The sequence below is a fragment of the Gossypium raimondii genome, chromosome 12 (genome assembly GCF_025698545.1).
Source record: "Gossypium raimondii isolate GPD5lz chromosome 12, ASM2569854v1, whole genome shotgun sequence".
NCBI lineage: Eukaryota > Viridiplantae > Streptophyta > Magnoliopsida > Malvales > Malvaceae > Gossypium > Gossypium raimondii.
Window position 1 is genome coordinate 10,552,104 of NC_068576.1, and position 72,089 is coordinate 10,624,192.

The 72,089-nt window shown below is 34.6% G+C and overlaps 5 protein-coding genes and 1 pseudogene across 5 annotated transcripts; 1 reads left to right on the forward strand and 5 right to left on the reverse strand.

Annotated features, from left to right (window-relative positions):
- Nucleotides 1-12,963: 12,963 nt before the first annotated feature.
- On the reverse strand, nucleotides 12,964-25,148 carry LOC128035444 (protein EXPRESSION OF TERPENOIDS 1-like; annotated as a pseudogene).
- Nucleotides 25,149-27,915: 2,767 nt separating this feature from the next.
- Nucleotides 27,916-29,957, reverse strand: LOC105763247 (AAA-ATPase At1g43910). Its single transcript, XM_012581391.2, has 2 exons — nucleotides 28,685-29,957; nucleotides 27,916-28,579 (listed from the first exon to the last, which is right to left on the reverse strand). Exons 1-2 carry the CDS (start codon nucleotides 29,684-29,686, stop codon nucleotides 28,109-28,111), a joined length of 1,473 nt encoding a protein of 490 aa, XP_012436845.1. The 5' UTR covers nucleotides 29,687-29,957; the 3' UTR covers nucleotides 27,916-28,108.
- A 1,315-nt stretch (nucleotides 29,958-31,272) lies between these two features.
- Nucleotides 31,273-33,884, reverse strand: LOC105763248 (probable ubiquitin-conjugating enzyme E2 16). Its single transcript, XM_012581392.2, has 6 exons — nucleotides 33,625-33,884; nucleotides 33,434-33,537; nucleotides 33,247-33,349; nucleotides 33,072-33,135; nucleotides 31,943-32,031; nucleotides 31,273-31,671 (listed from the first exon to the last, which is right to left on the reverse strand). Exons 1-6 carry the CDS (start codon nucleotides 33,652-33,654, stop codon nucleotides 31,576-31,578), a joined length of 486 nt encoding a protein of 161 aa, XP_012436846.1. The 5' UTR covers nucleotides 33,655-33,884; the 3' UTR covers nucleotides 31,273-31,575.
- Nucleotides 33,885-43,978: 10,094 nt separating this feature from the next.
- Nucleotides 43,979-49,924, forward strand: LOC105763250 (uncharacterized). Its single transcript, XM_012581393.2, has 13 exons — nucleotides 43,979-44,152; nucleotides 44,274-44,432; nucleotides 44,533-44,784; nucleotides 44,877-44,996; nucleotides 45,275-45,355; nucleotides 45,766-45,861; nucleotides 46,080-46,175; nucleotides 46,626-46,679; nucleotides 46,774-46,977; nucleotides 47,494-47,619; nucleotides 47,950-48,015; nucleotides 48,154-48,453; nucleotides 49,228-49,924. Exons 1-13 carry the CDS (start codon nucleotides 44,090-44,092, stop codon nucleotides 49,702-49,704), a joined length of 2,094 nt encoding a protein of 697 aa, XP_012436847.1. The 5' UTR covers nucleotides 43,979-44,089; the 3' UTR covers nucleotides 49,705-49,924.
- Nucleotides 49,925-50,016: 92 nt separating this feature from the next.
- Nucleotides 50,017-51,273, reverse strand: LOC105763251 (bZIP transcription factor 11-like). Its single transcript, XM_012581394.2, has one exon. It carries the CDS (start codon nucleotides 50,695-50,697, stop codon nucleotides 50,200-50,202), a length of 498 nt encoding a protein of 165 aa, XP_012436848.1. The 5' UTR covers nucleotides 50,698-51,273; the 3' UTR covers nucleotides 50,017-50,199.
- Nucleotides 51,274-52,309: 1,036 nt separating this feature from the next.
- LOC105763253 (mitogen-activated protein kinase 7) lies at nucleotides 52,310-54,473 on the reverse strand. The gene is made up of 3 exons (XM_012581396.2): nucleotides 53,762-54,473; nucleotides 53,221-53,647; nucleotides 52,310-53,147 (listed from the first exon to the last, which is right to left on the reverse strand). The coding sequence occupies exons 2-3, from the start codon at nucleotides 53,641-53,643 to the stop codon at nucleotides 52,449-52,451; spliced, it is 1,122 nt and encodes a 373-aa protein (XP_012436850.1). The 5' UTR covers nucleotides 53,644-53,647; nucleotides 53,762-54,473; the 3' UTR covers nucleotides 52,310-52,448.
- Nucleotides 54,474-72,089: the final 17,616 nt, after the last annotated feature.

Here is a 72,089-nt window from a genome sequence, read left to right on the forward strand (position 1 = left end):
ATACGTTAGGACACAACATATTGAAATCCCGATGACAAGTTTTATTTTGTTTGATTAAAGAGTAATCCTCGATTGTTAGATTTTACGAAGAAAATCTAAACACAATACATTAGGGCTCAATCTTCTTGAAAATCCTAAATACGAGTATTATCTCTATTTTGAAAATTTCTATTTTTAAATTCGAGTAAAAAGGTGACGTAATGTTATAATGAATGTATGTATAGATGTCGCAATAATAAATACAATAATGGCATAGAAATAATATAAACATATAAATAAACAAAACTAACATACATAAAAAAATAACCAACGACATGCAAGAATATCAAATAAATGAACAAAATATAAATGAAAACATAAGTCAATAAACAAATGAAAGAAATAATAAAAATAAAGAATAAACAAAGACATAATATATTCATTGAAATTAAAAGACATTCACATAACCTACATATGAAATTTTGGGTTAAAATTTATAGAAACCTAATATAATGCATTTGTGAAAATAAAGGGAAAAAATTATACATTATAAAGTATAAAAAAAATACATGCATTCGCTTTTAAAAATAAATATATCCATATATATATATATAAATAAATAAATGGTTAAAATATTAATATGTATACATACATATATATACAAGGATAAATATATATACATATATAGATATTAAAAAATAATTACGTAACATTCAAAAAATATGCATATGTATATATAAATATGTACAAAAATACATATATACATAGATTTAAATAAAATAATTAAATATGAAAAAAGGAAAAAAATACAAAATAAAAAATAAAAATTAATTAATAAAAAAACTAATTTGAACTGTAAATAAAAAAACTGGGGCAAATTCGCAAATAATTGAAGGTAAAAGGCCTAAATTGAACGCGCGAATTACATAGAGGGGCTGGAAGGGAAATTTTCCCTTCTCCTCTAAAACGGTGTCGTTCAAGTAGGGTTAAATTGAAATTCAAAGTAAATTAAAGGGGCGAATTAAAAAATAAAAAAAAACATAATTGGAAATATATTAAAAGGCGGAGAGGCCAAAAGCGCAATTTGCCCATCCGCATAAAAAACATGCTAATCCTGGATCCGGGTCCGGTCGAAGTCGGGTTGGCCTCCCCAAAACGACGTCATTTTAGTGCTTGGGGAGGCCTAATGAAACGACGCCGTTTCGATAGGCTATTTAAGCCAAAAATACTTCAAAAAATTTTATTTTATTCTTCCTTCCAAAACAAAACTCCAAAAAAAACTCTCTCGCCCCCATTAGCCCGGCCTCCAGTCAGGTCATCGACCGGTCGTTAGCCACCGCGTCGGCCGCCTATCTCCGGCGTCGGCACCACTGTATGCGGTGGCTGAAAGACAGGAAAACCCCTATCCGGTCCTCCAAAGCCCCTAAACGTAAATTCGGGCTCAAAACCCTCAAAAGATCAGTAGAAACACCTCAAAAACCCAAGAAACCTTTCAGTTTCAGGCCGTCTTTCGTCGGAGACAGCTCCCTCGGCTATTTGGGCTCAAAACACCAGGTTATTTCTTTCCGTTTCTTATTATTTATTTTTCTTAGCACATAGATAAAAAACATATAATAATAAAAACTGTAGATTAACAAAGATAAAGAAATAAATATCAACCTTGGAATGATTTCTGCTCTTTCGGTATTGAACTAACTGTGTTTTTGTTGTAAAGATAATTGTGTTTTTTTATTGATTTTCAATTTGTCCTTATTACAGTATATTAAGATTGCTTTTATAGCAATCGTAAAGATACAAAGAAATCTGCTAATATCTATTTGATTTGATTTCGAAATCCTTGATTTTTTTTCCTTTCTTGTGTTTGTAGGTGAAGATCGCACGGAGATTCGGACTAGGTGGCTGCAGCGCGAGTTCTCCCCAGAAACCCTAGGGTTTCTGCCATTGTTTTGGGCCACTAGATTTGGGCCTCTGCTTTATTTCAATTTTGGCCATGTATTCTGGGCCCATTATTTGTTTTAGATTCAGCTTTGTAAAAACAAACTGGACCTTTTATTTTATAAAAAAGGGGCGGGTAAAATTTGGGTATTATAGCTGCCCCTCTTTACTCGTTGTCGTGAAACAGGGACGGAGTAAAGACTTTTAAAAATGCCCAATTTTGCCCGATCGTGCTGGACCTTGGTACTCTTCTCCTTCAAGTAGCTTCATTCCTTCCTACTGCATCTTCAGAGGTATAGGAACTAAAGCTTCAATCTACTCCACTGCAACTTCAGAGAGATAGGATTATTAGCTTTAATCTGCTCCACTACAATTTCAGGGAGATAGGATTCGCCATCTTCAGTCTTTGAAATTCCAAGATTCACCGTCATAGCTTCAATTTGTTTCGCTACAACGCCAGGGAAGTAAGACTCGCCGTCGCGGCTTCAGTCTTTTAAATTGCAATGTTGAGGAAACGAGATTCGCCGTTGTAGCTTCAATCTATTCCACTACACCGCCAGGGAAGTAAGATTCACCGTCGTGGTTTTAATCTGCTCCACTGTAATGCTAAAGAGATAGGATTCGCTGCCCACAGCTTTAATCCACTCCACTTCAGCTAATCCAAACCTTAACACTAGGGAGATAAGATTCACCGTCGTGGCTTCAATCTGCTCCACTACAACGCCAGGGAAGTAAGACTCGCAGTCGCGGCTTCAGTCTTTTAAATTACAATGTTGAGGAAACGAGATTCACCGTCGTAGCTTCAATCTGTTCCATTATACCGCCAGGGAAGTAAGATTCACCGTCGTGGCTTCAATCTGCTCTACTGTAATGCTAAAGAGATAGGATTCATTGCCCACAACTTTAATCCGCTCCACTTCAGCTACTCCAAGCCTTAACACTAGGGAGATAAGATTCGTTGTCGTGGCTTCAATCTGCTCCGCTACAATGCCAGGGAAATAAGATTCCCCGTTGTGGCTTCAATCTTTTCCATTGCAATGTCAAAGCGAGAAGACTAAAATATCTTCGATCTGCTTCACCGTCGGTACAGGAAGGCAATATCTGCTATCTTCAGCCTGCTCCACTGCAAACCAAGGAGGCAAGGCCTTGTGATCTCTCCAATCTATTCTCTGAGGAACATGACCTCTATAATGAACCTAAATATGCCTAAGATTAGGATGGCATGATCGAAATGCATCAAATACTCCTAACTAGACATGTATGAATGGTATTTGCATGAATGTAGAATGTTATTTTTGAGAATGATCCATTTTCGCTTAAGTTATCATTGCTCGAAGTTTATTAAGGCTTTATCATTAATGTGCTATAGCCTGTTATTTGGCTGGCGTCTCCAAAGAAACACTTGACCAGATTGCCCCCCCACTGTAAACCTCCAAGTTTGATCCACTGGGATGCAAAATTTGTACCATCTTTCTCCCGTTGTAACCCAAGAGTAAAAAGATTCAGCCTTTTCACAATCCTCTGCTATCACAATTTAAGGATACCGAATGTGAAACTCTTTGGTCTCTTACATCATTCCCAATGTGTCATACCAAATGCTCTTGCATAAACGAAGAATTTTCTTTTAAAGGGAACTTCTTCTTGGTGATTTAAACTTTGCCACCCACAAGATATCTTGACAAAATCTTAGACATTTCAACTTTCAAACTTGGCATGTTTTAAACAATAGTCCTACTTCAGGTTACTGTATTATTTAGAATCTTCCAGAGTAATATGCAAAACTTCCGTTGTGAAAGTATATTAGTCTATTAACCATTATTCTAATGCAACATGCTCGCACCGAGATTATGAAAGAAAAAGAACTTATTGAGAGCAAGTGTCTTGAAAAGAAAAAGATATTCAAGAATAGTGAAGGATAAAGTATTACAAGAACAAACAAATTCTGTATAAGTAATACGAAGACTAGATGCCTTAAATATCGCTGCTTGAACTTCTCCGTACAAACTAAGAACCATTTTGAATTTAACATGTGTCTAGGAGATCTACAGTACTTCGTCGATGCCCCAAGATGTTACCTACCCTTTTCTGTTGATTCGGGTATATCAATCTCATTACATGTCCCCGTCTAGTCAATATTTGACCTGCCCTTTTCGAGTTTTCAAGTCAAATCCCCTTTGGTCTCAAGGCGCCCTTTGCGAGTTTTCACCTTGGCCTCTCCATTTTTTTTTGAATTCAGAGCGCCCTTTGTGGGTTTTCACTTTGATTCCTCCTTTTCCCTCAAGTGAAATATTTCCTGACTGAATCAGAATTTATAGGATTTGGTAAGTTTTTACCATCCATTTCACTCAATATCAAAGCACCTCCAGAAAAAGCTTTTTTTACAACATAAGGTCCTTCCCAGTTTGGCATCCATTTCCCTCTGAAATCCTTTTGTAAAGGGAGGATCTTTTTCAACACCAAGTCCCCCTCATGAAATTCTCTAGGACAAACCTTTTTGTTATAAGCTCGCATCATTCGTTTCTAGTACATTTGACCATGACGAATAGCTTTTAGTCTTTTTTTCTTCTATCAAGTTCAACTGATCATACCGAGATTGGATCTATTCGGCCTCATCCAAATTTAGCTCAGCCAATACCTGGAGAGTAGGAATTTCAACCTCAATGGATAAAACAGCCTCAATTCCATAAACCAAAAAAAAAGGTGTTGCCCCAATAGAAGTCCTGACAGATGTTCGGTAAGCAAGAAGAGCGAACGGTAACTTCTCATGCCAATCTTTGTAAGTTTCAGCCATTTTGCCATAATTTTCTTAATATTTTTGTTGGCCGCCTCTACTGCACCATTCATTTTTTGTCGGTATGGCGATGAATTATGGTGTCTAATATTGAACTGACTGCAGACTTCTGCTATTGTGTTGTTATTCAGATTCAGCGTATTATCATATATGATTCTTTCAGGCATTCTATATCGACATATGATCTCTTTCTTCAAAAACCTACTGACTGCTGACTTCGTGACATTAGCATATGAGGCTGCTTCTACCCACTTAGTGAAATAGTCAATAACCACAAAAATGAAACGGTGTCCATTAAAAGCCTTCAGTGATATTGGTCCAATAACGTCCATACCCCACATGGAGAAAGGCCATGGAGAAGTCATAACATGAAGAGGTGAATGAGGCGCATGCATTTTATCCCCATAAATTTGGCATTTGTGGCACTTCTTGGCATAGTTAATGCAATCTCCTTCCATGGAGGACCAGTAATATCCGAATCTCATGATCTGTCTTGCCATGGTGAATCCATTGGCATGTGTTCCACAAATACCCTCATGGACTTCTTCTAAAATTTCCTTAGCCTTCACAGCATCCACGCATCTCAGCAGTACTCGATACTTTCCCTTTTTATATAGAATCTCTCCATCTAGAATATAGTCAATAGCTAACCTACTCAATGTCCTCTTATCATTCTCCATTGCCTGATCAGGATATTCGCGATTCTTTACATATAGCAATATAAATTGGTACCAGGGGTGATTATTATTCTCCACTTCTTCGATACTGTAGCAGTGAGCCGGCATCTCATAAATACTAATTTGAATGGGCTTCATATCCTCTAATTTATTCACTTCAATCATGGAGGCTAAAGTAGTAAGAGCATCAGCCATCTGGTTTTCTTCCCGTGGGAGATAGTAAAAGGTAATGTTGTCAAACTCTCCAATCAATTCCAGAACCAATCTCCGATAACGGATCAACTTGGGGTCTCTCGTTTCCTATTCCCCTTTTAGTTGGTATATTACCAATGCTGAGTCTCCATATACTTCTAGTGTCCTGATTTTCCGTTCTATGGCCGCTCGGATACCCATAATACAAGCTTCATATTCAGCCATGTTATTGGTGCAATCAAAATCCAATTTGCCAGTGACAGGATGACAATCTCCATTTGGAGATACCAAGATTACCCTAATCCCATTGCCTAACGCATTCGAAGCCCCGTCAAAGTTTAACTTCCAAGATTGATTTTCTTAGGGACCCCCTTCAGCATTTGCCACATACATCAAGTCTTCATTCAGGAAGTCAAAATCTAGCGGTTCCTAATCTTCTGAAGCTCTGCTAGTCAAGAAATCTGCTATCGTACTCCCTTTGATGGCCTTCTGAGTTACATATGCTATGTCTAACTCGGAGAGCAAGATTTGTCATCTAGCCATTCTCCCATTCAGCACTGTTGACTCCATCATATACTTTAAAGAGTCTAATTTTGAAATTAGCCAAGTCGTATGATAAAGTAAGTAATGCCTCAACCTTTTTGTCGTCCAAATCAAGGCACAACATAATTTTTCGATAGGCGAATATCTCATTCCAGTCGCATCATGTTGTCCCAGCACACATCCCATAGAATTGTCGAACACCGTTAAATACAAAATCAAGGGTCTATCTGGGCTAGGTGGTGACAGCACTAGAGTATTGGATAGGTATTGCTTTATCTTTTCAAAGGCTTTCTGGCATTCTTCATTCCAAACACCAGGATTATGTTTCTTCAGAAGACGAAATATGGGATCACATTTCTCGGTCAACTGTGAAATGAACCGAACAATATAATTCAATCTTCCTAAGAAACCTCGAACTTCTTTATGAGTACGTGGTGGCAATAAATCTCGTATTGCTTTGAATTTGTCTGGGTCAATCTCGATTCCTTTTTCACTGACTACGAAACCCGACAACTTTCCTGACCTAGCTCCAAAAGTGCATTTCGTCGGATTGAGTTTGAGCTGAAACTTCCTTAATCTTAGGAACAATTTCCTTAGGACCTGTACATGTTCCTCTTCTGTTCTGGATTTGGCTATCATATCATCGACATAAACCTCAATCTCCCTGTGCATCATGTCATGGAACAAGGCTACCATGGCTCTCTGATATGTTGCACCTGCATTCTTTAATCCGAATGGCATCACTTTATAGCAAAATGTTCCCCACAAAGTAATGAATGTAGTATTTCTCATATCTTCAGGATGCATCTTTATCTGATTATATCCTGAGAAACCATCCATGAAAGAAAAGAGTGAATATCCCGCTGTATTATCCACCAAAGTATCAATATGTGGCAATGGGAAATTATCCTTCGAGCTTGCTTTGTTCAGATCTCTATAATCCACGCACATTCGTACTTTTCCATCTTTTTTAGGGACTGGGATGATGTTGGCTACCCATTCAGAATATTTGACCTCCTGCAAAAACCCAGCATCAACTTTTTTTTTTACCTCCTCTTTTATCTTAAGCACAATATCAGGTCTCATTCTTCTGACCTTCTACTGAACTAGCTTACAATCTTCCCTAATAGGTAGACGATGCACTACAATGTCCATGCTCAATCCAGGCATATCTTGGCATGACCATGCGAAGACATCTTTGAATTCCTGGAGTAATTCAACAAGGTCTTGTCTTGTCTTTGCGGAAATCTCTGTTCCAATTTTCACCTCTTTCCCTTCTTCTAAGCTCACAGTTTCAATTGCCTCTTTGTGAGGCAGGATCTGTTTCTCTTCCTATTCTACCATCCTCAACAAGTCCAAGGATAAACCACATTTTTCGTCACCTTCAAAATCATGCGATCCCTCTAAACACATATTTCATTCAAAAGGAAACTCTGAGTTTGTAGCGGCGTCATTCACGTCATTGATATTCAAGGACCTAATATGGTTACAAAAGAATGTATAAATTTATGTACCATTATTTGTGCAATATGATTATGAAAGAATAATTAATCTATTTACTTGTATGGAAAGAATAAAAGAATATTTGGTCGAAACAATTTCAAAGATGTATTTCATTAAAATAATGATATCTGAACATAAGCCTTTTTCACAAAGGAGTTCTTATTATTTCTAAGCTAAAATAACAAGCTTGTTCTGAACATTACTCTGAGAGAGTTCTAAAGACTTCAGGTATTTCTTCCGCAATCCAATTATCTAGAACACTCCCAGTTCAAAAGGGCAGATATCTAACATGCTCCCTTCATCATTGGTCTCCTCATATATGGCGTTGATGTGCACATTTTCCAACGTCTCTTCAATGCTTTCTTCAATCAGTACCCTTCTCTCAGAATGAATGGTCCCTCCAGATACGAAGGTTTCGGATATGTGAGGAATGATCATTGGCTCCCATTTGATTTCCTCCTCATTCAGATGCGCACTTCTTCTTTCTTGCCTCCTTTCCAGCTCCTTCCTTCTCTGCCCTCTATCTGGCTTCTACCCTAAACCAAAGCTGTCTTGTTTCTCTTTTAGTGCTGGGACCCCAATTCCCCCTTGCAGGTATTTCCCTAATCCTCTTCTAGGTAAAGCTCCCTTTTCTACCAACAGTCGCAAACCCATCACTGTAGTCTTGGATATTTTAGGCACCAGAACCTTGTCTCCCTCAGGAACAAATGTTGTATTCACAAACTCCAGAGATCGAAAAGAGCATTCCACCGACTCATCATTAGTATCCACATATGGCACCTCATTGGATACAGCTGCTATGATATCCTCTTCGACATTTATTGTTATCAGTCGACCTTCTGATACTAGCTTTAGTTTCTGATGTAATGATGACGGCACAGCCCCCGCCGAATGTATCCATGGTCTCCCCAATAAGCAATTGTAGGAGGGTTTAATGTCCATCACGAGGATATCCACCTCATAAACTGTTGGGCCAATCAATAGAGGTATCTCAATTCTTCCCATGACCTTTCTTTCGGTACCATCAAATGCCCTCACTATGTTTTGGCATGTTTTCATGTGCGAGCTGTCGATGGGAAGCCTATTAAGTGTGGATAACGGCAACACGTTCAAAGCTGATCCATTGTCAATTACCACACCTGAAAAAGTATACCCCTTGCATCGTGTAGTGATATGCAAAGCCTTAGTGGACCCCATGCCTCCAGGTGGTATCTCATCATCGTTGAAGAATATGAAGTTATCAGCACTGATATTATTGACCAACCGATCCAATTTATTGACAGAAATATCATTGGCTACATAGGTTTCATTCAACACCTTCATCAACGCACTATGTGTACTTCGGAATTCAAGAGCAAGGCTAGTATGGATGTGCGAGCCGGCTGTTTATGCAACTGTTCGACCACATTATACTCGCTATGCTTCAAAAATTTGAGGAATTCCACAGCTTCTTCCTCTTTTACTGGCTCGTTAATGGATGACACAGGCTCAGCTATTTTCCCCTTTTGCTCCACTGTTACGGCCCTTTCTTTCACCAGCTCTGGATAGGCATCTATACCCCGATCATTTGTAATCTCTTTTCCAGGGACAGTTGTATTACATTCGTAATTCCATGGTACTTTTTTACTATCTTGGTACTTTTTTACTATCTTGGTAAGAAAAGGCTGCAGGTTTCTTTATTATGATCCTTGGCATTACTGGCGTTCTCACTTCATCGTTCTTTGGTTGGGAGATAATGACCACAGGCTGAGTTACCCTTGGAATATTTGTGGATTCGGATGTGCAGATACTCTCCTCTTCCTTAACCTCTTCGTAAAACTCTATTTCCTTGTCATTCATCAAGTTTTGAACCAAGGCTCTGAATTCTGTACATTTTTGAATCTCATGTCCATCCTCGTGATGGAACTCACAGTAGTTTTCCATCCTTTCAAAGCTTCTCTCTGAATCCAAAACAAACAATCCCCTTTCTACCATATTCCTCCAGACCCATCTCAAAGGAATTTTCACTTCTGCTATGTCTTCCTTGATTTTTCTACCCATGCTCCTACCTATCATGTTCACTCCATCATCATTATGATTAGGTAACGGATTCCCTGCATTGGGCGAATCATCCAATTTAATGACGCCAATGCCTATGAGTTTTTCAACCAGCTTTTTGAACGTCGTACAATGTTCTATAGAATGCCCCACGATTCCGGCGTGATAATCGCATTATGCGTTTCTATTGTACCACCTGGGGTACGGAGGCTGCAGAGGTTCTAATAAAAGGGAGAAACTACATGTGCATAGAATAACTTTTGGTACAACTCCTTATATGACATTGGAATGGGCATAAATTGGGGCTTTTCCTTGTTTTGCCTTGTGTCGGCTCATTTTTTGTTAACAGCCACCTTTATTGGCTGATTTACCGTAATCGTCTTTGAGTAACTGGCATTATTGACCTTGTTTTCCTTTTTCTTCGATGCTGACCTTCTGCTACTTTCTCTCGCATCTATCTTCCCGCTTTTGATAACATTTTCTATCATTTCACCATTCATAATTATGTTGAAAAAGCTTTTAGTAGCACTTCCCAACATGTGAGTAATAAATGGAGCCTTCAATGTATTAACAAAGAGCATTATCTCTCTTTCTAGAAGAGACGGCTGAACTTGGACAGAAACCTCCCTCCACCTCTGTGCATACTGCCTAAAACTTTCACCGGGTTTCTTCTCCATATTTTGTAGAGTGATTCTATCAGGTACCATATCAGTCACATGATTGTATTGTTTTATGAATGCCTGTGCAAAATCTCTCCACGAATTAATCTTGCTACGGCTCAATTGATTGTACCACTTGGATGCTGCCCCTGTGAGGCTATCCTGGAAGCAATGTATTAGCAGCGGGTCGTTATTAACATGCCCAGTCATTCGCCTACAAAACATGGTAATATGAGCTTCAGGGCTACTAGTTCCGTTGTACTTCTCAAACTCTGGCATTTTGAACTTGTAAGGGAGTACTAAATCTGGAACCAGGCTCAATTCTTTAGCATCCATCCCATAGTAGCTCTCCGCACATTCCATCTCTCTAAATTTCTCTTCCAACCATTTGTACTTTTCCTCTAGCTATTTTGGCATTCCATCTCTCTAAATTTCTCCTTCCCAGCTGTCTCATCGAAGTCAAGGATAGCAGGATTAACAAGGTTAGCTCCGGGGTTAGAGCCTGATCCAGCCTGAAGATTCATTAGCCTCGCAGCGTCGTCCTGAAATTGTTGAGGCTTAATGGTAACAGAGAACCTACGTGGGTATATCTCAACTTGCTAGGGGGTAAAGTCTGGAGGATAGACAGGCCCCTCATTGTCTCCTTCTTCAACATGAAGTACTGAGCCTTTTCCTTTATCAGTTCCCTTGTTCAACCATTGAGTTAACTGGGCCATCATACTCCCTTGAGATTCCATCATTTTGTCTATCATTTTTTGCTAAATTTTCTCAAACTACTCATTCATTTGCTGTTAAGTTGCTCCTGCATTTCCTTTTGGAACTGTTCTAGCCTTTGGTCCATGTCCTTAGTTTTCGATCGAGTACCGTAGCGGTGTTTGGTAGGTTGGTTGGTTTCCAGATTATCTGAGGAATTAATTAAAATCTTTTAGTATTTATTATTATTATTTTTTGATGCACGAAATGAATGCAAAAAGGCGTCAATTTTGATTCAATTCCATTTAAGAAAACTTTTCTAGAAAGAAAATTTCTTTACATAAAGTGAATTACAAATAAAGCTTTGCCCTATTACTCAGCATTCTAAACTTTCTAAGTAACACAGCTAACTCTTGCCTCCGATCTGATTCTAATTCGTACTTCACACTAAGCATGTCTGTCTGTACTATCGAAGTTTGTACATGATCAGCTACTTCTCGGATCTGGACCACAGCTTCTTCCATAATATGATCTCTGCTCCTAACTTGGTTCTGAAAGTAGTGTGGCTGTTCATTATTACGATTTTCATTTGCTTCCAAGTGCTTGATCCGGATTTCACAATTTTGCAACGCTGGTTCTAGCTCTTCGATTCTTTTCTTCATTTCTTCAATCTTGCTCAAGCTTACTTTCAACTCTATTGCGGAATTTCAACTTCGATACTGATGAAGAGATCTTTCCAACTCAGTCACCCTATCCTTTAACTCGCCCTTTTCCTGTTGGCTTTCTGACAGACTCTTTTCTAAAGCCTCGTTTTGCCTCTGCATCTCTGGAATTTCTGTTCCCATCTATCAGCTTTGTCCTTTTCTTCTCGAATTTCTGCTCGCCACTGTTCTGAAGTTTTTCCCAGCCCGGCAGTTCTCATCGACAGATGCAACTTTTTATAATCCGTCTTCAGACTACCCAGCTCCTCCTCAGCCTTATTTTTCTTTTTCATTAATTTCTTAGTTTCAAGCTTCTGAACATCTAAGTCTAATCTCAAGTTCATCTTTTCTTCCTCCATCTGTTCTATCTTCTTTTCTAAATCTTCATTTTTTTTTTCAAAATCCTGTCTTATAATTTCCAACTCAGAAGGGACGACTCGTAAAGATTCCTTTATTGACTGGTTGTTTCCCTGATTTAACTTAGGTGTATTGTCGTTAATCCTCCTAACCCACCATTCATGATACTCAGGGGTTGTCATCAGACCCACAACTAACCTCTTCATTCGGCGAGTCTGTTTCCACGCACTAGACATCTCTTGAATCTTCTTTCTATAACCATCGTCCTTGTATGAAAATTCACAATCAGCTATCCCTTGGGTCGCAGGTATAAATTGCCTTGACCTATATTACCTTAGCACTAATAATGGGGCATATCCAACAACTCCCCAAATACCAAGCAAAGGAACCCAATCAAAATTACCACACCTATACAGGATCTCATCTAGAAGCAATCAAGGAGCTCTCCACTCAACGTCATCCTCCTGAAGATTTTGAAGAATCACCATCCACTTCTCCTCCGAAATTTCGTCTCTCCTCGGTGTAGCTACTATCTCCTTTAGCGGAGAATAATTTTCAGAGAAAACCCGATACGAAACCTTATCCACCTTCCAAAAGTGACTGTGAAACCATGCGAGTAGAAGCTGTGCACATCCAATAAATCTACCTTCACCCGTCCTTCGGCATGCACTCAATGACCTGAAAGTTTCTGCCAAAATTGTTGGAATCGGTGTAACCTTCTTATCGAGCCGGTCGAATAAATCAGTGACTGCTTCATCCACGTGCCCCAAGGCTTTATGGAAGACAACCAAGCCATATATACTTAAAGCAAAGACATCTAACCTCTTTCTTACATCTGGGTGTGTTAGAATTGTATCTTTCAAGCTTCTCTAAGGAACGCACTTACTATCCCCCTTTTACTTAATCCGTGCAGCAACCCACTGCTCACTCATCCCTGTTACACTCATCAGTTTCTTTGAAAAGGTTGGCACATATACCGCTCTCGAGTAGACCCTGTCTACTTGAAACTTTGGACATCGGAGTAAAGCCATATATTCTTCTATCCTAGGCACCAAATCAACCTTCTTAAATGTAAAACAACTGTAAGCAGGATTCCAAAACTGGGCGAGGGCTCGAAATAAACGCTTGTCTACCTTTATGTCAAGCAAATAAGGCAAATCCCCATAATTGTCATAGAATACCTGTCTAACCTCGTCATTCCACTGATCCCATATCTCCTTCAATTCTTGCAAATTGTTTTGAGTTACACTGATGCGCATAAAGTCCCATAATTCCGATACATACCCATCAGCCAAACTATCACCCTTTTCTTGCTACATTGTTTCAGACCAAGTTAGGACAGCCGCATTGTCCTCCACTTTATCAAGAAACTCTTTTTCCATGACAAGCTTTCTATCTAGCAACTGAATATGAACTGACGCCTTTTATGGTGAAATGAAATGCCATGTCATGCAATCAAAATAAAACACAAAAGTCAGTATCAAATATAAGCATATAATCAAAGAAGAGTAAAATGTCTATTAGGACATCTACTAGGGTTTAGTATGGTTCTACCTAAGGCAAGCTCCTAAGGTTCATTATATGCAGTTTGGCTCTAAAGTAAAGGTACCCGAACCAGCAGATTTCTCGATCTTCACCCATTATAGGCTCATATAGATCAAGTTCAGTTCAGGGGAATACACTTTCCCTATGACTATACGGAGATGAAAATCTCACGAAGGCATAGGTTCCGATGTATTCCGAAAGCGATCCACTATCCTATACGAAGGTGAAAACCTCACGAAGGAATAGTTTCTCACTCCCACTTAGAAGGGTAAAATTATCGAACACATGTAATGTGCAATGCAAACAATATTTAAATCAATTAAGTAAGAAAATAATGAATGCAAAAGGATATCATGAAAATTTTTTAAAAATATTTTCTCGACTATAAGACAAGAATTAATCAACTTTGTGGCTCGACTCTCTTATTTTTTTTTAAAAAAAAGTCCCCAGCGGAGTTGCCAAGCTGTCGAAACCATTTTTAATTTTGAAAAAAAAATTGGTTTTCGATGAAAATTGGAGTCGCCGCCAATCTTTTATTGAGGTGTGATTGGATCACCTAAAAACGGCTTTGGTCTACGAGTTTTAGAAAAACAGATCCAGGAGTCGGTTACATACGAGGAAGGATTAGCGCCCTCGTTATGCCCAAAAATTGGTACCTAGTTGATTAATTAGTGTCTTAATGTCGAGAGTTAATAAATACTATCCTTACTTAAATTAAATTATTTATTAAGACTTTCTCATTTTAAAAAGAAAAATATCACACCCAATGCGTTAGGGCCCAACATTTTATTCTCTTCAAGGTGAGTTAGTCCAAAAAAAAAACTCGTGTAATAAAATTTAAGAAAATACTTAATTGTTTAAAATTTATGAAGAAATCACAACCCAATACGGTAAGGCACAATTTCTTAAAATCCCAAACATTCAATATTTCCTTTATTTTTTTAAAAATTCTTTATCTCGAGAAATCAACGTGTCACATCCAATATGTTAGGACACAACATATTGAAATCCCGATGACAAGTTTTATTTTGTTTGATTAAAGAGCAATCCTCGATTGTTAGATTTTACGAAGAAAATCGAAATCCAATACGTTAGGGCTCAATCTTCTTGAAAATCCTAAATACGAGTATTATCCCTATTTTGAAAAATTCTATTTTTAAATTCGAGTAAAAAAGGTGACGTAATGTTATAATGAATGTATGTATAGATGTCGCAATAACAAATACAACAATAATAAATACAATAACGGCATAGAAATAATATAAACATATAAATAAACGAAACTAACATACATAAAAAAATAACCAACGACATGCAAGAATATCAAATAAATGAACAAAATATAACTGAAAACATAAATCAATAAACAAATGAAAGAAATAACAAAAATAAAGAATAAACAGCACATAATATATTCATTGAAATTAAAATACATTCACATAACCTACATATGAAATTTTGGGTTAAAATTTGTAGAAACAAAATATAATGCATTTGTGAAAATAAAGGAAAAAATTATACATTATAAAGTATAAAAAAATACATGCATTCGCGTTTAAAAAAATATATCCATATATATATAAATAAATAAATGGTTAAAAATATTAATATGTATTCATACATATATATACAAGGATAAATATATATACATATATAGATATTAAAAAATAATTACATAAAATAAAAAATAATTACATTACATTAAAAAATTTAAATATGCGTATGTATATATAAATATGTACAAAAATGCATATATACATAGATTTAAATAAAATAATTAAATATGAAAAAAGAAAAAATAAAAAATGAAAATTAATTAATAAAAAAATAAAAAAAACTCGGGCAAATTCGCAAATAATTGAAGGTAAAAGGCCTAAATTGAACGCGCGAATTACATAGAGGGGCTGGAAGAGAAATTTTCCCTTCTCCTCTAAAACGGTGTCGTTCAAGTAGGTTTAAATTGAAATTCAAAGTAAATTAAAGGGGCGAATTAAAAAATAAAAAAAAACCTAATTGGAAATATATTAAAAGCCAGAGGGGCCAAAAGCGCAATTTGCCCCTCTGCATAAAAAACACGCGGATCCTGGATCCGGGTCCGGTCGAAGTCGGGTCGGCCTCCCCAAAACGACGTCGTTTTAGCGCCTGGGGAAGCCTAATGAAACGACGCCGTTTCGATAGGCTATTTAAGCCAAAAATATTTCAAAAAAATTTCATTTTATTCTTCCTTCCAAAAAAAACTCCAAAAAAAACTCTCGCCCCCATTAGCCCGGCCTCCAGTCCGCTCATCGACCGGTCATTAGCCACCGCACCGGTCGCCGATCTCCGGCGCCGGCACCGCCATATGCAGTGGCCGGAAGACAGGAAAACCCCTATCTGGTCCCTCCAAAGCCCCTAAACGCAAATCCGGGCTCAAAACCCTCAAAAGATCAGTAGAAACACCTCAAAAACCCAAGAAACCTTTCGGTTTCAAGCCGTCTTTCGTCGGAGACGGCTCCCTCGGCCGTTCACGGCTATCTGGGCTCAAAACACCAGGTTATTTCTTTCCGTTTCTTATTATTTATTTTTCTTAGCACATAGATAAAAACATATAATAATAAAAAATAGTAGATTAACAAAGATAGAGAAATAAATATCAACCTTGGAATGATTTCTGCTCTTTCGGTATTGAACTAACTTTGTTTTTGTTGTAAAGATAATTGTGTTTTTTATTGATTTTCAATTTGTCCTTATTACAGTATATTAAGATTGCTTTTATAGCAATCGTAAAGATACAAAGAAATCTGCTAATATCTATTTGATTTGATTTCGAAATCCTTGATTTTCTTTCCTTTCTTATGTTTGCAGGTGAAGATCGCGCGGAGATTCGGACTAGGTGGCTGCGGCGCGAGTTCTCCCCAGAAACCCTAGGGTTTCTGCCATCGTTTTGGGCCACTAGATTTGGGCCTCTGCTTTATTTCAATTTGGGCCATGTATTCTGGGCCCATTATTTGTTTTAGATTCAGCTTTGTAAAAACAAACTGGACCTTTTATTTTATAAAAAAAGGGCGGGTAAAATTTGGGTATTACAACTATCAAACCCTAAAATTTTGACATTTTCACAATTTAGACCTAAAATTAAAATATAACAAAAATCACTTCACAAAATCACCAAACAACACAACCAAAGGTTCAAATATATAGTTATCATAAAAAAAACATTCCAGATCCATCCATGACAACTTTTAAAATTTTTAGCAGATTCTAAAACGAAGGTACGGGCTAGTTGGACCTAGTTGCAACGATCTCAAAAACATAAAAATGACAATAAACGGGTACAGAAATCACTCACATGCAAGATACTATGTTTGGACGATTCTCCAAGCTTAATTTTCCATGGTTTTTCGGCAAGGTTGAAGATAGAATGAAGAAGAAAGTGCTTAATCTTTACTTAATTTTGTTTTAACTTTGTTTTAATTACAAAATTACCATTATACTAAAATTTTATTCAATTTTTCTTTAAATTTAATACCCATTACCTTCCGCTATCTAAAATAAGGACTATTTTCCCTATTGGTCCTCTCACATTTATTAATTAGGCCATTAAATCATCCAATTGTATTAATTGATAAATTTTGCATCTTTTACAAATTAGTTCTTTTTCATAATTAGCTATTCAAATGATAAAATTTACTAACCAAAAATTAATACAACCCTAATGACTCCAAAAATATTTCATAAACAATATTTATGAGTCGACACGATAGAAACTTGTGGTCTCAAAACCACTATTTCGTCACCACTGAAAATTGGGTTGTTACAGACATCACTAGGCCTAATGAATGTTGTAACACCCCTTAGCCCGTCAGGAAGACATGACATATATCAATCAACCAAACAAACCGCCAAACAGGCTAAGGCGTTACTGATAGATTCAATCCTTTTGGCTTAATTTAAATATTTGAGAAATCAGTTGTAAAGGTTCTTCTTTTAGTTAAAGATCATAATTCTTGGTTCATTTAGTAACTCATCCTTAAAGAAAATAATAGGAATTAATAAAGGAAACCTTTAAAACATATGCAGTCATGTATGGCGAATACACTTAATAGAAAATGGCAAGTTTGTAAACTGCGAATCAATGTAGTTTGGCGTGCACGTGAATAATAAAAGCTAGTTCCACTTTAAGATAAAAATAATACGATTGTGAGGTAAAAACAAAAGTTAAGTACCAACGCATATATACACTAGCTGCCAACTAGCCATGCATGACACAAGATAGACAAGTGGCTCACTTGTAAGCACAACTCTGGCGTAGTCTCCTTCTACTACTTAAGCCTGAGAAAGAAAGGTAACAAATTCAGTTCAATTACACTTAGTGAGTTCCAAATGACATAGAATAGTTATCAGGTTACTGATAGTAACCCAAAAATAAAGACAATTTCGAGACTCAATCATACAGATACATTATACCAAGTTGTCAGTACAGTTCTCTAGCGACAACACTTCACCAATATAATGCATACAGTACCTTTGGCGGGTGGAACAACGGAAATGTGCAAGTGTACACAATTGTATTAAGTAATATAGTGACAAGTAAATGTCGAGTTACCGTACCCACAGGGACTAAGAAAAAAAATATTTATGAAGTGTAAAATTAAACACTTTGGTGAAGAAAAATATGTTAATTTGAAGAAGTGACTTAAAAACTAAAAATTAATTAAGTAATCTAAGAAAAATAAAACTTAAAATTCCAATGCACAATTAGTAAAACAAGTTTAATCAATATGACATAAATGTGTTAGATCAATTACATTCTTTAACTTAAAATTACTAAACTCATATTCATGTTATTACGAATAATTTCACGACAACTTGGTATTTTGCTAACTAATGCACATACAAACTTACTAAACCAATTAATCTCTTGAATACATTACTACTTCAATTCAAAAATTAATCAATTTCATAAGCAAGTATAAGATTGAAGTAACAACATATTCTTATATTGAAACAATTTAATCACAATAATCTTACAAGTTATGCAAGGCTAATGTATCGTTTAATACCATCGTTAATTTAACCTTCAACTACCTTAGAAGATTAAGCATGCACCAATTAAATATTGTGTCAATTAATTAAAATTTCAATACGATTAATAATTAATTCATTTTTACCTTACAATTATAATGCAAGTATAACATATGCATGATTTTATTTAATTGAACAAATTACCAATGCTTAATAACAACACGAACACGATTATAATAATTTAAGTGGACAGAATGTAATCAATCTAACACGAATTAAATTTAATACATTTTAATTAAATCAAGAATAAGACATAAAAAATATTCATGTTCATGATCACAACATGAACAAGACAATTAAAGAGAAGGGAACTAGAAAGCAAATCCAATATTTCTCCAAAGCCAGACTAGTACTCTCCTCTCCTTATCTGCTTGTTTTGTCAATCCAAGGCCTTCACAAACACTTGAATGCTTCTACTCCAAGGTGGATGAAAGCTCTTTTTCAAGAAGGAAGTCGGCAAGGGAATAAAACAAGAAAAAGGAGAAAACAAAGAAGGGGAAGGAAGAGAGAAAGTGAGTGAAAGAGAGAGAAGTATAAAAATGAATGGGAGTGAAATGAGGAAGGGAATAGGAGTATATATAGGTGGGAATGACTGCTAAAAATAGAAAATAAATTTCAGCCATTCAAGCTCACTTGGCCGGCCATTCATTAAGCAAGTTTGAATGTTTCAAACTTTGCTATATTTAGCTTGAGGTAAAAAGTAAAAGGCACAAAAAGTGGAGGGCTTTGAATAGCATTTAGGGGAAGCTAAAGGGCTGATTTGAAAGTATGAAAATCAGAAAAAATCAGCTGATTGGATCAACTATAGGGAAGGTTTTGGGCTGCCCAATTGCTTGGTGGTTCAGTCCTCTATACTTAGCACAGTAGGCCACTTTCTTTTTCAAACTTTATATTAAGTTTTTATCCAATTAATGTTGGATAAAAATTAATTAAAAAGTATGTATAATAATCATTATTGGACTGTCCTTGGCTGGAAAATAATTTAGCCATGCTCTTGATTCACTTAATGCAAAAATTACCCCAATGGTTCAAGTCTTTCGAGGTGTCTGTCAAGCTAATTTTCACCTTTTGTGCAAAACTGTCGAAAATAAACCAAATTTGTGGAAATTTATTATAAAAATAATTAAAATTCAATATGTTAATAATTTAAGTTCAAGCTAATTATTTTATAATTAAAGTATGAATTTCGACAAAAATTACTACTAAACTGCATGAATTATAGCTCAAAAGGTGCTAAAAAAGTCTATATCGTCGACTTATACATAATTTCCTCAATCATGTATGTTTACCTATGACCCAAACTTGTGCCAGCCTCGGACCCATATTTTAGAAATCAGAATCACATATCAGCAAGGTCGAGCCGTAATTTGCTAGTTTAGTTTGCAATAAAGATGCCCTACCGAAAGCATCATAAATATTGTTTCTTTTCACATGTCACAGATAGTTTGGTACTGGGCTCGTACATAATGTGGGTATTTTTACCTCGACCATGGCCATGCTCACACACACATATCACAAACTTACTACATACTCGTTAATACAAGACACATTGACCCATCTTCAGTAGGGACAACTTACCTTTTACACCCCACATATCATAGAACTTTTATAACTCAAAGGAAACAAGAAAGAACTCACCACGAACTTTAGGATAAAATCTACTCTATTGATCATTTGTCTCGATTGCTCGAATCTTCACTAGCTTCTTGAGGTAAATAAGAAACAATCATAATTATCAGACTATTCATCTACTAAAAATTTGATCACGCATGCACTGATGTAAAGACATATAGAAGAACACAGAGAAACAAAGGTGAAACATGCTGGCTATAGGCATCCTTATACAGCACAAACAATGGAAAATAAGCTTAGTGGGAAGGTCGGACATCCTGCTATCACCCTTGAAAACTGAGGCTAAATTTGCTTAACAAGATTTGAAGTCTAATCTTTTTACCAAATGCAACTACTGCCATTAATCAAAGTCATAAAGCATTGCTTGTAGGCTTAAGTGACCAACTAAACAGGTCATTCGACTACCTAAACATATCAAGTTGTCATCTATAGCACTCTAGTTCAATCCCAACTAGATCTTAACTAAACTCTAACGATACTTACCAAGCTATCATTTCTACATAAAATAATCCTATCGCTCTTGGAACTAACAAATTCACCTAGAAGATTTGGGGTTGGCGGATCGTCTCACAAAATAGTCTGCTAAACCCTAGAGTTGGCTAAATGGCAAATTCCAACAAGGCGTCCCTCACAAAGGCGTACTAATAAATTCACGTAACATGTCAACCCAACACTTTAATTGATAATTAACCCCATACTACTCTGGCTTACTCAATTATACGCCAACAAAATATCAATATAATCTACGACAAGCGGGCTATTACAAATGTTTCACATGTATGCTGTAGTAAAGAAAACATAAGTACTTAATTGGGACAAGAAAAGCTTGATATCAAATTGAACATTGAAGCCAAACTCAAGTACATAATAAAAAAAAACTCAAGTACCAAAGTGAATATTGAAGCCAAACTCAAGTGCCAAATTGAGATAAAAAATCATATGCTAAATTGATCATTGAACCCAAACTCATAGTAAACCATTTTGAAATTATTCAACCAAAATTTACCCTTAAAAACCCACAATCTCACTAAAATGATATTAAAACTCCATTGTTATGCAATTTCTACACACATTTCGTATACAAACAACTTTACATTTCAATTAAGAGGGAACGGGAAGAAGAATTTATATTGATGATCTGCATAAAAAGAATTCAATTTTGCACAAAAAATTAACAGACATCTCCACCATTTCTCTCTCTCTCTCTTGATCTTCTTTTTCTTAAAACACTTTTAACATGTCCTTACTTGAATGGTAGGTGGTATCAAATGTTGTATTACTTCATTGTCATCAAATGCTTAGAAAATTGACAAGATTAGACAAATAAGAAAAAAAATATTGTGGAGTGTGTTTTCAAGATCTTGGGTTTGGAAAAATAAAACTGTGAACCAGCCATAAATATGTTAAGTGGAGTTAGACATAAAGAGGATGACTCCAAAACTATGGTGGTTAATGAAGAAGTTATAGCCATTGTGCTACTGGATTTGGCATTAGCTGCAATGGTAGTCATATTGGCAATAATAGTAGGGCTAGAAGAACTCTCACTACCTACTACTACTGTTGCCATGTTTTAGCCACTATTAGGGACTTGATAAAAAAGAATTCCTTTAAAAACATGCCCTTTGATGTTCACTACTATCTGATAAGCATATTGATCGTCAACATCCTCAATGTTGCTCACTATCACACATCAAAACAATGCTCAGAACAAAACATCCATAATAATAACTTCAATTCATTTATTAGATTGGATAAGTAAAATTAAATTTGGGTTTTCTTTATTTTTATGATTAAAAAAAATACGAATAGGACAATCGAGTTATACACAAATATCAACTTAAGAAGAGATAGAGAAAAGAATGCAAAGGAAGAGGTTAAAAATATGTGTAAAAGGGAAATTTGCTATATGGTTTACTATGGAGGTCGATTATACACTAGTCAAAATTGATATATGTGTTTTTATTTGCTTCTAAATTTTCTTTTAAATTATTAAAAAAGAATGGATCTTTGAGAGATAATACCAGATAAGGAATATATACAACAACAATGGAACTTCATCTAATGTGTTTGTTGTTAAACAAGTGCAAGCAAGAGAAGAACATGTTGGATTCTCTAATTTTCTTTTGATATTCTCTTTACGAAGCTGGAGTTGTTGTTGTTGCTGCTGTTGCAAAGTAGTAAGACTTTGTTGCCTTTGTAACAACTCAATTTTTAATAGTGCCAAAAAAGGCAATTTCAAAACCTCATTTCCATAAACCAAGTTCGTAAATATTAAATTATAATATTTAAGGAGTTGCTATAAAAGAATATTAAATTTCGATTCTTTAATTTTTCCTATTAATTTCTTAATTAGGGTATAATGACTAAATTATAAAAATTTTATCACAATAAGTTTTTAATTGGTCAAAGAGTAAGGGACTTAATTGTAATTAACCAAAGGACTAAAATAGCAAATAGACCTATTTTAAATTATATAAGTGGATGGTAGCATTATAAATTAATTAACTTAAGCAAGTATAAATTGTTTAGTTAAAATATGATTAAATTAAATATAATTAAAGGATTAATTTACCTATAAAAGAAACATTAAGTGGAAAGAAAGAGAAGAAGCCTTCATCTTCATCTTTCTCCACTGAAGCCACCATTGAAGAGAATCTTTCAAGAGTTTAAGCTTTCGATCCTTAATTGGTTAGTGCAATTAAGTCATTTTCTTATAATTTTTTATGTTTTTAGGTCATGAGAGCTATATTTAGCTAGCCCATGTATTGATTTGCAAAACTGCTAAAGTTTTTGAATGTTTTTGTTGTTGAATTCCTAAAGAATTTAGTGTTAAATTGATAGATTTTAAACTTAGATGTGAAAAAAGACTAGATTGTAAAGTTTAATTGTTAATTCTGTTCAAAAGGACCAAAGTGTAGAAAAAGGTTAAGATACGTATAACATATCATTAAGGTTATATGCATGGTGGATCAGCGATTTTACATGTTATTATGAAATTTAACATTTGTTGCAAATTCTTCGAGTTGTACATATCGTAGGCTTAGCCCGAATGAGAAATCTATTATAATGTCAGCTTGTATGAGCAAATCTATTATAACAACAACTTGTGTGAGCAAATCCATTATAATGACAGCTTGTGTGAGCAATTTTATCATACTGTTAGCTTGTGTGAGCAATATATTAACCTGTGTATCCGAGTTCGCTTAACTATAGTTCTATCGAGTGATATTCAATAGATTAGAAATGGAACTTAATGATAAATTGAAAATGAAATGGTGAGATGAAATAGAATTATTGATGTTTGATATGTGAATGGTTACATGATTCCGCTAAAGCCTTGATATTACTTATGACTTGGAAATAGGACTAACACGTTTATTTGGCGATGTTATATGTCTATTCATATCATAATATGACAAAGGATAACTAAGTTGAATGTCAATTGGATTAGTTTAATCATTTTAAATGTTCAATGTATGTTTAAATTCCATTTTGAACTTACGAAGCATTTCATATGTTTACCCTTTTTTTTCCCTTTTCTTTATAGATCGCCACCTTGCGGACCACATCAAGTCGGATCATCCTAAAGCTCACACTATCCTATCACCAAATCGGTAGCTTTTTTATTGTTTAAGGTTTGAAATTATGGCATATACATAAGTGTTTTTTATATGTTAATTGTGATTGCTAATCATAATTTGAAACCTTTCTAATGCATGATTTTGGCAAAGCTAATGCCTAATGAAAATAGTATGTTTTGGAAATTGTGGTTGAGTTATACATGGCACTTAAAATAACATGATTGCACATAGATTAGCATTGATGATAAGTTTATTTTTTGAATGGCTAGTTGGTTAGATAAATTATTTACAATTGAAAAAGTTTAATTGGTATGTTTTGTGTTATTTGAAGTTATATTGAATTGGTTGAATGAAAATGGTTAAATGGTTTGTTTTGACAAGTTTTTGGTATGGTATGGTTAAGTTGAATTTGAGTATTTGAACTTGTTAGGTAAAACTCATTTGATATAGGAATTTAGTGGGCTACATGTGATGTTGCGACATCACACCCTAAATTTTGCGACATTGACTCTATTTTATTTTGAAAACTTTGCAATATGATCCGTGATCAGGGACGCTTGTATTTGATCTTTATTATTGCGACACCAAACTCTAAAAGTCGCAACATTGACCTTAAATGATTGAAAAAATTCGCATAATAACCCTTAATGATTTAGGGATGGTATCAGGCTTTCGTAAGCTCGTGTAAAACCCAAGAATGAATGAAAATAGTACATTTCATTAGTGCATGTATTTACTGGTATAATGATTCGAATTGAATGTTATAAGATTGTAGTTGCTCCGACAATGAGTGTAGCATTTCGAAGCTCAGACCTGGTGATCAGGTTGGGCGAGGGGTGTTACAGTTTTTCACAGCGTTTGGTAACAGGAACCCAAGTACTTTTGATAGGGGTTTGGCAATCGAATCCTCAGCTCTTACAACAAGTTCTACACCTCATGTGTGGACAATCTTTCTTAGCTTAATTCCCAAAATCTTGGCAATTCATGCCTCATTTTCCTCCTCCTACTATACTACTACTTTTTGTAACCACGAAGCCTAATCTCGAGCTAAAAGAATCCTCAAATATGCTGATGGAGTTCCTACTAAGTCCAACTCCTAACCCACCTGCGGACAAGTAAAGATCTTGTTGTTTCCATAGCTCAAAACCCTTATAAGAAATGTCTTCATTTTTGTACCAAAACCAGTTGTCGGGTTGAATTTCTAGTTGATGTTGTTGGTTGTAACTTCCTCTTTCTCCTAGTGAGAAACACCCAAACATTGTCTTTTCTCACACCTCAACTAATAATCCATATTAGAAACTTCCCTATCTGTTTCGATTCTTGTTTTCCCCAAGCTATTACCAATTCTCCGTCCTGAATGTGTTACTATTAGCTTATTATTAATCTTAAATTGAAAGTGACGAATACTAGTAGCATTTTTGTATTGCTTATTTTGTTGGTGGTGGTGGTGTTCATGCCCCCTAATTGCAAGAAAGAAAATGTTGATTTTGGATTAAAAAAAGAGTGGGCAACACGTCAAGTTCTGTTGGAGTTCCTTCTTTCCAAAACTTACAATCAATATCTTCTTCACGCTTCCACTCTCTAAGTCTTTTTTTTTACAATTATTTTATCTTGTTTTCCTTGTTGCAAAAACAAATGGTTTAAGATGTAATAAACCAATCATTTATAGCTTTTTTTTTACAAAAACGCCACCGCCATGCCTTTCACTATCTTTCATCTAAGTTTGAAAGTTTCTTCCCATTAGCCCATCTCTTTTTCCTTGAAATCTTGGAGGTTTTCCTCATACTTTTCTCTTGTATTGTCTGGTGAAGAAATCAAAACCCAAAAATTTAGAAAAAGAAAAAGGGAAAAAGGGAATTTTTTACATAAAGAAATAAAATTAAGAGAATTTCATCTCACCCTTTTCTCGATTTCTTTTGTGCATATAAGTAATTGTAGTTTCTATCTTTCTCTTTCTCATTCCCATTCGATGCTCACTTTCTCCCCACGTCTCTTCCCACCAACTTTGTTCCCGTAAAACCGCTACTTTTTTAGGTTTTCTTTTGTTGTTTGGTTAAACACGTTTTGCTTAAATAGATATAGAGAGAGTGTGTGTTTTTGTGTGAGAGGAGGAAAGGGAATCCACTTTCATTGATGTAAAACTAATGTAGTTTTACACCTACTCATAATTTTTATACGATTATATTTTAACAATCCAACTGTTGAATTTATCAAGATATTTGTACTAATTTCCTATTCGTTAATACTCATTTCAGGCCTCAAAATAAATACTCTATTATTGCTAGTAGTTGGGCCTTTAGGCCTTTTATATTCCCTTGGGCCTTTAGGAACTTTTCCTTTACCCTTGTCCACTTTCCCCTTCCCTTTGGACCCAGTTGGACCCTTATTAAACATTTGATGCGAGTCAATATTAAGCAAAGATCGAACTTCATTAAGAAAATTGTTGATTAATCTTATTAGAGATTTTATCTCCTTGAAATTCCTCCATTATTGAACTCCTGATTTCCAATTGATTTGCCAACCTCTCTACGCCCTTTTCGTCTTGATTTATGCTCCACTAACATTTAAGAGTCAAACTTTTCTCCTCCACACTCCATTTCACCTACATCACTTATAGTTGTTGTATTCTAGTAATTTCTTTATTTTCATCATTGGAATTAAGAGTTGGACATCCCTCTTTAACGTGACCATAATAACCATCATTAAAACGAAGATTTGGAAGCTCCTCATACTCTACTTTCTGAATGCCTCTTCAATTCTAATTTTAGAGATCAAAAAATTTCTCAATTTTACACAAATAACCTTTCTTGCAAAGCTCTTACAAGTTTCATTTCCTTTGCTATAATTTATTTTAATAATCCTACTAGTACTCTTTTTATACATGCACTCGATAGTTTTGGTAGACTGATTTAGACTATTTCATTATGAGGATAATCTTACATAATAAAAAAAGGGCGTCCATGATTGAACAGTTAAATACTAGACAAAAAACACCCATTAACTTTTAGAAGGACTTTTTCATAATCATTAGCTTATTAAAGTTTCACCGGATAATAATCATTTGCTAAATCGATAAGAGGTATACTCTGCAATGACTTCATAAAAACATAGATCTTGTTCAAAGTCTATCTTTTAACCCAATAACTTGATTACCACTGGACATAGTTTTTGCTACAAGTGTGTGAATTCATTTCGAGAAATTATTGATGGTACCTCATTAATAATTTCCATACGAATATCTCCATCTTCTAGGATGATATCATCTTTCTCATTATTTTTGCCATCATTACCCATACTATGTTGACCAACAAGTTTGTCTCTAAAGGATACAAATTCCACCATGGGTGAGTCTATAGATTTATCTCCAACATCAAAGGGTTTATCCTCACAACCATGAACTTTCTTCGTTACTCACAGACTATTCTCAAACACTAAGAGTCCCTTTGGATAGACATTTACTTCTAATGCGGTGCGTTTAGATTTCTATTTGTCCCACGCTACAGTATCTAATCTTACCGTTACCGTTATTTTTACACTAACCGCAAGTAAACGCACCGCCCATCCAAAAGAACCCTAAATCCTCTATTCAAAATGCCAACCTACAAATCTTTTTTTAGTATAAATATTCAGTTAGTTTGTTATATTTAACATTAATTTTTTGATATATACATACTTAGGCATCTTATTAACTAAAAATTTTTAAAAACCAAACGCAAACAAACTATTGTCAGCCAGTGTTATTCTCTTTGTTTTTTTCCCGAACAAAAATGTCAAAATGTGCAAGTTGGTATATGGCCTTGATTTATTCATACTTCAAATAAAGCAATATTTGGGCGGACACCTGACAAAGACTATGCTACTTTGAGAATAGGGTTGCTTGGATTTAATATGATCCGTCTCGCAACATTATTTGTATTTGATTTTAAAGTAAAATAAAATGGTCTGTGTCTGTGGCATAATGTTAATGAGTTGATTTGATCATAATTTGCAACCCTTTTTTTTCTTGTGGAGATCAATGCAAAAAGAGACCGGAAGTCAAATGTAGTTCATATTCATAACAATGATTACGATATTACAAGCCAGCTGGATTTGTAGCTACCTAAAAGACATAATTACATACAAACATATCTCCACAACAGACATGGATGTCTCCTACTTCCAGATAATTAAGCAAGGAACCTAGTTTAGACCCAATTGTTTGAAAAAGACAACAATATATCTAAGAAAGATATATGCAACCAGTTTTACTTTCATCAGGTTCTTTTGTTTGATTTCCATCATTCTTATTATTTTCATCCTTTGCTTCTTCTTCTTGTTGAATCACATCTTCTCCAACTTTATCCTTTTTCGTGTTAAGGTACGTAATGAGACCATGGAGAGCAGCTTCAGGGTCATCACTTTTGATCATCAATTGTTGCGCCACTTCAGCTGGGGTAACCTCAACAACCTTAATCAGGTCATCAATGGGACCAAAGAGTTTATCATCTTTGATTCCAAGATATGTAGTTGCAAGTTTTCTGAATCCTGTTGGAGTACAATATCCCATATGAATATGCACATCCATGCGCCCTGGCCGCAACAGAGCAGGGTCCAACTTCTCTTTGTGATTCGTCGTGAAGATGATGATCCTTTCATTCCCACAGCTCGACCACAGTCCATCAATGAAATTCAATAGTCCCGACAATGTTACCTACAGAAAAATTAAAACACACACATACACATAAATCATCGTTATCTAAGCTAATAATAATAATTTTATAATGTTATAGCTTAGAAAGTTTAATGAGGTACTTACTCCAGGATCAATGGCTGAAGGACGATCGGTTCTTCCAACTTCGCCTTCCTTCTCACGGTCATTTTTTAACTTGCCACGATCTTTTGAAATCTTTGTGCTGCAATCTATATCTTCAATTAGAAGAATAGAGCGGTTTGTGGTGGATGTAAGTATACGTCTAAGATCGGCATCATTTCGAACACTTTGGAACTGGAGATCATACACGTTGTAGTTCAAGTAATTTGCAATTGCAGCTACCAGTGAAGATTTGCCAGTCCCTGGAGGACCAAACAAAAGGTAGCCACGTTTCCAAGCCCTCCCAACGTTTTCAAAGAAATCCTTGCGTCCCACAAATGAGTCAAGGTCATCCATAATAAACTGCTTCAGCTCTGGTTCCATGGCCAAAGTCTCGAACCTTGCCGGGTGCTTGAAAACAGCCGATTCCCACCTGGAACGATCTTGGTTATAGGTATAGATGTTGAGCTTTTCTCGCTTGCTCAAGATTGTTTGAGCTGTCTTCGCTATATGGGGAAAATACTTTTGTTCAACAAGTTCCCTAACTCTTTTCTTGCACGTCAAGTGATAGGTTTTTTTATCAGGGATGTAGTACTTTTCCGATTCTTTAACATGCAGAGTCCACTCCAAGGTTATACCTTCGAATTCATCGATGATTTTGCAATCGGAAGGGATCTTCCGTTTCGGCGGCGATGTTGGGTTGTTAATGTCATTGGAGCCGAGGAGAAGTTTGTCGGTGGAAGGGCCGATTCGGGTAGGAAGGTAGACCTCAACAGCTCGAAAAGTTTCGTTATAAACAGCTTGCCAGCGTTCTTCTATGATGAAAGTGAAGTTGGAGGATAAGTATTTGGATACCAGATTAGAGAATTTGGTGTTGATAAACCTTTGCATCGGTTTCGGGATCATTTCATTCAAGATTGTACGGATTAACATGGCCATTGCTGAGAGGGAAGCATAAGCAGCAAGGATGGTAGACATGGAAGGTAGCTCTTTCAAAAGGGAAGCCATTTTTGGATACAGGGAGAAAAATTCGATGGAGGAGAAACGAAAACTGAAGTGGGTTTTAAGTGTGGCCTGGTTTCTGTAAGGTGGAGACTACTCCTTGACTTGGATTGAATGTAGCAAATTCGAAGATGTATGTTGTTTAATCTAAAATAGCGTCACGAGGAAATTGTATGGAAGAGATTAAGTGAGAGACTGTTTTTGGACGGCTACTCTATGTTGAAAATTACACACCAGACATTGCCAAGCTGCTTCTTTAATTAGACTTTTTGAGTGCAGAACATTGGGGGATGTGATGTTAAATACAGTCAGCTATGGAATACAGCCAATACTCATGACAATCTTGCCCAACCTAACCAGTTGTTAACATCTCATACTTTCACTATAATCACATGAATATAATACTAGTTACAATTTTTTTTCCTTAAAAAAAAGTGACATTCGAGTAAATTAAAAGTTAAAAAATTCAATAAATGTATTTGTCCTAAAAAACAGATCACCATGAAATGAGTGTGATGGAGAAAATACTATACTCTCATGTCCCTGAGACACTGACAAGCCACATGTTCTAAGAAGATAGTATAAACACTACATTTTTATGTTTCTTACAATCCTCATGTTCTGAAGGATTTGGTTGCATTTCAGAGAAATTCCCCTTACTAAGAACTATTGAAGGACTTGAAAACAAAATTGGATACCTAGCTAGTTGACTAGATAATAATATTGTAAAATCTTAGGCTTTCCTTGTCTTTTCTCTTTACAGCACACCATACAACAATTTCCTTTACGCTTTCCATGTCAAGCCTAAATCACTTTTTCTCTCTTTTTTTTTTTTTTGTGTGTGTGTGTGTTAGGCTGAGCTCCAAAGTCCAAAACCATCAGCCCCTTAGTTAGGAAGCTGACAGGAAATTGGAAAATTTTTCAGTTTTTTAAATTTTTAAATAATAAAAATAAAATTACACTTTAATACTTTAAAAATGATTAAAGAAAATTTACTCTAATTTATTGTTCTCCTGCTGAAAAGAAATAAAAGATACGAGAAATCATAATTTCATACAATCTCTTCTCACTATTTTTATCTTTTATGCTTTTATATAAAATCAATAAAACTCAATCACAATAAAATTTGGACACGACACCATTTATTTAATCAAAACCTCAATTATTTTAAATCAAACTTCTATAAATATATTTGTAAATAACATTTGTTTTTACCTATATTATTAAACTCCTTGAAATAATTTATTATGCATATATGTAGTTTTGTCATTTAATTTAAAAATAGACGATATTAATTTATGTTAAACCTAACAAAAGTTCAATCTATAATTTATTTAAAATTAAAATTATTAAACTTTCTTTACTTAGATTAATTTATTGCAAACTTTTAAATTGATTTTTAAATAAAATTTGCTATATTAAAGTATTGGACATTTAATAATTCATGAACTAAATTACAGTAAATGAATACATAATAAAATATAATTTTAAAAATTTACATAAGCCATTAATATAAATGATTAGAAATTTTACACTTTTAAAATATAATTATTTTTTAGTATACAAATATAATAATTAAACATTCAGAAAACTTGTTTTAGGAAGATATGGTTTTTCATTCATGTGCTTGTTGCTTACAGTACACCAAGCATTCCCCACACGGGTTTAACACTATTAGTTGAGTGAGCTTTGTTCCTTACAAGTTGCTAAAGAAAGTCTTTTAAACTTTTTACCTTTCTTTTACGAAATACCAGCATATAATAACCATTCACAGGAGTTATTAAGCATTTACCTTTGACTGGAAAAATGCTTTCTCCTTTTGTTTTGTTTTTCCTCAAAAGTGGAATTTGTTTGACTAAATCTATAGATATTAAACTAGGAAGATGTTGATGCCGTTAAACTTTGTCATCATGGAACCACCACCTGGTCTGCTTTGGAGATCGACCATTTCTACAGTTCTTTACATAGCGATCGTTGTCTTCAGGGCATTGCTGCAAGCCATGATTAATGGTATTAAAAGATGTAGAGGAGATTTGAAGACACAATATTAAGATAACAATTGACCCATTTGCTGTATCATCAAATAATCTGGAACCATTCAGGACATGGTCATGATTTGCAAGAAAAGCAGTCTTCATTCCTGGTCTGGAAACTTTGAGACCCAAATAAAAAATCGGTAGTATGCCTTGTGCATGACAAACGGTTCTTGAAGACAGTGCAATAAGAGAGCACCACGAAAATTAATTGAATTTGTAATCGAACCTTCACAGTTGCGCTTGATAGCATGGAGAGAATGCTGATACAGATAGAACTAACTGTCATGGCTGGGGACCATGAATCATATAAGATATCTACAAAAATACAATGGAACAATCATGTATTATATGTCTGTCTTGTTGCAAGTTATGAAATAATGAAAGCACATACAAGTCAAAACTGAGCAATATTACTGTGTGTGTGTGAACATTGGAATTTTACAAACATTTTTTACATTAACAAATCTATAATTTGAATCTGGCAAACAAATGTTGGGAAGTCACAGCAAGTATATAAAAAATGTTATCCTTAGCTCATTTCTCAAGCTACTCTAACCCCACCTTGTCCAGTTGAAGAAACCACAAAAGGAATAAAAATCAAGTCTCAACCTTGCCAATGAAGCCATGCTCTTTATGAAAATGCAGAAGAGATATTACTCTAACAGATAGGTAGCATCACCCGACAGCCATGAACAAAAAGAAAAAGGTAACGAAAACTCCCCCGAAAATAAAACCAATTCCTGGTGAACTCTTGCAAAGCTCATGCTTAAAGGGAAGAACATCTATACCGCTTAAACCAACCATCTTTAACTTTCTTTTTCTTATCATTATATGATGCATCTCTACGACTTAAAGCAGCCATCTTTAAAGTTCTTTTTCCCCTTCCTTTTCCCTATCATTATACAATATTAGAGACAAAGCTAACCATAGTTTTCGGCTACCGGTTGTAAGTATTAGGAGACTTGGAATTTGGACTTCCACCTTTTTTTTTTCTTGTTTCATATAGAATACATTTTGGTGAAAAGGATAGGAAGATAGATGATACAATAATATGAATATCTGTGACAATAATCTCACATAAACCTTCAATGATCCTTTTAACAATGTCAAAAAGGAAAACATTTTCAAAGGTAACAACAAATTACTGAGGAGGCAATAGTATCCAAAACACCCCATCATTTTCAAAGGACAAATGGATAAAAATTAAGAAGAAAGCAAAGGGAGAAATCAGATCATGACATGTCTACTGCAATAAATATTTATATAAAAGATAAAAATATATTAGAAAACTTGAGAGGAATCGAAAATCACTAAAAAACAGAGCATATTTACGGAAAACTAATATAAATTCTTACCTAAACAAATATGGCCATTGCTATAAATATGTGGATGGAGAGGTGCCGGTTGAAGAAATATCACCTGCCACCAATGTAACCCCCAAAAGAAACAAAACAGAAAGTGCAAAATTATTAGAATGGAATTGAAGAAAAAAAAAACACTAAAAAATGGGGTCTTGAGTAAAAACCAAACCTGGGGAGCTTCCATAGGGTAATGTTCAGGGAAATCCACTTGAAGCTGATAGGTTTCATTGGTGTACAAAGTTCCCGCAGCTCCATTTACTTCAATCACCCACCTTTAAAAAAACAAAAAGAAAATAAAATTTAAAAAAAAGTATCAATTTAAAAAAAATACAGAAAAGAGAGAATCAATGCAAAACCTTTGAAGATTATCAGTGACTTTGTGTTTGAAACCAGAAGGAGGGTTGACCTGCCACTCTACCAGTTCCTTTTGCAGCCGATTGCATGCAATTTTACTTAGTGCCTAAACAAACAACCCAAATCAAATTCCCATCAAACCAAAATTGACAAAAGAAGGGAAAGGGAGTGAAGTAAAGGAAAGGAACGGAACCTTGCGAGAAGAGGCGGAAGAGCTGCTCATGCTTATATACGGTGCGTTTGGGTCCTCTCTTTCTATAAATATGAGAGTCTCTTGGAAATCAAAAAAGAAAAATAAAAGAAATACTACGGAACAACAACAATGAAAGGAAAGGGAAGAGCGCTTTTGAGAAAGAGAAAGAAAGAGCGACGATTTATGAGGGGAGTATTTGGCCCCTCTTTGTGTTCCCCACCGTTACCTCGCTTTCTCCCTCTCCTTACTCCATGGCTTATATTTGTCAAGGCGGTTTTTCTTTTTTCCACAAAAAAAGTCTTCCAAGTCAATTGATTCAACACTCTCTACGATGTCGTTTCTACCGCCCTTTGATTATCCTTTTTCTATGGCACATATGCTCCCACTATAGTCCACGTTTTAAATTGGTTTTTAAATTTTAAAAATATTCTAATTCAGTTCTTGAAGTATTTGTATGTATCAATCAGGTCCTTGTGTAAACACCTAAAGTGATGGCTAGATTGAGAGATGAACTTGATTGATATAATAATGATATTTTGAAGATTCAATTAAATAATTTTGAAGTTTAGTGATAAATCTAGAATATAAATTGTAGTTTGAGGATGTTTTTCGGAATTAACCTTTTCTAATTTAATAGGTTGTTTTAACAGAGGATTAGGCCCCTCCCAAAAAAATATTTGGGAAGTTTCTATTTTCCCATAAAATTTTAATTAAGCTCTCTTAATTTTTTTAAAATTCTCATTTATCTCATAAAAATTTTAATTAGATCCGTATTTTTTAAATTCATTAAACTCCTAAAATTTTAAAAAGTTTATCAGGCCCCAAAACTTAATCCCAAGATCTGCCATTGTATTTAAATTTAAAATCCAAAATATGAATCTTTACCATATATTCCCTATTCTCATGGAACAAATATATTCTTTTATGAAAAAAAAAACCCTAAAGCTAGAAGATATCAATGACATTTCATTTCTTACCACACAAACCGGCTTTTTGCATGGCATGGCAATGCCAAAAGATACGTGTAGTGGCTAAAGGGTCCTACTTATAAGGCAAATTTTTGTTCAATATTAGTGGGGGGAAAATAGATGTATATGTTTTAATATTTAAAGAAAGAGAGTTGAATCTACAATATTTTATTTATAATTTTAGAAGCGAAATTAAAATTTTACATGGTCCGTTTTAATTATCTAACACCGACTTTTTTTTTATTTTCTTAAAAAAAACAGTAATTTATTATATGATTATTTGCAAAGCTGAAATTCGTTGTTATCCATGGATAGCAGCAAGTAGGAAAAATAAAGGTGGGAGGATCTTTTACTTTTAACCTTTCGGCAGGTATATGCCCAGGGTAGTCACTTCCTTTTGACTCCTGCGATGCTTATTCTGATTTAACCAAACCAAGCATATTCTAGTCTTGCTGACTGAATGCTTTTCCTTTGCAACAAAACTTTTGGATAAGCAAATTATGTTTCTCATATTCTGCTTTCATTACAACATTAATTAGAAAGGATGTTCTAGAAGGACAACCACCTAGATTAATAATATTTTCTTTTTTACATGTCAAAACCTTCTATCATTTGCCTTCTTCAAGCATGGCCATTGTTTTATGTGCAGTTATTGATTTCTATTAATGGCATCCTGAAATTATGTGTCTCTTACTACCAAAACAGCTAGGAACGGAGGCATCCGGATGCAGTTATATAAAATCCAAAGGCAGTCATTACGTAAAACGTGTTTTCTCAACCTTCTTCGCACGGGTGATATGTGTTGAGGCAATTAAGTGAGTCAATGCCATAAGTAAGGGCCACTACGACAGACATCATAATCTGACATATTTGAACTTGATAATTTTTAAGAGCAAAATTGTTGGACAATGAACCTTGTTGATATTGTAGAAATATGATAGATCATATATGAAGAATGATTCATTTGAAGTAACATATCTTGAAAATTGGATTAAATCAAGCAATCAGATTCTTTGAAATAAGGAGATTAGATATGTATTGCATTGAAGACTTATCTCCAACATCCCTACATTATCTTGGACTTTATTAATATATTGTATACTATTTTTGCTAGTATTTTTTAAGGGGAACTTGTTATTGTGAGTGCATTAATTGAGCAAACAAGTGTGTCACTTTGATTATTGATAGTTTTCAGTGCGAAAATTTAAAGGGAGTGATCTAGATCTTTACGTACAAAAGTGAGGCTGCTAAATCAAGGTGTGTTAGGACTTAAATCACTTTATGTATAAGGTTGAAAGATAGTGGATTATTTCACTGAACTAGGCTTTTCAGACATAGGAAAAATCGAACTGCGTAAACAATTGATACATGCACGGATGGAGTGAAATTTATTAAATTCTATTCACTGAAGCTGCCAATTTTCAAGTTTGGAAACTCAGTCAAATTGCGATGACTTTTTGGATGGGATCAAGGCATTTCTAAGTTGAGATATTCATAGCATTCGAAGATCTATCTCTTAGCTTTGAAACGCAATTTGTATCACTAGATTTTGAGTTCAGGAGCTCGAGTTATGACTGTTTTAGTGAAGATTGAACAAGTAAAATTTATGGACGGGATTATTACTAAAATTATGAGTTTCGGGCTTTTAATTCGAGTTTAAATCATATTAGATTTAATTTTTAGGCTTAACTTTTATTATATATGAGCCCAATATTGTATTTATTAAGTCCTATTATTTTATTATTTATTTCAAATTTTGGATATCTTTTAAGTATTTTAAGTTATTTTGAGTTTTATGTCAACAAGAAAGTTTAGTTTAAAACTACTTCTTGTTTAGGTTAATTAGAGTTTCAGTATAGTTGAGAGTTTTTCTTTGGATGTACTTAGTTAGCCTATATAAAGACTTCTTTATTGTACACAATTAATAATCGATTCAGCAACTTCTCTCTTTGAGTTAATAAAATTCTTTTTGAGTTTTTCTTTTCAAGAATTTCTCTTAAGTTTTTCTTTTAGAAAAGTTTTAACAATCTTTTTAGATTGTGGGGATCGTATCCAAGCTTTTTTCCTACCAAGATTTCTTTCTTGGAGAGGAAATTAGAGCCGTTTGAAGGGGGTGGATTCATCTAGTTTCCAAGACTCCTTAGGACTTTTACACACCACTTCCCATCTTTTTCATCTATCTTGTTTCGTTTCTTTGTTATTTTGTTATGTTCTTGTGTGAAGTTATTGTAACATCCCTTACTCGAGACCGTTTCCGGAGTCGAGCTCGAGGCATTACTTTAATTAACTTAAAAATTCGGGGCATAAAATTTTACTTTTGAAATTAATTTCACTCTTCACAACAAAGTTGTCCACCTGTGCAGTAGTTACTAATTTAGTTATAACTCGAGCTACGGAATTTGAAATTTAAATCCATAAATTTTCCCTGAAACTAGACTCATATATCTTCTTACCATAAATTTTTCAGAATTTTTGGTTCAGCCAATTAGTACAGTTTATTAGTTAAATTCTCCCTTGTTTCACCACTCGACTATCTTGACCTCTTGTCACTAAAAATAAGCTTTCTCATTGTAGGATTTTCATATGGTGTTCTCACTTGTTTCTACAGAAAATAGACTCAATAAGAAATCTATACATATAAACTAAAACTCATAACCATTTTTTTACAATTTCTAATTATTTTCTAAACTCAGAACAGGGGACTCCAAAAACAGTTCTGACCCTATCTTACTAAAATTCACATATCTTAAAATATAAAATTCATTTTGCTACACCATTATTTTTATATGAAAGTAAACTCAATAAGCTTTAATTATATATATCATTCAACTTCTAATTAATTTTATACTATTCTAGGTGATTTTTCAAAGTCACGTCACTGTTGCTGCTTGAAATCTGTTTCTTTGCAAAGTTTACTCTTTCATGATTTCTATGCATGATTTATCACCTAAACATTTGTAACAACAAACACCTTCATACCTAGCCATTTTAACAACCATTCATCATCGAATACTTACATATCATTCTTTAGCAAAATCATAAATACAAACATTCAAAATAACTAAGTCGCTATACATGCCATAACCTAAACATGGTTCTTTATAAAATACCAAGTTGTTGTTGTTGATAGTATGGACGATCTCCGACGTCTTTAAGTTCCCGAAAGTAGCTTTACAATACTATAAGAGAAAGAAAAATAAAAGAAGTAAGCATAAAGCTTAGTAAGTTTACTAGCAAATAAATAACAACATTTAACACATAATTAAACTCAAATGTCAATATCTCTAGTTTACTCTTTATTTAATCTCATTCTCGTTCTCTTGTTGGTTTACTTAGTTAACTCATGATCGTAACTTATTCTTCTCTTGCTGAAACATTGAGTATCAATTAATAATATAGTAAGTTCTTAACTCTTATAACTCATCTGAGCTTGCCATTTATGCTTTTAAATGAACTTTCATTAACATGATTCGTTTACTAGCCCGTTGAGCCACGTTGGAATAATAAGGATACTTGGGTCTTTTCTGATATTAACATGCCAAAGCCATGTCCCAGACATGGTCTTACATGGGATGTTCTCATATCGGTGTCCATGTCATGTCCCAGACATGGTCTTACGAGGGACCTCTCATCTCGGTGCCAACGCCATGTCCCAGACATGGTCTTACATGGGACGTCTCATCTCGGTGCCAACGCCATGTCCCAGACATGGTCTTACATGGTACCTCTTTACCCAAATGTCATGACATTTGTATCCGATACATTCCTCATGTTTCAACGGGGTTTTTTAACACCAATTCTTTGTCATCTCATACTTGAGTTAACATTAAATAAATTCATAAAATAAATGCATAATTACTGGAAAATAACAATATTAATAATAATTATTGAAATATTATATTTATTTACCATAAACTTATCTCGGTACAAAATATAGCTAAATTCACCAACTTAGCCTTCAACTTTATTCTTTCCTTTGTCTAACCTCGAGTTTCGTTCTTCTTGATCTAAAATAGCAAATTTAACTCATTTAATACTCACATTTATCAAAATAGCCCTCGACTCTAACTTTGGTAAAATTACGATTTTGCCTCTAAACTTTTACATAATTACATTTTTCCCCAAGGCTCGGAAATTAAAATTCATCTCATATTCTTATGTTTTATGACATGCTGAACATTTTTTCCTTCTATGGCAACATCAAATTCCCACTCTAACACTTACTTATAAACATTAGGTATTTTTACCGATTATGTCAACTTACTCGTTTTCACTTAAAATCGCTTAGCAAAAGTTGTTTAACATAATTTCTAGCTTCATATTCCACCATAAAACATCAAAATAAACACATTTCACCTACGGGTATTTTTCCAAATATGAACCCTAGGTTAAATTATTGCTAGAATAGGCTAAATTAAGCTACCGGTGTCTCAAAAACGTAAAGAGCATTAAAAACGGGGCTTGGGATCACTTATTATGGAGCTTGGAAGCTTGAAAACCCTAACTATGGCTTCTACCCTTGCTAAATTCGGCCTAATGAAGAAGATGATCAAAAATTGGCTTTTAATTTTGTTTTTAATTCATTTTAATAACTAAATGACTAAAATGCCCTTAATGAAAAACTTTGGAAACATGCCTAACCATGTCCATTTTTATCCACCAACTTAACCAATGGCCTAATTACCATATAAAGACCTCCAATTTAAAATTTCATAACAATTGAACACCTCTAACATATAGAACTCAACTTTTGCACTTTTTACAATTTAGTCCTTTTGACTAAATTGAGTGCCCAAACGTTAAAATTTTTGAACGAAATTTTCACAAAATCTTTCCGTGAAATTGTAGGCCATAGAAATATAATAAAAATAATTTTTTTCTCATCGGATTTGTGGTCCCGAAACCACTGTTCCGATAACCTTAAATTTGGGTCATTACAGTTATGCCTCGTATTTTTCTGCTTTTCTTCTCCCAATTAAACTCTATTTTTAGTTTCCCACTTAAACTCTGATTAGTGTAGGTTATTTTTATATTATTTAACCTACAAATTTAACCTATAAATAGACTCTTTTTCCACCCTAGAAAAATAACCCATAACACAATTGGGTATTAGCTTTTCAAGCTTTCACAGAATTTTGTGTTTATGTTTTGAGGGTTCTTATTTTCGAGTTTCGGGGTTTATTTTTATCTCTATATTTTGTACTATTTGTTTTTGTTGTTTTAGTGAAATTATCTTTTCCCATGAATTTTTTTCTTCTTCGGAGGGGTTTTTCCACATAAAATATTTATGTTCAATTTTTTTAATTTCTTCGTTATTTTACTTGTTCGTTGCTTAACCGAGTTTATCCCTAACAAATCGGTATCAGAGTTAGTTCAATTTCCGTAATCAACCCATTCAGAGATGGCAACAATAAGTTTTGATATTGATAAGTTTGACGGCATCACAAATTTTAATCTATGGCAAGTTACGATTCTGATTTAGAGCAATCTTGAGAATGAGGTTTTGATAGAGAAAACGACATTCATCTTATGGAAAAGGTTAGAAACCCTTCACGCCACAAAGTCTCTGGCTAACCAATTGGTATTGAAACAACGTCTATACACGTTCCACATGGATGAAAGTGAGCACATTAGAGGTCACATCAGTCAATTTATTACTCTTTTGAATGATTTAAAAAATGTTGAGGTTTAGATTGATGATAAAGATCAGGCTATGCTATTATTGTGCTCTTTACCCCCTTCATACAAGTCTTTCAAGGAGACTTGATTTATGACATAGATAATTTCTCATTCGAGGATGTGAATAGAGGTGATCATGGGCCGGGTTTGGGCCAGGCCCAAGCAAAATGTAAGGTCCGCTTTCTAGGCCCAACCTGATCTGAAAAATGGGCCTAAAAATTTGCTCAAGCCTGGCCCGGATAAAAATGCTAAAACTTGGGCCTGACCCGCCCATATTAAATTTTTTTATATTATATTATTTTTTTACATAACTTTTAAATATATATAATACATCAAAATTACTAAAAACATTAAAATAAATATTTCGAACAAATTGAAAATAAATTTTAAAAAATATGTATACTTAAATAATACTAAGATAGATGCAACTTAACAAGAAAATGTCTCTAAAATAATACCAAAATTAACAATAAAACAAGTGTTATACAATGTCCAAACAATAATAACAAAATAGTAGCAATATAATGGTGAAATGGTAGCAAAATAGGGAGAAAACAACAATAAAATATCAATAAAATAAATAAAAAATAGTAATTTTTTCTTTTGGCATTTAGTGAATTCGGGTCGGGCTCAGGCAAAAAATGTCTTTTTTTCCCAAGCCCATTTTTTGAGCTTATGTTTTTGCCTAAACCCTCCCACTTTTCGGGCGAGCCTTCGGGTCAGGCTGGGTGGCCTAGCCCAAGAGTAGGTCTTGATGTGAAAGGTCATCTGTTGAGTAAAGACAAACTCGATAACGAGTTTGGTTAAAATAGCAAGTCAGATAGGCAAGCCTCGGTTTTGGTAGCATCAAGGAAACGAGACAAGAGATGTCGTTATTGAAAGAAGTTAGATCATATCAAGGAAAATTGTAACAAACTGCGAAATAAAAGGGTTGTTGAGAGTAACGAGGAAGATTTAGCTGGTGCTAATTTGATATTGATAAGTTTGATGCCATCACAAGTTTCAATTTGCGGCAAGTTTCGAATTACGACAATTTTGATTTAGAGTAATCTTGAGAAGGAGGTTTTGATGGAGAAAATGACATTCATCTTATGGAAAAGGTTAGAAACCTTTCACGCGACAAAGTTTATGGCTAATCGATTGGTGTTGAAACAACGTTTATACACGTTCCACATGGATGAAAGTGAACACCTTAGAGGTCACATCAGTCAATTTATTACTCTTTTGAATGATTTAAAAAATGTTAAGGTTCAGGTTGACGATGAAAATCAGGCTATGCTATTATTGTGCTCTTCACCCCCTTCGTACAAGTCTTTCAGGGAGACCTTGATTTTTGATAGATAATTTCTCATTCGAGGATGTGAAGGGTCATCTATTAAGCAAAGACAAACTTGACAATGAGTTTGGTTCGAATAGCAAGTCAGATAGGCAAGCCTCGATTTTGGTAGCATCAAGGAAATGAGACAAAAGATGTCGCTATTGTAAGAAGTTAAATTATGTCAAGGCAAATTGTTACAAACTGCGAAATAAAAAGGTTGCTGAAAGCAACGAGGAAGATTTAGCTGGTGCTAATTTGGCCAATGACAAGGGTGATGATTTCTTATTGGTGTCAACAAGTAAAAGCTCTAAGTTTACATCCGATTAGATCTTGGATTCGGGGTATTCTTTCCACATGTGTCCCAACAGGGACTGGTTTTCCACATACAATTCAGTTGAAGGTGGAGTTGTACGTATTGGGAATGGTTCACCCAGCAAGGTAACCGATATTGGTATTGTTAAGATCAGGATGCACGATGAGACAATTAGGACACTGTTAGATGTCAGATATTTGCTTGACTTAAAGAAAAATCTCATCTCTTTAGGAATTTCAAACTTGAAGGGTTGTAAAATTAACATCGAGTCAAGCGACATTAAGGTATCTCGTGGGTTCTTGTTTTGATGAAAGGTAAAATGATTGACAATCTTTATGTTTTGAAAGAATCAATGGTGACTGGTGAAATAAGACGTCCCTTGTTTGTTAAGGAGTCGAAGTCGACTCATTTGAAACGGAGACAACTTGGTCATAAGAGGGAAAAATATATGATTGTTTCGTATAAGAGAGGTTCTCTTTTAAATAGGTTTTGAAAAGATAATGCATTGTGTTCATGGAAATCAAACCAGGGTCAATTTTAATTTGGTAGTGAACAAGAAGAAGACTAGAAGACTTCCAGCTTCTAATCACAGCTTCGACTCAGTTAATATATTGCATAGTTTGAGATAAGCCCGTGGCCGACTTTAGTAAAGAGGGCCAGATTTGTAAAGTTATGCATCGTATTTTTCAGCTTTTTTTCTCCTAGTTAAACTCTGCATTTAGTTCCCACTTAAATTCTGATTAGTGTAGGTTATTTTAATATTATTTGACCTACAAATTTAACTTATAAATAGACCCTCTTTCCATATTAGAAAAATAACCCATAGCACATTTAGGTCCTAGACATAGACTTTCCCACTATCACACTTCTTTCTAACAACTATGTATTTTCCACACGAAATAATTTCTTTTTTCCTTCTTTTCTCAAAATTTATTTTGGGCTTGTAACCATATATTCAGCATAAATCACATTTAAAAATAAATTCAACTTGCATATTCAATCAAATACAATAACATGATAAACAAGAAATTCTTATTGTAGTATATATATATATATATATATATATATATATATATATATATATATATATATATATATAACTCAAGGTCTAGTTCAACCTATATTAAAGGTAAATCTAATCATGTCCATAGTAAATTCACATTTTTACTATATTAAGAATTTTATTAAACTTCAATTTAAGGTCACTATTTTTTAATAATAATAAACGAATTCATGCAACATAAAATCATGGAGGCTGTATTTATAGGAGTTTCAGTGGCTAAATATAGTAAAGGCAAGTTGTTTAAATTAATTTAAAATAGTTTGAAAATAGTTCAATAAAATTAGACTTAACTAAAATAACTTCAATTGGTTAAACTATTTTTAGCTTTGCTATATAGGTGTTACAAATTAAGAAGTTCACTTTTCTTGGACTTTAAAAATTTCAGTAAAAAATTCAAAAATAAAAGGGCTCAAATGTTCATTGCACTCATATATAACCAACCAAAATATATAGTAAAAGATTAATATTATATTATTTATATATATCGAGGAAAATATTATATTATACATTTTAATATAGTATAATAAAATTTATTTATAAAAAGTGCATAGTCAAAGTTGTAAATTTGATTTATAATTTCAATTTATGATAAAGACGTGTTTGAAGACCAAATTGATAGAATTTGTAAATATAAAGAATCAAATTTGTTGGATTATTTAGAATCAAAACCAAACTAATAGAATGTATAAGTGTCGGTGGCTAAGTGTTAAACCACGTCATGCCATTATTTCTGTTAACAATTTAACTGAGGGTGACAATAACAAAAACAATAAAAAATATTAGTGACAAAATTGAAAATTTTTGTAGTTTGGTGACAAAAACAGAAACACATTAATAGTTGGGTGACTAATGCTGTTGTTTAACCAAAATAAATTTACCCTTTTTGTGGCCCTTAATGTTTCTATGGGCTTGAACCCATTTCTTACCCGACATGTTTCCTTTTCGGCCCTAACTCGAAGATCTGATCCAGTCCATGCTTTGTCTTCCTATGTCAGTTGAAACATGAACCGCCCGACGTTTTTTTTCCACTTCCAGTGTTTTACAATTACATCTGATTTGCTGAGCTGACCCCAGTCAGACATTGATCCTTCAATCCAGCTGCGACTCCAACTCTCAGAGCCCCCATGAGGAAACGAGATTTAGCTATTCTTATGCTCTCTGCTTTCGCCATATTCTTCTCTCTTCAGGTTCGTTTATTTCCTGTTTCTTCACTTCTATTCATCTCACGAACCATAAACCCTAGAAACACATGGGCTTTTTAATTCCCTTCTATATCCATTTTTTTACTTCCTTCTTTGTTTTGTGTAGCACGAGGGAGATTTTTCGTTTAGAGAAGCGTGGTATCATTTATCCGATGAATACCCGATCAAATACGAAGCTGAACGTCTCCCCCCGCCTCTCGTTGCCGATCTGAATGGCGACGGAAAAAAGGAAATCCTCGTCGCCACTCACGATGCCAAAATTCAGGTTATTCAATTCTTTGTAGAATTAATCAATTTATTTGTGTGGCAAAGAAAAACTATTTTTTTTCTAAATTATGAATTTGATTGAATTCGGAACCTACTAGGTATTAGAGCCACACGCACGGCGTGTTGATGAAGGATTCAGTGAAGCGCCTTTGCTGGCAGAGGTGTCTTTGTTGCCTGATAAGATCAGGGTTGCTTCTGGTAGACGTCCCGTAGCCATGGCCACCGGTGTTATAGATCGAATTTATAAGTCTGGGCAACCTCAGAAACAGGTCCTGGTTGTTGTTACTTCGGGTTGGTCTGTTATGTGTTTTGACCATAATCTCACAAAGTTATGGGAGAATAATTTGCAGGTTTGTGTACTTGGGGTTTTGTATTTGATCTATTCTGTAACTTGTTCTCAAATAGTGTTTTCCTGATAGGCTTGGGTTTTTGTGGCATTCAGGAGGATTTTCCACATAATGCGCACCATAGAGAGATTGCAATTTCGATAAGTAATTACACCTTGAAGCATGGGGATTCAGGTTTAGTCATTGTTGGTGGGAGGATGGAAATGCAGCCCCATGTATGTTAAGCTAAGCTTTTGTTGTTGTTTTTGTCGTCATCGTCGTCGTTGTAGTGTCCCTTCTCCAGTTATAAGCTTAAAATCTTGCTGTACATTTCTGTTCACCAAGTCTGGGTTCTTAAAACTATTAGATTCAGATTACATAGGAACTGATTTTTTAATAATTTTTTAGCATTGCAGTGTTTAATATTACCAAGACTTGGATATATGGTTTGTGAAGTGGTTTTCTTTATGTTACTTATCTTCGGTTAATTAACAAGTTTCCTTAACATTATCAGTTATACCTAGATCCTTTTGAAGAAATTGGGATGGCAGAACGAAGTGCCGAGCAGCATAGAAGAAGTGCAAATGAAAAGGAGGTATGGATGTGTCATTGTCCATCGATGTTAAACATCTGCTTGCTTATTATTATTTATGTTGGTATTCCCATGTTTATGCAAAGAGATTTAATATAACCCAGGCATGTTAAGTCTGCTGCTGAACAGCCCCCCATTTCACACACTTTCTTGAGTGCTTCCTTCTGTTATGTTCCATTTTTTTTCTTTTTGTTACTTTAGTCTTTTTAAACTTGTCTGTCAAATACCTAGAAGTTGTCATTCTGGCATTAACCATTTGAACCTGTCAAAGTTCAAAATGATTTCTATTATTCTCTCTATTTGAGCTCCTTGATGTTCCTGCACTTCTATGCACAAAATCCGCAGCATTAGAAATAAGTGGATGTCACTCCTAGTTTCATGATCTGAATACTGATACATTGTATCCTATATAGGCTTCTGAAAACTCTGGAACTGTGAATTTACGTCATTTTGCTTTTTATGCATTTGATGGACGAAAAGGTGGACTTCGATGGTCTAGAAAGAACGAGGTATGCTTCTTTATTTTCAGAAATATTTTTTAAAATTTTCATCATTATTTTCTGTTGTTCTCTTTGCAGTTCTGCATATCTTTCACCAAATGTTAAGCTTTTGGAGAATATAAGTGCTGCTTTATAGTTGCTGTCACCTTATTTGCAAGTTTGGTACCTTTATCAGCTATCTTCTCCTTCGCTACATGCTGATATAATCATTTTATTTTTTGGTTTAGAATATTGAAGAACATTCTTCAGATTCATCACAGCTAATTCCACAACATAACTACAAGCTTGATGTGCATGCTCTGAACACTCGTCAACCTGGTGAGGTATGCTTTAAGGCCATTTGGATTATTATTTATATCTCTGAAGGAGGTTATAAACTTTAAGTGCTTTGGGGAAAAAGATACTAGTAGCTGAATCTTATTTGTTAATTGACTCGTCATAATTCAAGTAAAAATCATAGGCAGCTGGTTTTTTTCTAGCTTCACATCTGTTTTCCTGGTTACATTCATCTTTGTTTTGTGAGTCAAATTTTCAGTCAAATACGAGTCTCATTTCACCTGCTATTAAAGCACACTTTTTCTCTCATGTTTCTAGTTTTCTGTAACTTTTAACTAATCTAAGTTGTGGTTATTTGTCTAATTGCGTTGGTATGTTTATTTCTTTTAAAGCATTTCCCCTATCTAGATGATTCCCAATGCGATAATATTTTGATTTTTTTCCAATCTAGTTGAATCAATCCCAAGTATAGAATCTCTTAGACATGTGAACTGTAGTTTGAATGCAGGGAATTTAGAGAATCAATCCTTGGAGTTATGCCACATCATTGGGTAAGCTATTATTAGTACATGCTAATTATGAACTCTGTTCTTTTCATACTCAAGAATGTGAGGGATTCATGTTACATCTATCTTTTTTCTCTAGGATAGGAGAGAAGATACTTTGTTGAAGTTGTCACATTTCAAGCGACATAAGAGGAAAACATTGAAAAGAGTACCTGGAAAGTCAACAACATATCCTTTTCATAAGCCTGAGGAACACCATCCTCCAGGGAAGGATGATTCAAAAAAAATTTCAAACTTGATTGGAAAAGCTGCCAAGTATGCCAGTTCAGCAAAATCTAAGAAGGTAAGTTTTTCAATGGGATATGCGTACTTCTGTCAAAACATTCATTCAGAAGTTTAGAGGAGACTGTGGACATGAAGGTTTTTCAGTTATTTGGCTGGTTTCGTTTTAGCTGTGATGCTATGTATCTTGTAGTTCATTGGAATGACACCTCATATGCACCTCTTTTCTTATATCTGTATGTTCTCCTTTGTTGCGACTTTTCTATGACTTCGATGCATCTAATTGCCGCCTTTTGCTGCTCCACTTAGTTGGTCTTGTACACTAGGAGACCCGACCCTGTGACAAACTTATTTACTGAAGGATATTGCTTATATTGTATGACCTCTCAGTTTTATTATCTTGTCAGTTTCTCTTTTGTGATTTTCAGATATATTCCAAACTGAATTTTTCCTTGCAAGATATGTTTACCGTGTATGTTTTTAATGATTAGTTTTTTTCCTTGATTCACGAAGGAAACAGTCTATGGAATTTATCTTATAAATGCCTATAATTTTCTTCTTTACTTTTTTGTTGCAGCCAATGGCTTATATTCCAACCATAACAAACTACACCCAGCTCTGGTGGGTTCCTAACGTTGTTGTGGCCCATCAAAAGGAAGGGATAGAAGCTGTTCATTTGGCATCTGGTCGAACTGTATGCAAGGTGACTGTTGACTCTCACTATGTACTTTTAAATATAATGCTTTGTGAGAATTGCTGAACTAATTTGTGTCTAAATTTCTTTCACTGTCTGTTAATATGAAATGCTACTTTTGTAACTTGAAAGTCAGCCCCGTTTTTTTTTTTTTATCGAAAATCTTTTCTTGATCTAATTTTCAGCTTTAGTTATATTTTTTTTCTTCCCTCATGAAATATGCATTGCAATTGTCAAATGGACCTACTGTTAGCTTTTAAATACAATGTATTCATGCTATATGTCAAGATTGTATATTGCTATACTGAATTGACGGATAATATTTATTGATTTCATCAGCTTCATCTTCAAGAAGGAGGCCTTCATGCTGATATCAATGGAGATGGAGTCCTGGATCATGTCCAGGTGCGGGCTTCTCTTTTATTTTGTTATATTACCTTGTACCAAATTGTTTTTGTTGTGCATGTCATATTTAAAAATGACTCCATTAGTACAAATGTTCTAACTACTTCTGAAGTGACCACTTATATTTGTTCTCCTCAGGCTGTTGGTGGAAATGGTGCTGAGCAGACTGTTATTAGTGGATCAATGGAGGTGCTGCGACCTTGTTGGGCTGTGGCAACCTCTGGAGTACCAGTTCGAGAACAACTATTTAATGCTTCAATATGTCATCATTCCCCTTTCAATTTATTCCAGCATGGAGAGTTCTACAGAGGTTTTGGTCGAAGTAGTCATGTTGCTTCTTTAGAAGTTGCAACACCCATTCTGATCCCCAGAAGTGATGGACATAGGCATCGTAAGGGGAGCCATGGTGATGTTATTTTCTTGACAAATCGAGGAGAGGTATGCTGCTGTTCTATGTCTAATGTTTTTGTAGCTCCCATGGCATTGGATTGAAGATGCATGCATTTGAGTTCTGAATTCTTTTCTAAAAGAAAAAGAACAATATCTTTTTGTCATTTATTTGAACCTAGATTTTGGGTTTTTGGAATATCTAGTTAAGTACTTTATTAGGCGGAATCTGTCCTTATTTCATGTTATGTGTGAACATGGAATGAGTGATACCTTTACTACTGTGGTTTTTTGGATGAGAAAGCAAATTTATCATCCGAAGGAAGCAGTTAAACTGGTAGGTCAAAACTTTTCTAGCCCATTTAGCTAGAGGACAATGAATCATACAAAAAAAAGAAAAAAGAAAAAATGGAAAGAAGGCAGAGCCATTTAATCCCCAAGTTATACAAAGACTCCTATTTACAAGAAGTTTGCTTTGATTGTCCTTGCTAGTCTTATTTTGATAGCCTCCTTAATATATGCAAGATCTTGACAGAGGATTCCAGTAACCTGCCGTATATCCTGTTATTCCTCTCCCTTCTTTCCTGATAGATGTAAGCATTCCACGTAATAGAGATGGACACACCCTATAGGTAACTCTTTCATCTGAAACTTCCCCCCCTAGTAGCCACTCCTCTGTGAAGCTGACGTAGTTGCACAAGCTCCTTGGCTGGTATTGTGCAATCTTGCAACTACTGGGTTCAGTAATTCATGTATTGTTTTCATTTTGTTAGATTTTTATGTCAGCTGAAGATTTGGGAACTTAGAATGCATTAATCCTCGCAGGTAACTGCATACTCTCCTGGCTTGCATGGACATGATGCTGTTTGGCAATGGCAGCTCCTGACAGATGCTACATGGTCAAATCTTCCTTCACCTTCAGGGATGATGGAAGGCGGTATGGTGGTTCCAACATTCAAGTCGATCTCATTGCGTGTGCATGACAATCAGCAAATGATCCTTGCTGCTGGAGACCAAACAGGTGTAATTATTTCTCCTGGAGGAAGTGTATTAACATCAATCGATCTTCCTGCTCCGCCCTCCCATGCCCTGATTGCCGAGGACTTCTCGAATGATGGGCTCACTGACCTTATTCTCGTAACCTCAAGTGGAGTATATGGTTTTGTCCAGACACGACAACCCGGTGCCCTCTTTTTCAGCACACTGGTTGGTTGCCTTTTACTTGTGATGGGAGTACTCTTTGTCACTCAACACTTAAATTCAATGAAGGGTAAACCTCGTGCTTCATCTGGTCCACGGTGAAAAAGCAGGTTCGTTTTATAGTCTTGACTACCAAAGATCACCCGACAGTTGAGTGAAAGATGGCTGTAATAGAAGTTACAACACTCTGGAATTCCAAGAGATCGAAGATTTTTAGGCTTATAGTTCTCGACTTTGTATGATTTATGTTATGCAGATTTGGATTGAGAATGGAGGTGGATCATGTAACTTGTTTTGAAGTTAAAGAAAGTTTTACCATAAATTTTGTGAAGTCTCGATTATTTTTTTCAATTTCGATCATCTTAATTGATTGTGGTGGTATTTATTACATTCATAATAATAATAAACGCAGTGTAACTGAAAATGCATCTGCATTGCAATTTGAATTTCTAAATACAACATAAATAATACAAGTAAAACGAGGGAAATAAAAGAAAAAAACTCGGGGGCATTTGAAAACACCAGTAAAAGATAAAAAGAGCAACATTAATGAGCAACCAGAAAGCCAGGGTACACTGCAAAGACCTGATTAATCAATCAATACATCATCATGTCAGCAGAAGGCATAAAGGGTTGATTGGTTGTGGAAAAATTCCATGGATTCATTAAACTATCATCATTGAGCTGATGATGAGGATGACAGTAGGCCGGCTGGTCAAAGTTAGTGTCATTTTGGAGAACCCCATTGCTGGAGTTTATGAAATGAATGATTTCATTGAGAGATTGCAACCTGTTGCTGAGCTCAGTCATCTGAGCTCTAAGAACCAAGTTCTCAGCCTCAACGTTGGAGTAAAGCTGCGTGGTGACATTGATGCTTGTGAGGATCTGGTTATTGTGGTTGGTGAGATCAGAAACTTGGGCCATCAGATCATCCAGGTGCTTCTGTTTACGCATCCGAGAGCGACGTGCAGATTCCCTATTGGATAGCATTCTCTTGCGCTTCCTTTCATCCAAAATCGGCTGAAAATCCTCCGATGAACTCGAGCTTCTCAGCGTGCTTGAACCTGAGGATGCTCCACTGCTTGAAGTAGCCATAAGTAACAACAAAAATTATAACAAAAAAAAAACAGAAGAAACAATAACTGGCCTCAGAACCCAGAAATTTTATTATGCAAAGAAACTCAGATATGGAATTATTTATGAAAAATGGTGAAGAAAAGCTGAAGAAAATAAGAGCGGGCTATGGGGTTACAATAAGAAAGAGAGAGAGAGAGAGAGAGAGAGAGAGTTCATGAAAAAACGTAGAACCAGTAAAGGAAAACAACAGAGAAAGATTGAACAAGATGGGTCCTGCGCCTCAGAGTAGAGTTTATCATAAACCCAGAAAGGAGGATTTCACTGAGTACGGGAGACATGAGTCCTCAAACATCAGGGACAAGATGTTGATGAGCATTCAAAAACACACAAATAAGAGGAACAACAAGGAAAGAACTATGAGATATTGATTATATTAATGTAAGATAAAAAGAAAACCAGAGATGGAAGGACGAGAGATCTAGAGAAAGAAAGGAGTTCGTTAAAAGCTAAAAGGGAAATCAAGATGAGATGAGAAAGTAAAGAGGTTGATGAAGTATTTTATTGTGAATTTTATAGACAGGAAAATGCCCACTGGAAATTTAAAACAGATAAAAACTAGGAAGTTGAAAAGTATGGTCTTTTTATTAGCAAGTAGCAGTTGCAAAATTGATGTTGGCAAGCTTGCTTAGTTACCCCACTGTAAAAACAATGAATGGCTACAACAGTGTCATGTAATGTTAAGGGTTTTTTTTTTTTTTTCTACTTCTGTCGGCTTCAGACAGTCGTTTTCTTGCTAGCCTGGCAGGTTGCAGTAAATCTTCATTTCAGGATTGCAATTTATGTTGTGTTCTAACAAGCTAATTCAAGAAAATGGTGAAGTAAACCAATAGTGCTTCCATGGGAAAAAGGACACTGTTCTTCACGGAGTCTCTATATAAGCCGTACAAGTCACATGCATTCATGTCGGATTTCTGAAGATTGGTCCCATAAAAAAATGCAGGCACTAGTGTTTTATGTTTGCCATTATTATTCTTAAATGGCTGGTCTGGTTTAAAGCATGTGGCTCCTGCAAAGACCCAGGAGCTGATTATGGCGCTCTCAAAACAATTTTATATTTAAGATTCCCTTAACTAATCTTTTGTTTACTGTGTCAGTAGCATATAATGTAAATTCTTTATTCATCTCTTAATTACCTTTATTTATTTAATTATTTTAAGAATCCAAAAAATCTGGACATCCAATGTACCACAACTCATTAATTTCTTTTAACAATGTTGAAATTGTTGGCTGGCTGGCTGGTTTAGACTTTGAACTGACCACATTAATCTTTTGATTTTTTCCCAGAGGGAAATAATAAATAATTAATTAAGTAGTTCAACACAACAGCAGATATTTGATTTAGAATCCTTTCAAACACATGCATATGCCCCCGAAGGTTCCTAGTTGCTGCAAATTGCAAACATTGTTTATTTTACTTTTTAGACTAAAATGTGGGCGCAAGCTATGATTAAGTTGATATATTGAAGGAACCTTCAAGCCACAACTATGGTTTTGACTAACCAGGGTTTAAAGCTGTGTTTAACCTTGATTAAGCCTTAATGCTTGAACAGGAAAAGTAAAAATCCAGAACTGTTTCAACCCGGATTTATTTTATTTCAAAACCCGAACTAATTAACAAGGTGTTAAAGACAAAATGTTTTGCTCAATTGGTAAGCTCCAAGGTAGTAGAATTCTCTATACCAATACCAATACTGTTTCTGTAAGCAAAGCTAAAACAATGTGGTGTAAGCATTTGTTGATGCAGCCTCTGGGTGGTAGTGAAGCATCTCACTCAACATCATCCCCCTAATCATTTCTTCTCCCATGTTTTCATCAATGTCGAGATGAATCGGGACTCGGGCTGGTGGATTGCACCTTGGATCATATAGTGTTGCCATGTAAGGATGTTGGAGTGCTTCTGTGACAGTAATTCTCTTGGACGGGTCGAAAATAAGCATCCTTTGCAACAAATCTATGGCTAAAGGATCGGCTTGAGGGTATAAACGAGACAAATGGATGCCCGTAGAGAAAGGAAGTGACTCGATATACCTTCTGGCTTTGGGATTATCAATAAACTGAAGATCAGCCTCCTGCTGGCTTCCGAGGACACCAATAATTAGATTAAGCTGGTTGAGGCATCCTGTTCCGGGGAAGACAGGTCTCCGACCAAGAATCTCCGCAAAGATGCATCCTACTGACCAAACATCAATGGAGGTGCCATAATTGTCGCAACAGAGTAAGAGTTCGGGTGAGCGGTACCAACGGGTGACAACGTACTCTGTCATGAATTGTTCATTGCCTCTGCTGGTTCGAGCCAACCCAAAATCACATATCTTGAGGTCACAGTTAGCATTGATAAGAAGGTTCCCTGGCTTCAAGTCTCGATGCAGGATGTTTGCCGAGTGAAGGTACTTCAGCCCTCGTAGTAGCTATAATATAACACCAAAGGTTAGTTACAAGCTGATGAACACATTTGAAAGCAAAGGTAAAACTTCCCAGTACCTGAAAAAGAAAATACTTGCAATGATCATTAGAAAGTGGCTGAGAAGACTTGATAATCTGAAGCAAATCGGTGTCCATAAGCTCATAAACCAAGTAAACATCCTTAAAACTGGTTCTCTGAGTTGGCATCATAATATCTTTCAAAGCAACCACGTTGTCATGTCGAATTTGTCTGAGAAGTTTCAACTCCCTCAAAGTTCTCAACGCATCAACGTGATTCTGGAACACATTGCTGATCTTCTTTATAGCCACTTTCTCATTGGTTTCCCTGTTGATTGATGAGCATACAATGCCGTATGATCCTCTTCCTATTGGCTTGATTGGAACATACTTTGTGTCAACCTCGAATAGGGTTTGCCACATTGTATAGTAATGCTTCCCCATTGGCTTCTCCCCATTCGGTGGCTCCACCGGCATTGCCATTCCTCTGAAATTCCCACATCACCAAAATCACCATTAACAAAAAAAAAAAGAAAAAAGAAAAAACTTAAATGTAACCCAAAAGGTTAAAAAGAAAAAAGGGTTTGGAATCAATTCTTACTTGCCGCTTCCGCTTCTTTGTTTTGATCCTTTTTTTTTATCTGCTTTTTCACTTTTTCCCTATAATGAAAACCAGGAAACCCAACCTTTTCTGCTACCCTTTTATTTAATCAACCAGCAACTTCAAATTCCTCAAAATTTATCATTCCCTTGTAAAATTTCAAACTTTCACCTCCACTTCTTCCAAAAAAAAAAAAACCCTTTTTCCCACTCTTTCGTTTAATCTCTAAACCAACTCCAAATTCACAAATTTGAAATCATTCCACTGTAGAAAAACAGAAAGCCTCTTCATTTGTCTTTCCCAAAAATGAAAGCTGGGTCTTTATGCAAAATTCTTATCCAAAACAAAGACAATTGACCTTATCTGAGTCTAAATTTCTGATCAAAGAGACAAGAGAGAGAAGAGAAGATATAAAGGGGGGGAGGGGGGCAAAGCCTTCTAAGGTTCTTAACCATTACTTGAGTCCAAGGAAAGAAATAACTAAAATTGACTAGAGCTTTTGTTTTCCATCAATAATTCCTATCAGTAGTATAGGAAAGTCAGAATGGAGGTGAAAGCTTTGCCATCCCAGTGACTAAAGTTGGCTTGGCTGATAAAAACGTGGAAGGAATGCTTCTTCTTTTCAACTACATTGGCAATCATCAACTCCCCATTGTGACTGTTTCAACGATACATTGGATTTCCCTCTATTTTCAAGTAAAGCTGCCGCCCACGTGCGCGCACCGTTTTAGGCCGCCTGGCTTGCTTTGGTTTGACGAAATCCATATTCCCCACAATTGCAACTATTTACGAATGATTCAGATTGAATAAAACACGTATCATTGTGGCCTTTGGATAACAAATTACTTTACATGATGGTTACTACGTACATATTTTTTTAGCAAATTGAACTTGTCACGTCTTTCCTTTTCATTGCTTAAAATTGCACTCGAGAGACTATGAGGAGAAAAAAAACAAAAAAGCAAAATGAAGATCAATATAAAGGATTATTGGATTGAAATTATTTATCATACTTTTTTACAATAAACCTTCACCAACGGAAGGTACGAACATGGCGGAAAAAAGAAGGTACACGACCGCCAAAAGCTTTAATCCCCAAGCCTCCATAATTCCAGTTCACGCGATTAATCTGGATTAGAGTTGGGCTTTGGTTTATTAAGATTCAAATTCTTTGAATTTAAGTTAATATACTTTCAAATTTAAATTTTTCGGATTGAGTTACTTGTAGTTTTTTATTTCTTCTAAACTTGTTACATGGTTATTTATATATTTTATAGGTTAAATTCTGCTGTTAGCTTGTGTATTTTGCATAAGTTCTAGATTTAGTACATGTACTTCAATTGCATGTATTTTTCAAAATTGAAACTTTGGTCTCTATACTTTTTGGATTTTGAAATTTTAGTCTTAATGTAAGCACGGTTATTAAATATATTAACGATTTTGATAATATGTGGAGATGGCAAGTTGACATGACATTACACATACGATAATATATTTGATGTATTAAATTTTGAAAATAAAAAATTTAATGAAATTAATAGCTGTCATCTAGTCTAGACTAAAATTTTAAAAATTCTAAAAGTACAAAGATTGAGATAAAGAATTTGACTTATTTTATATTAGATAAAGAAGATGAAATAATGTTGAGATATCAAAGAAAGAAGGCTACTCATAAACTATGTTAATTTTCTACTTTTTATAATTTTTGATACATATTTTTTTGAATTATTTATAAGGATTAATTATAATTTATTTTATCGTAATTGACACGTTTGAATTTAGGATGTTTCTCTTGCTTGAGATTTGGGAGTTGAACTTTGAGATGATTTCATGTTTATATATTTGGATTTATATAATTGTGTGAATTTATGAAATTTAAAATATATTTTTATTTGAATATTAAATTATTTTTCTTTTCCTTTTAACTGCTAAACAAGTTTTAAATTTTTTTATTAAGGGAAAATGGTTTAAAATTAATTATTAATTTATAAAATTGAAATATTAATTTTTTGAAGAAAGGGATGTAGATGATGAAATCCGCGAGACAGAAAATAACGAGAATGATGTGAATAATGTGAATGATGCGATGCATGCCCAAAGTTGCCTAAGCTTGTGCCCAATCTAACTCAGTGGGCAGGATTGCTTTTTCCCACATTTCGAGGGCTCTTAGGCTCTGTAAGGACAACCCCCTTTATGTTATAGGGACAAATAAACTAGTATTTTATGTTGTTAAGGCCTGAGCCCGCTCTTTATCATATTTGGGTCTGAGCCAGTACTAAATATATTTTATATATTTTATATTCATAATTAGTATTTTTTAAAAATAGTTTCTATTTAAAATTTAACATAAATATTTTTTTATTTTTTGTTTTTCTATTAATTATTTTTAATATAATAATCTAATGTTTATAAATGCATTCCCATAAAATAATTAATTGTAATTTATTTATATCTTAATTTTATTTTAAAAAGTATAATATAATTATATTAAATACTAATCACGGTTGTAGCTATTTAGTTATAATTTTTAAATTTTTTTATTTGGGTCAGACTTATCTCAAGCTTAGGACAAATCAATCTCAAACTCAAATTTTTATTAGCTTAGACTTTCTTAAATTTGAATTGTTATTGAGCAAGCTTTTAAGCCTATTTTACCGACTCAAATTTTGACACCAAACAAGTAGAAAAACAACTAAAACAACTATACAACCACATCACAATCAAAGTGAAGAAAGAGAAACACTTAGAGCACGAGTCATCGTCAAACTACAAACATGGAGAGAAGCGAAGCAATCAAAGGCTAAATTAGAGGTTTTTCAACTACTTGTGCTTGGAGATTCGCTACTGGTAAATTTAATATCCAAGAAAGGATAACACTCCTCAACAAGGGTTATTAGAACTTGAAAAGGCAAACAAAAATTTAAGCACAGAATCCAATCATATGAAAGAGAAAAAAGACTCACTAGCCAAGAAAAACCAACAAAGAAATAAAAAAGGCAAACAAATTCAGTTCTACCCGATCAATATAAGCAAGCAATAGAAAACACCTCATAGCCTACTATTTAGAAAACTAGAGATTAACGTTCTGAAATAAAAAAAAAAGGAAAAAGAAAAGAAAATGGGAGAAAATGGGGAAAAAAGAGGAAAGAAGGAACTATGGTTTTTGAAAGTCAACTGACTACTAATGTAACAGCCCGCTCGACGAAGTCTCTGTATCTGGTTATTGTTTATTGTGTAATGGTATTAAGCATAGCTCTGAGAAAGTAAGATGTTAATTTTACTTAAGTATAGTATTTTATGTACGCGTAAATTGGTGAATCCTATGTTTTGGCGAATTGTGTGTTTTGGCGAGATCTGTGGGTTGGCGGATTCTTTTATTGAGTATACGCCATCTCAGAAGTTTAGGTGAATTTTTTAAGTTTGTAGTTAATAGATTTGTTATTATTTTAATAAGATAATTTAGTTAGACAAGTGAGAACTGGTTAGAATGGAACTAAGATACTATAGCTAATAAGACTTAAATGATGATAAGTGCACTTAATCACGAAAATCAATAGTGTTAGTGGAATAATCTGATCCTTCCACTAAACCTTGTCTCCGAGCTTAGGTATATAAGGATATCAGTGTCTTTACTGAAAAAATTTGTGTTTTCTTTTGCATCCATCATTATCTGAAAAGCTTAAGTCTAAAAACCTGTATGAAGTTGGGTTCGTTATATTCAGCCAACTCCTACGTTTGTTTTAGCTCTATGGTAACTACTGATGAACCCTAGGTTATTTTCATAGTTATTTACGTATTTTTATCTCTGAATGCATAAGTATTATATTAGTATGTAAGGAAGGAAGCTTCTTAATTCTAGGTTAAATGTTAATGTTTCTTGCATGCATGTTTGGCTTCAATGGTGTAATGATCTGATAAATTTAATTATTTATATTTTAGCTTAAGACACTATAGAAGGTCTGAGTGATAAAGGCAAAGGTTCTGCTATATAGACTTTGTTGTATTTCTGATGAGTTCCTTCATACTTCCATATGTGTGGTATTCCTGTTTTATATTTCGTATAAGGTAAGTATTTATGCTCTGTAAAGGTGAAGTGTACGTATATGAAAAGTGGTTGTTCAGAGTTGTTAGTACGGGTCTGTAATGTCTGTGTTAAAGTGTAAGAACCATTCTTCATGCTTAACCCACTACTTTCTGCTTCTTCCAAGAATGATATGGATTGAATCATGGAAATGATATTAAGGAAAAATATTCATGGCGATGCCTTCAATGGAATGCACATTGAACTGGCAGTTCACGATACATGAAAATGGTTGTGTAGCCTCTGGTAGGGCAAATGTATGTTGCAAACCAGATTGGTAAATCATGAAGGAATATGAATGGAATATATGATATAAATCTGACTAAGGACTTGGGTACATAGCTAGTATGAAGAAGGTTTATCTGTATGGTCATGTGGACATAGTGTATGCACCAAAGGAATAGTAAATTGGTGAATAGACTGTCTGTTGTATGGTACTTGCCATTTGGCGAACTATATGATTGTGCTTGATTTTTTTATGTAATTTTCTTGAAGTATTAGTGGTTAATGATAAGACTTCTTCTGGAACTCACTAAGTTCTTTTGAACTTACCCTATTTTCCTTCACAGGCTTACTGTTGAAGGGAGACATTTTGTTTGACTATGCTAGAGGACATTTTCTACTGTGAGACTTATGTTATTTTGTACTATGCATGACTTATGGGGGGTGATATCTGATTGTAATTTGAGAATAATTTGCATTCGGAACCTATGTTGATAAACTATGTTTTTATGAAGTTTCATTTGAGATATGAAATGGTTTTCAAGTGTTATATTTCATGCGATGAAAAATTTTCTTATTAAAGCTTATACGCGACATGGCTTACACTTATGTTATTATTTGTATTAAATGTTTAATACAAAACCCCAGTTTTATAGAGTATACTCTAATTTTTTTTAAAAATCGATAATTTCTTTACAGTGACATGTCTTACTCGGATCCTTCTAAAAGAGTTGGGTTTGGCGTGTTACAACCAAACTGGCCATGTTGGTAAGATAAGCTAAGGTTTTAGTTGAAAGCAAAAGAGAGAAGGAAGGGAGGTTTTGATATCCTACAAAAAATTTCTTTTTGATTAGATTGAATGTATTAAAAAGATCTAACACCTACTTAAGAAATTAAGTGAGAGAAAAAACTATCCAACTTGCTAAAAGAGGCCTCAAGTTTGTTATTACACCAAGTGAACCTCCCACCCTTCAGTGGTAAATCAACTAACTCCACTAAATTAATGAAATTAAAAAAAAAAACCTGTCATAGATTGATTTATAGAGCTCTAATCTTTTCATCCAAAGATTTAACAACAATGAACTCGACACAGACACACCAAGGCACTTAAGAAAATGCTAAAAATAGCAATCCCCCTATCTAACATTTTTCGTAGCATACCAATTTACTTTTGAATTTATTATTAACAACACCAATAAGTAATAAGAATCTCGATGATGTGACTCTATCTTTAGCCTAACAAAATCATTTTCCTACACTACAATAAAAACCTTTAGACCTCTCATGACCATTGCCCAGAATCCTACAGAGATTTAACTATTTGAGTGTCAACACTTTCCCTTTTTGTCTCTTGTAAGCAAATCATCTTAAACCTTTCTTTTATTCCTAACATTCCTGACTATAACACCCCTAACCCCTATCCGTCACTAGAACAGGGTTACGGAGCATTACCTAGCAAATGGAATACTAAACCATTCAATTCATACATTAATCCAAATATAATCTAATTTCATTTAAATACATTCATGGTGTCTCTTAATCGAGCACTCGAGGCCCTAAAAAATACAATAGAAACAACCAGGGACTAAATCAGAAACATTTAGAAATTTTAAGAAAAAGTTAGAAAAATTTGGACTGCAGGGGTCACATGGCTGAGACACACACCCGTGCCTCAGGCCGTGTAACAATAGAAATAGGGACACACGACCGTGTCCCAGCCTTTGTCCGTGCCCGTATAACTCACTGACTTGTGCCACATGGCCAAGCCACATGCCCGTGTGCCAGGCCGTGTAACACTCAAAATACAACCTTAAAAAAACTACAGGGGACATACGGCTGTGTCGCATGGCCGTGTGTCACACACGGCTGAGACATTCATCTGTGTCTTTGGCCGTGTGGACAAGAAATATTCCAATTTCAAGCCATTCCTTTCACCCAAATCAACTTTGAACCTACAAGCCAAAAGCATCTATGAACAAAACACCAAAACATGCATAATAAGACTACTTTCAATATGCCATAAATCCATACAACCAATATGCCATTTAGGCACCTCAAATAGAATTCATCAAATTCATCCAAAACATATGCATAATTGATCATTCATTTGGCATTTATATCTAACCTATTTCCATACCAAAACTTACTTCAAATGACCACAATAAAGCCTCATCATCACATACCAAGTTTGGTCATAAAACCTTGCATCAACTTGACTAAATAAACATAAACCATTTAGCATCAAAGTACCACAAACATACCAACCGTCAAGGTATGAAAATACCATTAATTCTACACTTCAAAACAACATTACAAGTCATAAACATTAACTAAACCTTAAACATAAGTCCACCTATACATGCCATTATAACTATGACCCAAAACGTCCAAATCTACCGATGTTATAGATGGATAGTGTGATAGATCTCTGACAAGCTTTTAACCCAATCAAGCTTTCGATTATCTGTAAAGTAAGGGAAAAACAACTACGTAAGCAATGAATGCTTAGTAAGCTCATATAAACTTTAAACAAAACATTCCAATTCAACAACGAACTTTATAGATTAAATATAAACCTATACCAATACCTCAAGATTTATCCACTACATAACCATCAACTCATAAATGAGTAAATAACATCATATATATTTTTTATTCCTAATTTAATAGGATTTTATAAACATTATACACCGTCATTAACCTTTTCATAAAACTATGAATTATTTCCTTTACTTACTTTCCATTCCATTTACTAAGCATAAACTTAAATAACGACATCAACTCACTAATTAGTGTATTTATTCACATCATAGGTAAATTCATCCATAACATACGTAATTTCTCATATATAAGTACATCATTCAATTCATCAATCCCTATTTTGTCATATCACATTTCAATAATGAACTTACCGTTTCATTACCTTTTCCTACCTGTTTCATTTGTATAATACAAGACATAAGCATAAACATCAATCATAATCTCAAGCTTGACGTAAGCCTAATCACCATCATCAATACACAAGTTAGTGCATTTATGTATACAACTTATTCGGAGTCAATCACATGATAAACAATTTTATAGGAAAATACACCTTTTGAATCATACCAGCTTTTCATGAACATAAGCATATTTCCATTTTTGTCATTTACCATTTCATTGTATATCAGTAATATTAAACATGATATAATGTAACTATAAGTTTAGCATAAACCTAAGCATCATCCATAATCTCAACTATTGAACTTATTTATGTTCAAATCAATATTCAATAAATAAAAGATATTTCAAATTCATTAAACAAATTACCTTATCGATATTTTCCATTCAAAGAACGACTTATGGATAAGAGTACATTGTCAACAGAAGCTTATACAGCTGGTCCACCCGAACGCACCAATAGAAGCTCATAAGAGCTGAACAGAAGCTCAAAAGAGCTGAATAGAAGCTTAAAAGAGCTGATCCACTAGACTTACGCCAAACAGAAAGTATAACATGAGAATTCACAATAAATGTTGAACCTCAGTTTACTTAGGTTGTAACACCCCTAACCCATATCCGTCATCGGAACAGGATTACGAAGCATTACTGGAGTTTATAGATTGAATACAGTTAATTCATATCATTTACTATTCATATTAGAAATCAATCATAATATCCCTTATATAGGCCCTCGAGGCCCAAAATATGCATTAGAAACAAGTCAAGACTAATCAGGGAACTCAGAGAATTTTTTCGCAAAATTTTAAAACTTTTTCTAGGTGCAGGAGACACACACCCTTGTGGGCAGGTCGTGTGGCTCACACGGCCAAGAGACACATCCGTGTCTCAGGCCGTATGGGCATTCGAAGTAGGGCACACAACTGTGTCCCAGCTCGTGTCCAATATAGGGTGCTTACTGACTTGGGTCACACGGCTAAGCCACACGCTCGTGTGCTGGGCCATGTTAAAAATTAAATTTGCATTAATTAGGTGCAGGGGTCACACGGCCAAGCCACATGCCCGTATACTAGGACATGTGAAAATACATGGGCATTCTGTTTCTCAATTTTAAGGATCTAGGGGACACACGGCCAGATCACACGCCCATGCGCTAAGCTGTGTGTCACACACTGCTGAGACACACGCCTGTGTCTTTGCTCGTGTGGACGAAAATAGGCCATTAATAAGGCCACATTTCTCACCCAATTTGTCTTCCACCTACATCAACACTTTAATACATTCACCAACCAATTCAAGACATTAAGACCAAGCCAAAACTAAGTCTTATGCAAGATATATTATCACATATGTTCAAGTGTTCAAACTTACCAAATACACATATGTGCATATAAGCATATTTTACCAATTATGCTATCTCAAACCAATCATCAATAGGTCTATATACTTTCCAACATTTAACCATTTCAAACATACACATCAAACATGTTTAGGCCATATATTTACATATCCAAAATATACCAAATAGAAGCCATACCAATGGCTAGTTTCAAAAAAATATTTATATGCCATCATTTGGCAAATTTAACCTATACATGCCATTATACCCAAAAGAAATTTTGTTATTTATACCAAAACGAGCTGAAGGATAGTGTGATGTTGCTCCGACTCGATTCCAACCTTTACAAGCTTCCAAATATGATAAAACAAAGGCAATTAAACAAAGTAAGCATTTAATGCTTAGTAAGTTCGTATAACAGGAAATTAACTTACCATTCATTTTCAATAAAATAAACATATAAAATGCACCCAAGCAATTTGGCTAATAGCCTAAAACATACAACTTCATCAAACATGTTAGTCATTTACTTCATATGAATTTCAAGAATCGTGTATGAGCTCATCAATACCACATTTCCATGTATTTTCAGGTGTATACAGGTAGTATCTCATTCAGAATTCATCTTAATTTATATCAGAACTTTGTCCGTTGAACCATTTGAAATATCGATGGATACACGGTAATACACATGAAGTGTACAAATCTATAATCCGTCAATTCATATTTGAGAGTGCTCGTTAAAGCACATAATTGGGAAGCCCTCTTTTGAGTCATATAACGGGAAGCTCGTGTGAGCTATGTAACGGGAATCTTATCCGGGCTGTATAACAGGAAGCCCATAAGAGCCATAATTGGAAAGCTCATACGAGCCAATAACGGGTAGCTCTGAAGAGCCATTAATGAGTAGCTCTAGATAGCTATATATCGGGAAGTTCAAGCTAGCCATATCGGGAAGCTCCGGGAGCCATTAATCAGGAAGTTCACAAAGAGCCTTTAATCGGGTAGCTCACGAAGAGCCATATATCGGGACACTCATAAGAGTTATGGTGTGTCTACAACACATGTAGAATCACAACCAATTGGAATGTTCCGAAAAGCTATTAACGGGAAGCTTGCAAGAACCATATAACGGGAAGCTCGCAAGAACCATAGAATAGGAAGCTCGAGAGAGCCAAATGTCGGGATACTCATGAGAGCTAATAACAGGACGCTCTTAAGAGCTATGGTGTGTTCGCAGCATATACAGGACCACAACCAATTCGGGGACCCTGTATCCGTTGAATCTCATTTTTCCAATCGAGACTTAATATTTATCAAGTATTATCGGATATGTGATCAATTTCATACATATGACATTTATACAATTCACATATATAACATCCAATTCAAACATATAAATATACAATTTAGTTACACGAACTTACCTCGACACTTGCTCGTGTACAAAACTCTACTAATTCGACGCTTTTTCTTTTCCTCGATCTAAATCCTTATTTGATCTTTCCGGATCTATATAAATGAATTTAACATCAATTTAATAAATTTCATTTTCAATTCAATCCAATTCACATATTAGGTAAAAGTACCATTTTGCCCCTATGCTTTTAATAATTCTGATTTCGTCCCTAGGCTCAGAAAATAAAATTTATGAAATTTAACCTTCATTCTAAGCCCAGAAATTTTCATACATAATAATAGCAGCTCATGAATTCCATAAAATTTAGAATTTTCCATGAATTCAACATCTTTTCAATTTAATCCCTAAATCATGATTTCATCAAAATTCTTTAATAAAAAACTTTTAAATACCCATTAACACCTCAAATTCATCATCTAATAACTAAAATCATATGAACTCATCAATGAAAACTTCCAAGATTTTCAATAAAATCAAAAACTAAGGTAAAGGTTAATTGGACCTAATTGTAACAATCACAAAAACATAAAAAAAATTCAAGAAACGGGTAAAGATTTGACTTACATGAAGCAAAAATTGAAAAACTAGATTAAACCCTCTTCAATGTCCTTTTTTAGAACTGAAATGATGATGAAATGCCTAGAATACTTTACTTTTTCATTTGTTTCATTAAATTTGGCAAAATTTCCAATTTTGCCATTAGTTCACACCATTTTATCATCTTTTTAATGCTTATGCCGCCTTAGCCATTTTATTTTGGCATATTTATGCCTTAAGTCCCTCCTTATTTATTGGTTAAGCTATTTAATCGCTTAACTACTATTATTAGCAAGTTTTGTAGCTTTTTCAATCTAGTCCTTTTTAACAAATTAGACGTGTAATCAATAAAATTTCTTAACAAAATTTTGATACGACATTCCTATCATACCATAGACTATAAAATAAATTTTCTTATGACCTCAATTTTGTAGTCCCGAAACCACTATTCGGATTTCACTGAAAATAGACTGTTACAACTCTCCTCTCTTAAAGAATTTTTGTCCTCGAAAATCTTACGAGTAAAGAGGTTTGAATATTATTTTCTCATTGTTTCCTTTAGTTCCTAGGTAGCCTCTTCTACCCCATGTCGTTGCCAGAGAACTTTTACTAAAGCTACCTTTCTATTTCTTAATTCTTTCGTCTCACGTGCTAAAATTTTGATTGGTTCTTCACTATAGGTCATGTCAGGCTGAATCTCAACCTCTGTCGGGGAGATAACATGTGAAGGATTTGACTAATACCGTTGCAACATAGATACGTGGAAAATATTATAAATTCTGTCAAGCTCTAGTGGTAATGTTAATCGGTACACAACAGGTCCTATTCTCTCAGTGATTTCATATGGCCCGATAAATCGTGGACTCAGTTTTCCTTTATGGCCAAACCGAATAATTTTCTTCCAACGCGATACTTTCAAGAATACCTTGTCGCCAACTTGGCATTCTATCTCTTTTCATTTAAGATCTGCATAAGATTTTTGACGATCAGAGGCTAATTTCAAGCTGTCCCGAATCACTTTCACCTTTTTTTTCAATTTCACAGATTAAATTAACTCCATGTACCTTTTTCTCACTGAGCTCAGTCCAATACAACGGTATTCTACATTTGCGACCATACAGAGCCTCATACGGTGCCATTTTAATGCTTGACTGATAGCTATTATTATATGCGAATTCAACTAAGGGCAGATACTTTCCCAATTGCCTTTTAATTCCAAAACACAACACCGAAGCATATCTTCTAGAATCTGTATCACACGTTCAGATTGTCTATCAGTCCGAGGATGGAAGGCAGTACTACCAAAGCTTCTTGCAACTTGTTCTAGAATCGGGATGTGAACTGAGGATCTCAGAAACATATAATTCAGCCAATTTGTCCAGGGAGAAATTCATATGTACCAGAATAAAATGTACAGACTTCGTCAAACGGTTGAAGATCACCCAAATGACATCTTTCTTTTTCAAAGATAGGGGTAACCCTGACAAAAATTCCATGGTAATTCTTTCCAATTTCCATTCCGATATCGTCACTGACTATAATAACCCTGAAGGTACTTGATGTTCATCTTTAACTTGCTGACATACTAAACATCTAGATACAAATTCAAAAACATTGCGTTTCATTTTCGGCCACCAGTACATCTTTTTCAAATCATTGTACATTTTATTACTCCCCGGATGAACAAACATAGTGCCATTATGAGCTTCATGCAAAATCTTCTGTACAAGCTTCAAATTTTTTCGGTACACATATTCTGCCTCTGAACAATAGACAATCATCAGGTCTAATCTGAAATTCTGAATCAAAAATCGTTTCACACTGTACCCGTTTAGCATGCATCTCATTATCACCTTTCTGAGCCTCACAGATCTGATGCTGAAACTTCGGTTTGACTTTTAACTCAGCTGGGATTGAGCCATCATTAGACAAAGACAATCGGGTATTCATTGCTTGCAAAACAAATAGAGACTTTCTGCTTAGAGCATCTGCAACCACATTGGCTTTTCTCGGATGATAATCAATAACCAAATCATAATCTTTCAAAAATTCAAGCCACCTGTGTTACCTCAGATTCAAATCCTTTTGTGACATCAAATACTTTAAACTTTTATGATCGGTGAATATATGACACTTTTCACCGAACAATTCACCAAATTTTCAGTGCAAAAACAATGGCTGCCAATTCTAAATCATGTATCGGGTAATTCTTTTCATGTGGTTTTAGCTGTATAGAAGCATAGGCTATTACTTTACCTTTTTACATCAAGACACAACCTAAACCATTCAATGACATATCACTGTAAATTAGAAATTCTTTACCCGATTCAGGCTGAACTAGCACGGGTGCGTCAGTCAACAAGGTTTTCAATCTGTCAAAACTCTTCTTGCATTTATCGGTCCATTCAAATTTCACATCTTTCTACAACAAGCGTGTCATCAGAGAAGCTATCATCGAGAACCCTTTTACAAACCTCCGATAATATCCAGCTAGTTTTAGAAAACTTTTGACTTCAGACGCATTTTTTGGTCGTTTCCAATTAACAATTGCAAAAATTTTATTCGGATCCACTCTAATGCCTTTAGCAGATATTATATGTCCAAGAATACCAACTTCCCGAAGCCAAAATTCACACTTGCTAAATTTAGCATACAATTATTTTTCACGGAAAGTTTGCAGAACAATTCTTAAATGATCAACATGTTCATTTTCATCTCGGGAGTATACCAAAATATCATCAATGAATACCACCACAAATCTATCTAGATACGGTCTGAAAATTCTATTCATTAAATCCATAAATACCACAGGTGCATTAGTCAACCCGAAAGAAATCACAAGAAATTCATAATGCCCGTACCTGGTTCTGAAGGCTATTTTTGGCACATCTAACTCTTTCATCCGTAACTGATAATAACCAGAACGAAGATCTATCTTCGAGAATACAATGACACCTTTCAACTGATCAAACAAGTCATCAATACGAGACAATGAATACTTATTCTTTATTGTGAATTTTTTGAGCTGCCTGCAATCAATAAATAGTCTTAATGATCCATCTTTCTTCTTAACAAATAAATCGGTGCACCCCAAGGTGATGAACTAGGTCGAGCAAAACCGCTATCAATCAATTCTTGTAACTGTGCTTTTAACTTTTTTAATTCTGTAGGGGCCATTCTATATGGTGCATAGATTTCAGTGTTGTCCCCAAAACAAGATCTATAGAAAATTCAACCTCTCTGACCGGCGGTAATCCGAGTAATTCCTCCTGAAACACATCAGGATACTCAAAAACAACCAGCATTGACTTAATCTTCGACTTGGATACTTTAGCGTCCAACATATAAGCAATGTAAGCATCATACCCTTTTTTGACATATTTCTGTGCTGACACAGCTAATATCACATTAGACAACCTGTCCACTTTATCAGATTCAATACAGAGCATTTCACCATTCTGATATTTCAGTACAATATGTTTTTGTTTACAATTTACTACAGCATCATGCTGAGTTAACCAGTCCATACCCAGAATCAAATCAAATTCATCAAATGATAATAACATCAAATCAGCCGAGAAACAATAACCCACCATCATATACTGGCCTAAGGGGTTTGAAATTTTAACCACGAATCTAGTGGACTCGACAGGTAAATTTTTAATAAACACTAAATTCATGTAGATGTATAAATGAGTTGAACCGGGATCAATTAAAATATTTATATCAGTATCAAGAAGAGAAAAAAACACCAATAATAACGTCGGGTGCAGAGGCATTTTCATGTGCACGAATAGCATATGTCCTTGCCGGTGCTCGTGTTTCAAATTTGACGGTTGAATCCTTTGTCATACCTCGACTATTACTGACATTACCGGGGTTACAAGGTGGTCTACCTCTCGTAGCAAGGTTGCTCGGCCTTAAAGTTTGGACGGTATCTCTTTCAGGCTTTTCTGAACAGTCCCTGAGTTAGTGGTCAAAGGAACCACATCTAAAGCATGCTTTGCTTCTCATGTGACATTCACCAAAATGTAATTTATTACAATGTTTGCATCTAGGTTTGGGGTTTCCAACATTTCTTGCACTTACTACAGATGGGGCTGGAGATTTCAAATTAGAGAGCTGAGTACCTCGGTGTAATATCCCAAAAATTACTACTGTAATACTTCGAAAATTACTACTGTAATACCTCGAAAATTAATACAGTAAGAAAGTAGGTATCATTGATAGTAAAATAAGGAAATAAAGTGACAAAAAGGGAAATTTTGAGTTATGGAAACATTGGGAATTATATTATGACATCTTAATTCAAGAAATGATTAAATCGCAAAAGTGTGAAAAGTTTTGTTGCCCAAGAGTAAGTACTCGAAATTTGAGGGGTTAAAGTGTAAATACTAATAATGTAAATATTTGAAGGGTGGAATAATCTAGAGACTAAGGAAAATGGATAAATTAGGACCAAATTGAAAAGGTGAAGAATTTTGAGGGACTAAATCATAATTTTGCCAAATTAAGTGATGACTCAAGGATGGAATTTTTAAATATTATAAAAGGCAAAATGGTCAATTAGAAGAGAGAGAAATCTAGAAGGCAATGATGGTGTTGGTGATATTTTAGATTAATTAATTAAAGAAATATTAGTTTATTAATATTTTAATTTAATTTTTAAATTATATTTTATTATTTTATTATTATTCTATTTAGTATATATATGGAAGGAGAGATGAAGAGTCTTCATCTTCTTCCCATGCATCCAACGTATGAAGAGAAAAGAAAGAAAGAAACTTTCTTTTTTTTACAATTTGGTCCTTTCACAAAAAAAACACAATTTTCACTTAGAAATCAAAAGAATTTTCATATCCATCAAGAGAGAAAGATAACAAGGAGAGAATGGAGAGCTAGAATATCAAGTTAGATTCAAGAAATAGAAGCTGGAGGAGAGAGAAAATCAAGTTAAAGATTGAAATCAATACGACAAGGTAAGAACATCAAGATTTCAATATATTTTTAAGTTTGCTATTATTGAAAAAGCATGGAAATGATGTTATAGTAGAGTTTTCTTAAATGAAGTCTTATGTTCCTGATATATTAGTGAAGGAAATAAGAGAAAGTGATGGAAAATATTATAGAGAAAATGAATAAGGAAGTTATAAAGTTAGTAATCAACATTTTGCACTAAAATAGTTTTGGACAAAGACAGAGGCTAACTTCGAAAAATCACCATAAATTATGGAAATAGAATTATAGGATGAAAAAATATAGAATTAAATCTTATTAAGTATAGTTTGTCATAGATAAATGGTGTAAGTAATGGAATTGTAAATCATGAGATATAATAAATTATCGAGACAAGGTCATAATGAATTTGGGTTCCCCTATTCTGACTTTGGAAAATCATCACAAATTGGAGAAAAATAATTATGGGCTTAAATTTATATAATTAAAATCTTGAATGAGTTTATTTTCAATAGAAATAAACGGAAACATCATCCGAATCCTGTACAAGGAGATAATTAATTTTTAGTGAAGAAGGGTTAGAACTGTCAGAAAGTAGAACAGGGATGAATTTAAAGAATAAATTGTACTTATTGGCTAAATAAAAATTCTGAAAATTTTATAGAAAGAATATATGTGAGTCTAGTTTCAGATAAAATTAACGGATCTCAATTCAGAGTTACATAACTCAAGATATAAATAATTTTGTGACAATGACTCAAGTGGATAGCTTTGAATGAACAAATAAATGAATAGTGAAATTATAGATAATGTTACATATAAGCATGTTATATACATTAAGGATGTGGAATGGAGAGGAGGAGGAGAAAATATATGATTATTCAACTAGCATGAGTTTTCATTAAAATGGCTAATTTGCATGTTTTAGGTTCGAGGACTAAATTGAATAAAAGTAATATTTTAAGGGTAAATTTGTAAAAATATCAAAAAGTGACCAAATTGCATGAAACGAATTGTTTTATTATTTAAATTAATAAATTGAATGGAATATTAATTTATATCAAGATTGAGTGAAAATTGAAGGAAAATAGAAAATTACTAAAATATCCACTGAATTTTGGTATTTCTGCAATTTAGCCTGGAAAGTTCGTGTAACTTGAATTATATTCTTAGATGATTGAAATATATATATTGGATTGAGAAATTGATTTGAATTGTGAACATGAGAAATTGTGAATTGAATGAAATGGAAATGAAGCTTTGAATTACATGAGTAAATATCGGGTCTCGTAGGCCCTATTTGTTATGAATATAATAGTTCGAGGATATGTTGTAAAGAATTATAAAAGCACGTTAATAGTTTAAAAGTTTTAATTTGGATAAAATTTTGTAACTTAGTTTAATACGTATGCAAATGTTTGTCTTCTAGTAATGCCTCGTACCCTATTCTGGCGTCGAATACGGGTAAGGGATGTTACAATGTGACATCACCAAATTCGGTCATAACGTTTAGACCGGGTTTGGGGTGTTACATTTAGTGGTATCAGAGCTACGGTTTAGTTGGTTCTCGGACTAATATAGTGTATGTGAGTTTAGCTATACATGCCATATTATTACTCGTGATAATGTAATATCTTCCAAATCCAATGAAATTGTTTTGTAAGATAGAGATGACTTCTAACCGAGTTGATTCCAATAATGCTGAAAAAAATTATGTTGAGGTGATTGAAATGTGTTTATGATGAAACGAAATTTAGAAAGGTATGAATAAAAAATCCATGATAAGTATGTGTTAACGTATGAAGTAAGACAACCATGAGTTAAGAAATGTAGAAACGTAGAATAAAATGAAAGTTTATATGGTGAGATGCTCATCCGCGTTTGCTTGGCGCGCATTTGATGTTATGTGGTCAACGTATTTGATTAAGTAAAGATGGTAAGTAAATATACACAAATATATGGAATGTATGTTTATGTACACTTGCTTGAATAAGTGTAATCAGTATGTTTATATGATAGAATCTTATATTTAATTGTTAAATTAGAAATAATATGATGTTTTTTTATGTCTTTGCTATTGAACCATGAATATTATAATAGTATGAAAATTGAATTGAAAGATCTAATTGAGTAGAACACAGGAATGAGTACTTTCGTTCAGTGATATGTGATGAATTGACGAAAAAACCATGGTTGGACCGTGGCAACATGTGATATGTGATTTCCATGTAAGACCATATCTGAGATATGGCATCGACATCGATATGTGAGCTAGTGTAAGACCATGTTTGGGACACGACATTGGCATCATTGAAATTATGAGAGGTCCCATGTAAGACCATGTCTGAGACATGGCATTGGCACTGAGATGAGAGGTCCCATGTAAAACCATGTCTGGGACATGGCATTGGCACCTAGATGAGAGGTCCTATGTAAGACCATGTCTAGGACATGGAGTTGGCACCGAGATGAGAGGTCCTATGTAAGACTATGTCTGGGACATGGCGTTGGCACTGAGATGAGAGGTCCCATGTAAGACCATGTCTGGGACATGACATTGGCACTGAGATGAGAGGTCCCATGTAAGACCATGTCTGGGACATGGCGTTGGCACCGAGATGAGAGGTCCCATGTAAGACCATATCTGGGACATGGCGTTGGCACGAGGATGAAAGGTCCCCCGTAAGACCATGTTTGGGACATGGCATGGGCATCGATATGAGAACTCCCATGTAATAACATATCTGGGATATGACATTGGCAGTACAAGAAACATCTCATGTAAGACCATGTCTGGGACATGGCTTTGACATGTTATTATCAGACAGGAGAC

Excerpts from the sequence above, each read along its gene's own strand:
- LOC105763247 (XM_012581391.2), bottom strand. The coding sequence starts at position 29,686 with ATGGCTTCCCTTTTGAAAGAGCTACCTTCCATGTCTACCATCCTTGCT. Across the intron at positions 28,580-28,684 it reads CTTCAGCCATTGATCCTGGA|GTAACATTGTCGGGACTATT; the intron begins GTAAGTACCTCA and ends ATTTTTCTGTAG.
- LOC105763248 (XM_012581392.2), bottom strand. The coding sequence starts at position 33,654 with ATGAGCAGCTCTTCCGCCTCTTCTCGCAAG. Across the intron at positions 33,538-33,624 it reads CTTCCGCCTCTTCTCGCAAG|GCACTAAGTAAAATTGCATG; the intron begins GTTCCGTTCCTT and ends TTGTTTGTTTAG. Across the intron at positions 31,672-31,942 it reads TATCAAGCGCAACTGTGAAG|CAATGCCCTGAAGACAACGA; the intron begins GTTCGATTACAA and ends CATGGCTTGCAG.
- LOC105763250 (XM_012581393.2), top strand. The coding sequence starts at position 44,090 with ATGAGGAAACGAGATTTAGCTATTCTTATGCTCTCTGCTTTCGCCATA. Across the intron at positions 44,433-44,532 it reads CTCACGATGCCAAAATTCAG|GTATTAGAGCCACACGCACG; the intron begins GTTATTCAATTC and ends GGAACCTACTAG. Across the intron at positions 44,785-44,876 it reads TATGGGAGAATAATTTGCAG|GAGGATTTTCCACATAATGC; the intron begins GTTTGTGTACTT and ends TGTGGCATTCAG.
- LOC105763251 (XM_012581394.2), bottom strand. The coding sequence starts at position 50,697 with ATGGCTACTTCAAGCAGTGGAGCATCCTCAGGTTCAAGCACGCTGAGA.
- LOC105763253 (XM_012581396.2), bottom strand. The coding sequence starts at position 53,643 with ATGGCAATGCCGGTGGAGCCACCGAATGGGGAGAAGCCAATGGGGAAG. Across the intron at positions 53,148-53,220 it reads GCAAGTATTTTCTTTTTCAG|CTACTACGAGGGCTGAAGTA; the intron begins GTACTGGGAAGT and ends GTTATATTATAG.